This window comes from Medicago truncatula, chromosome 2 (assembly GCF_003473485.1).
Source record: "Medicago truncatula cultivar Jemalong A17 chromosome 2, MtrunA17r5.0-ANR, whole genome shotgun sequence".
Classification (NCBI taxonomy): Eukaryota; Viridiplantae; Streptophyta; class Magnoliopsida; order Fabales; family Fabaceae; genus Medicago; species Medicago truncatula.
This window is the reverse complement of record NC_053043.1, coordinates 22,087,648-22,159,736: the sequence shown is the minus strand read 5'-3', so window position 1 is coordinate 22,159,736 and position 72,089 is coordinate 22,087,648. Positions and strand designations below refer to the sequence as shown.

At 35.3% G+C, this 72,089-nt stretch overlaps 3 protein-coding genes and 1 non-coding gene across 5 annotated transcripts in view; all 4 read left to right on the top strand.

The window, feature by feature from the left end:
- The first annotated feature begins 32,321 nt into the window (after positions 1–32,321).
- On the top strand, positions 32,322–38,848 carry LOC25488362 (protein PHOX1). Its single transcript, XM_013608437.3, has 3 exons — positions 32,322–35,060; positions 35,138–35,377; positions 38,453–38,848. Exons 1-2 carry the CDS (start codon positions 33,032–33,034, stop codon positions 35,284–35,286), a joined length of 2,178 nt encoding a protein of 725 aa, XP_013463891.1. The 5' UTR covers positions 32,322–33,031; the 3' UTR covers positions 35,287–35,377; positions 38,453–38,848.
- A 9,924-nt stretch (positions 38,849–48,772) lies between these two features.
- LOC25488361 (heparanase-like protein 3) lies at positions 48,773–53,493 on the top strand. Of its 2 annotated transcripts, XM_039830549.1 has the most exons (11): positions 48,773–48,813; positions 49,058–49,399; positions 50,068–50,104; positions 50,225–50,408; positions 50,552–50,697; positions 51,086–51,316; positions 51,566–51,755; positions 52,004–52,129; positions 52,734–52,833; positions 52,921–53,355; positions 53,417–53,493. In XM_039830549.1, the coding sequence occupies exons 2-10, from the start codon at positions 49,154–49,156 to the stop codon at positions 53,272–53,274; spliced, it is 1,614 nt and encodes a 537-aa protein (XP_039686483.1). In that variant the 5' UTR covers positions 48,773–48,813; positions 49,058–49,153; the 3' UTR covers positions 53,275–53,355; positions 53,417–53,493. The 2 variants fall into 2 exon arrangements, with proteins under 2 accessions (XP_039686483.1, XP_039686482.1); XM_039830548.1 differs by lacking the exon at positions 48,773–48,813 and having other exon boundaries at positions 48,841–49,399.
- Positions 53,494–62,794: 9,301 nt separating this feature from the next.
- On the top strand, positions 62,795–62,901 carry LOC120578777 (small nucleolar RNA R71). The gene has a single exon (XR_005644588.1). It is a non-coding gene; the product is annotated as a small nucleolar RNA R71 (small nucleolar RNA).
- An 8,600-nt stretch (positions 62,902–71,501) lies between these two features.
- LOC25488360 (putative ALA-interacting subunit 2) overlaps positions 71,502–72,089 on the top strand; it is an 8,575-nt gene continuing 7,987 nt past the window's right edge. Inside the window, exon 1 of the mRNA XM_013608434.3 lies at positions 71,502–71,816. The gene's annotated coding sequence lies outside the window, so the exon portion shown is untranslated. The remainder of the gene's footprint in view (positions 71,817–72,089) is intronic.

The following is a 72,089-nucleotide window of genomic DNA, read 5'->3' as shown; positions in this document are numbered from 1 at the left end:
GCTCTATAAATTGTAAGGTTCATTATGAAATAGAAAAAGTTGAATTTTATATAATTTTACACATATGTGTATTGAGAGCCTTGTCTCTTGTGGTTCGAGATTGAACCAACCTTGATCTTATCAAGAAACCATATTTCTTGTGGCGATCCTCGCATCCATAGACTTATCACTTTCTTGGATTAGAAAGTGTGGCGTCCCTGTCTATCCATTCCATTTCTTCATTTTTTAGTCTCCTCACCATTTCCACCAACAATATTCATAATTTGCTTCCGACGGCTCCGTGACACTCATCATTTGGTATCAGAGCTTAGGTTAAAATCAGGTGTTTTCTATCCTTTTAATTTATTTTATTTTTGTTGTTCTACATCAAAGTTTGAAAAAAAATTTGTCTCAAGAAATCCAAGCTTCAGTTCAATATTTTCATAAAGTATGAAGAGAGAAAATGGTTGAGGATATCAAGAGAAGATCAAGTCCTTCTTCTGCTCTTAAAGAGTTACAAAGAAAAAGGAGAGAGGAAATGATGGCAATAATTGATAGAGGAATTGTAACGCCCACTTTCGTTTAATCGTTATTTAATCGAGTTTAGGCCATTATATTATAATTATATAGTATATGCATGATTTTGATATGTTTTGATGATTTGTGGTGAATTTAGTGATTTGATTGATGACGTGATAAGTTATGAGTTTTGGAGGATTTGATTATGATATGAGAATTATTTTATTGATAAATAGAATAAAGATTTGAAAATAATATAAAATATTTAGTTGAGGGCTGTTTTGATATTTTAGATAGTTTTGGGGGAGAAAGTGAGATAAGATAAGTATTTTAAGAGGAGATATAAAAGAATAGACCTAGGTTTAGAAAAAAAACACTTTGTACGTGAAAACTTTTGGAAAAGGGAGAAAAAGCCAAGTCTAGAGGAACCAAGGTAGAGTGCTGCGATTTTCTTCATACAAGGTAAGGGTGGGACTAATAACTCAGTAACATTAATCTCTGTAATTCTGATGATTAGTTGACAAAGTTAGGATTGATTTAGAGAAGTTTTGGAATTAGGTCAAAACCCTAAAAATTGATGATCAAACGGTAAAACTTGTTTAGATTGATGTAGAAACTGTCCTTTAACCTTAGAACATGTTTAGGATGGGTTATGGAATCAAAATTAGGCTTTGAACCATGTTGTGTGATGAATTTTTGAGAAAAACCCTAGTCTGCCCGTGCTTCTGTTCATCGCTCGCCACGGCGAGGGATGATCCTCGCCTCGCGAGTGATGAACTTCATCGCTCGCCACGCGAGCCCCTTCCCTTCGCCTCGCGAGTTGTTTGGTGCAACTCGCCATGGCGAGCAACCCTTCCTCGCCTCGCGAGCTTAGGCAGAGTGCATGTCATATTTCGTGTTTCGACCTTTTTAGTTGGACCTTGAGTGCCTTTAAGTGCCTAAACATACCTAGAGATGATTAGGAATGATTTTAGGACAGGATTGAACCCCAAACAACATTAGTTGGGAATTTGAGTGGTACTCGCCATGGCGAGTGAGAACTCTCGCCTCGCGAGCAAGTCCAGAATATAGCTGTTTGAGTGGTTGTGCGATCTGTGTCGCACCTTTTGATCAGGAGTGAACCCCTAATTGGTAATGAAACCTTATGATAACGTTTAATGCAGTCTGTAAAGCTATTAAGATATGTTGATATTAATTGAGCATGATTAATGTATTATGCAATATGTGAGATGTAATGAAACGATTATGATTCTATTGAATTGCTGTTGATATATTGATATCTCCCTGCTGATATGTGACTTGACTATGTTGCTGCTGTTATTTAACTGAGTATGCAATGTTTATTTATGAATATAATGAAAATGATGACGTTTCGCTTCAAGTTATTGAATGCACATGATTACGATGTTTTGTTGTTAAGAGTCCATGCATAGCATATCATTGAGCTTAGTCCTCACCACGTTTTATTAGGAGCTTTGTCCTCCGCACGATTATTAGGAGCTTTGTCCTCCGCACGATTAAAGTATATTTATACTTTTGATGACGATTGGTACCACATGCATATACGGAGTCTAGGAGCATTGTCACATTGTCATGTCTATTATGCTTTGTTGATGATGATTGATTATGTGATTACGTGATAATGTTATGTTGTTGATGATGATTGATTATGTGATTACGTGATAAATGCTTATTAAGGATACAATGATGATTATGTTTAAAATGATTATGATCAAGATTGATTAGGATGTTAATTTATGATTCTTAATTGCATTGATTAACGCTATTCTGTTATGAAATCTCACCCCTTCTGTTTGAATGTTACCTCGACCGTGGGTAACGTGCAGGTGATCGAGCTTAGTGTGCTGTTTCCGTCGTGAGTGGCCTTGCCTTCACTGTGTCGTCTAGGTCGCTCTGATACGTAACGGGATGGGGCTTTATGATTATGCATGCTTCATTCTATTACGTGACTTTTATGCTGTTTATGATTATGAACTAATTTCTTTTAAGATTTAAGATGAGGCCTGCGTGCCAAAACGTTTTATGACTATGACATAATTTCCGCTGCGATGTTTAAGATATTTGGTTAAATCACTATTTAACTGTTTTGGATTACGTTTATGTGATATCCTGTTGTTTACGATGCTTACTCTGATAAATGTTTTAAGAAAATTTCATATTGGGAAAACGGGGTGTTACAATTGGTATCAGACCAGGTCGGTCCGTCCGGTCAATTAGAGAGTCGTGTCGAGTCTTAGTAATATTTATATTACTATCTTATGTTGTTGTTGCTACTTTTGTAGAATCTCGGAAATGGCTGGAAGAAACGATGCTGCGTTAGCTGCTGCTCTACAAGCTGTTGCCCAAGCTGTGGGACAACAACCTAACGTGAATGCTGGTGCGAACGCGGAAGCTAGGATGTTGGAGACGTTCATGAAGAAGAACCCTCCGACCTTCAAAGGACGTTATGACCCTGATGGAGCCCAGACGTGGCTTAAGGAGATTGAGAGGATTTTCCGGGTTATGCAGTGCACGGAGGATCAGAAAGTGCGGTTTGGTACTCATCAGCTGGCCGAGGAAGCTGATGACTGGTGGGTTGCTCTTCTGCCTACCCTTGGGCAGGAGGGAGCTGTTGTGACTTGGGCTGTTTTCAGGAGAGAGTTCCTGAGAAGATACTTTCCGGAAGATGTTCGCGGGAAGAAAGAGATCGAATTCCTTGAGCTGAAGCAAGGAAATATGTCTGTGACAGAGTATGCTGCCAAGTTCGTGGAGCTGTCTAAGTTCTATCCGCACTATACTGCTGAGAATGCTGAGTTCTCGAGATGTATCAAGTTCGAGAACGGTTTGAGGCCCGACATTAAGAGGGCGATTGGATACCAACAGCTGAGAGTTTTTCAGGATTTGGTTAATAGCTGCAGGATCTATGAAGAGGATACGAAGGCTCACTACAAGGTAGTGAATGAAAGGAAGGGCAAGGGACAGCAGAGTCGTCCTAAGCCGTACAGTGCCCCCGCTGACAAAGGTAAACAGAAGATGGTCGATGTTAGGCGGCCTAAGAAGAAGGATGCTGCAGAGATTGTGTGTTTCAATTGTGGTGAGAAAGGCCACAAAAGCAACGTCTGCCCTGAGGAAATCAAGAAGTGTGTCCGGTGTGGCAAGAAAGGTCATGTTGTAGCTGATTGCAATCGTACAGGCATTGTGTGCTTTAATTGCAATGGAGAGGGTCACATTAGTTCACAGTGTACTCAGCCTAAGAGGGCGCCAACTACTGGTAGGGTCTTTGCTTTGACTGGGACTCAGACAGAGAATGAGGATCGTTTGATCAGAGGTACTTGCTATGTTAATAATACTCCTTTAGTTGCTATTATTGATACTGGTGCTACGCATTGTTTTATTGCTTTCGATTGTGTTTCTGCTTTGGGTCTTGTTTTGTCTGATATGAATGGAGAGATGGTTGTCGAAACTCCAGCTAAGGGTTCGGTGACTACTTCTCTCGTATGTTTGAAATGTCCTTTGTCTATGTTTGGTCGTGATTTTGAAATGGATTTAGTTTGTCTACCTTTGAGTGGTATGGATGTGATTTTGGGTATGAACTGGTTAGAGTACAACCACGTTCTTATTAATTGTTTTAGCAAGTCAGTACATTTCTCTTCCGTCGGAGAGGAAAGTGGTGCAGAGTTTTTATCTACTAAGCAGCTGAAGCAACTGGAACGCGACGGTATCTTGATGTTTTCGTTAATGGCTACCTTATCTATTGAGAATCAAGCAGTGATTGATAGGTTACCGGTGGTGTGTGAATTTCCTGAAGTTTTTCCAGATGAGATTCCTGATGTGCCTCCAGAGAGAGAAGTTGAGTTTTCTATTGATCTTGTTCCTGGAACGAAGCCGGTCTCGATGGCACCTTATCGTATGTCTGCTTCTGAGTTATCTGAGTTGAAGAAACAGTTGGAAGACTTGCTTGAGAAGAAGTTTGTTAGACCGAGTGTTTCACCTTGGGGAGCGCCGGTTTTGTTAGTAAAGAAGAAAGATGGTAGTATGCGGTTGTGTATTGATTATCGGCAGTTGAACAAGGTAACTATCAAGAATAGGTATCCACTTCCGAGAATTGATGATTTGATGGATCAGCTAGTGGGTGCACGAGTTTTCAGCAAGATTGATTTGAGATCAGGTTATCACCAGATTAAAGTAAAAGATGAAGATATGCAGAAGACAGCTTTCAGAACGCGTTATGGTCACTATGAATATAAAGTTATGCCTTTCGGTGTGACCAATGCACCTGGAGTGTTTATGGAGTATATGAATCGCATCTTCCATGCATTTTTGGATCGGTTTGTGGTTGTGTTTATCGACGATATTTTGATTTACTCCAAGACTGAAGAAGAACATGCTGAGCATCTGAAGATTGTTTTGCAAGTGTTGAAAGAGAAGAAGCTTTATGCTAAATTGTCTAAGTGTGAATTCTGGTTGAAAGAAGTGAGTTTTCTAGGCCATGTTATTTCCGGAGATGGTATTGCTGTGGATCCGTCTAAAGTCGAAGCTGTATCGCAATGGGATACTCCTAAGTCCGTTACTGAAATTAGAAGTTTCTTGGGTTTAGCTGGTTACTATAGAAGATTTATTGAAGGATTTTCTAAGTTAGCTCTTCCGCTTACGCAGTTGACTTGTAAAGGTAAAACTTTTGTGTGGGACGTTCATTGTGAGAAAAGTTTCAGTGAATTGAAGAAGCGTTTGACGACTGCTCCAGTGTTAATTTTGCCGAAGTCAGATGAACCTTTTGTGGTATATTGTGATGCGTCCAAGTTGGGTTTAGGAGGTGTACTTATGCAAGAAGGTAAAGTGGTAGCTTATGCTTCAAGACAGTTGAGAATTCATGAGAAGAATTATCCTACGCATGATCTCGAGTTGGCGGCCGTAGTCTTTGTATTAAAGATATGGAGACATTACTTGTATGGTTCGAGATTTGAAGTGTTTAGTGATCACAAGAGTTTGAAGTATTTGTTCGATCAGAAGGAATTGAATATGAGACAGCGAAGATGGCTCGAATTGTTGAAAGATTACAACTTTGGTTTGAATTATCATCCAGGTAAAGCTAATGTTGTTGCAGATGCCTTGAGTAGGAAGACATTGCATATGTCCGCCATGATGGTCAGAGAGTTCGAGTTGCTTGAACAGTTTAGAGATATGAGTTTGGTTTGCGAATGGTCACCTCAGAGTGTGAAACTGGGTATGCTGAAGATTGATAGTGAATTTCTGAAAAGCATCAAGGAAGCACAGAAAGTCGATGTAAAGTTTGTGGACTTGTTGGTTGCTAGAGATCAGACTGAAGACAGTGATTTTGAAATCGACAATCAAGGTGTGTTGAGATTCCGAGGAAGAATTTGTATCCCAGACAATGAAGAGATTACGAAGATGATTCTTGAAGAGAGTCATAGAAGTAGCTTGAGTATTCATCCGGGAGCTACGAAGATATATCATGATTTAAAGAAGATTTTCTGGTGGTCTGGTTTGAAACGAGATGTGGCACAGTTTGTGTATTCCTGTTTAGTTTGTCAGAAGTCGAAAGTTGAGCATCAGAAACCTGCTGGGATGATGGTACCTTTAGACGTGCCAGAATGGAAATGGGATAGTATATCCATGGATTTTGTGACGAGTTTGCCGAATACTCCTAGAGGGAGCGACGCAATTTGGGTTATTGTTGATAGGTTGACGAAGTCAGCTCATTTTCTACCTATTAATATTAGTTTTCCCGTTGCCCAGTTGGCAAAGATTTATATCAAGGAGATTGTGAAGTTGCATGGTGTTCCTTCGAGCATCGTGTCAGATAGAGATCCAAGATTTACTTCTAGATTTTGGAAAAGTTTGCAAGAGGCCTTGGGTTCGAAGTTGAGATTGAGTTCGGCGTATCATCCACAGACAGATGGTCAGTCGGAAAGGACAATTCAGTCGCTAGAGGATTTGTTGAGAATTTGTATTCTTGAACAAGGAGGAACTTGGGACAGTTATCTTCCGTTGATAGAGTTCACTTACAATAATAGTTATCATTCTAGTATTGGAATGGCACCGTTCGAGGCTTTGTATGGTCGGAGATGCAGAACTCCGTTGTGTTGGTTTGAATCAGGAGAAAGAGCGGTCTTAGGACCAGAGATTGTTCAGCAAACTACTGAGAAAGTTCAGATGATCCAAGAGAAAATGAAGGCGTCGCAGAGTCGACAAAAGAGTTATCATGATAAGCGTAGAAAAGATCTTGAATTTAAGGAAGGAGACCACGTGTTTTTGAGAGTCACTCCTATGACTGGTGTAGGACGTGCTTTGAAGTCAAAGAAGTTAACCCCGAAGTTCATTGGTCCGTATCAGATATTGGAAAGAGTTGGAACGGTGGCTTACCGAGTGGGTTTACCGCCGCATCTTGCGAATTTGCACAACGTTTTCCATGTGTCGCAACTTCGAAAGTATGTTCCGGATCCATCTCATGTAATTCAGAGTGACGATGTGCAAGTTAGAGACAACCTTACGGTAGAGACTTTACCGTTGAGGATTGATGATCGTAAAGTGAAGACGTTGAGAGGCAAGGAGATACCTCTCGTGAGAGTCGTTTGGTCGGGAGCGACTGGTGAAAGCTTGACGTGGGAGCTTGAGAGTAAGATGCTGGAGTCTTATCCAGAGTTGTTTGCTTGAGTTAAATTTTCGAGGACGAAAATCTTTTAAGTGGGGGAGAGTTGTAACGCCCACTTTCGTTTAATCGTTATTTAATCGAGTTTAGGCCATTATATTATAATTATATAGTATATGCATGATTTTGATATGTTTTGATGATTTGTGGTGAATTTAGTGATTTGATTGATGACGTGATAAGTTATGAGTTTTGGAGGATTTGATTATGATATGAGAATTATTTTATTGATAAATAGAATAAAGATTTGAAAATAATATAAAATATTTAGTTGAGGGCTGTTTTGATATTTTAGATAGTTTTGGGGGAGAAAGTGAGATAAGATAAGTATTTTAAGAGGAGATATAAAAGAATAGACCTAGGTTTAGAAAAAAAAACACTTTGTACGTGAAAACTTTTGGAAAAGGGAGAAAAAGCCAAGTCTAGAGGAACCAAGGTAGAGTGCTGCGATTTTCTTCATACAAGGTAAGGGTGGGACTAATAACTCAGTAACATTAATCTCTGTAATTCTGATGATTAGTTGACAAAGTTAGGATTGATTTAGAGAAGTTTTGGAATTAGGTCAAAACCCTAAAAATTGATGATCAAACGGTAAAACTTGTTTAGATTGATGTAGAAACCGTCCTTTAACCTTAGAACATGTTTAGGATGGGTTATGGAATCAAAATTAGGCTTTGAACCATGTTGTGTGATGAATTTTTGAGAAAAACCCTAGTCTGCCCGTGCTTCTGTTCATCGCTCGCCACGGCGAGGGATGATCCTCGCCTCGCGAGTGATGAACTTCATCGCTCGCCACGCGAGCCCCTTCCCTTCGCCTCGCGAGTTGTTTGGTGCAACTCGCCATGGCGAGCAACCCTTCCTCGCCTCGCGAGCTTAGGCAGAGTGCATGTCATATTTCGTGTTTCGACCTTTTTAGTTGGACCTTGAGTGCCTTTAAGTGCCTAAACATACCTAGAGATGATTAGGAATAATTTTAGGACAGGATTGAACCCCAAACAACATTAGTTGGGAATTTGAGTGGTACTCGCCATGGCGAGTGAGAACTCTCGCCTCGCGAGCAAGTCCAGAATATAGCTGTTTGAGTGGTTGTGCGATCTGTGTCGCACCTTTTGATCAGGAGTGAACCCCTAATTGGTAATGAAGCCTTATGATAACGTTTAATGCAGTCTGTAAAGCTATTAAGATATGTTGATATTAATTGAGCATGATTAATGTATTATGCAATATGTGAGATGTAATGAAACGATTATGATTCTATTGAATTGCTGTTGATATATTGATATCTCTCTGCTGATATGTGACTTGACTATGCTGCTGCTGTTATTTAACTGAGTATGCAATGTTTATTTATGAATATAATGAAAATGATGACGTTTCGCTTCAAGTTATTGAATGCACATGATTACGATGTTTTGTTGTTAAGAGTCCATGCATAGCATATCATTGAGCTTAGTCCTCACCACGTTTTATTAGGAGCTTTGTCCTCCGCACGATTATTAGGAGCTTTGTCCTCCGCACGATTAAAGTATATTTATACTTATGATGACGATTGGTACCACATGCATATACGGAGTCTAGGAGCATTGTCACATTGTCATGTCTATTATGCTTTGTTGATGATGATTGATTATGTGATTACGTGATAATGTCATGTTGTTGATGATGATTGATTATGTGATTACGTGATAAATGCTTATTAAGGATACAATGATGATTATGTTTAAAATGATTATGATCAAGATTGATTAGGATGTTAATTTATGATTCTTAATTGCATTGATTAACGCTATTCTGTTATGAAATCTCACCCCTTCTGTTTGAATGTTACCTCGACCGTGGGTAACGTGCAGGTGATCGAGCTTAGTGTGTTGTTTCCGTCGTGAGTGGCCTTGCCTTCACTGTGTCGTCTAGGTCGCTCTGATACGTAACGGGATGGGGCTTTATGATTATGCATGCTTCATTCTATTACGTGACTTTTATGCTGTTTATGATTATGAACTAATTTCTTTTAAGATTTAAGATGAGGCCTGCGTGCCAAAACGTTTTATGACTATGACATAATTTCCGCTGCGATGTTTAAGATATTTGGTTAAATCACTATTTAACTGTTTTGGATTACGTTTATGTGATATCCTGTTGTTTACGATGCTTACTCTGATAAATGTTTTAAGAAAATTTCATATTGGGAAAACGGGGTGTTACAGGAATGACTGATATCTCCAAAATACTAGAGGAAAATCTCCTTCAAATCCAAAATCATTATATAGAGCCTAAAATAAATGTTGAAAAAAAAGAGAGTCTCATTGTAAAGGAAACTCACGAAAAGGAATGTGAAAAGGAAAGAGAAGAGACAAAAGAAAGTGATGAAAACGAAGTAGAGGAAAAAGGAGAAGAAAAGGAGAATGGGAAGGAAAAGGAAAAGGAAGAGAAAAATGTTGGGAAGTTTTTCCCTACTATTACATTAGTACCTTCTTCTAAGTTGTTAGTGTTTTCAAGTGTTGGGATTCTTCTTCTAATATTATTCAATTGCCTAACATTTCTTTATGTCATGAAGGAAACAAAGAGAATGAAGAAAATATTTCCCAACAAGTGGAAGGAAATTATGTGCTTTGGAAAAATGATTATGTCCCAAAATCACAAGGAGAAAAATTTCTACATAGCTCACTTCAATTTTATGCAGGTTTGGATTTGAAAGTGTGGCGTCCCTGTCTATCCGTTCTATTTCTTCATTTTTTAGTCTCCTCACCATTTCAACCAACAATATTCATAATTTGCTTCCGACGGCTCCGTGACACTCGTCAATGATCATGTTAAAGAAAAAAGGCTAAAATATGGTTTTGGTCTCTGCAAATATGCCTCGTTTTGGTTTAGTCCCTGTAAAAAAAAATTGTTGTTTTTGGTCCCTGCAAATATGTCTCATTTTGGTTTTGGTCCCTGACTCCACTTTTGTGATGATTTGCACACGTGGCACATGATGACTGAACCCATTTATTAGAGAAATAGTCCCTGCAAAATCTTTTGATTTTGCAGGGACCAAAAACAACAAAATTTTTTTACATGGACTAAAACCAAAACGAGACATATTTGCAGGGATCAAAATCATATTTTAGCCAAGAAAAAATGTTGAATTTCATGAGATGTGAATCACGACCTTTTCACAAAGGTGGTTTATAAACGTGTAACAATAAATTTATATTACACAATCCTCTAGGTTTTCGGGCAAAGTCCGTAGTTAATTGAATGATTTACTATTCGTGAAGCTTGCGTGATAACACTGTTCGCGATAGAATCATTGTATATTAAAATTGCAAAAAGAGTGACTATATGTCGCGAATATATATGCTCAAAAAAATTTCACAAAAGCTATTTTTCATATTTTTTTTCTTAAAAGTATTATAAAATAATAGAACCAGATGTCCATCACCGTCACTAATATCATTTGATACTCTTCTGAACTAGACCCAACAATTCTACCATGATTGGTTGGGGCTGTGGCATTTGATTGTGAACTTTGTTGTGATAGTTGGAGAAGAGTCCACTTTTGTCGATATCGATGAATGCAATGGAAGCCGTGAAAGTTATAGAGGAAAAAAGAGAGCTAAATAACCTAAGTGATGAAAGTGGTAGAAAAAAGAGTCATTAAAAAACGCAAGAGTGCCCATACCAAATCAGTTGCCAGGAACGGATCCAGATATTTTAATAAGTGAGATCAAGGTCGTATCATAAAAATTTATATAAAAATATATAAACATGTAAGCGATAAAAGCTCGTATAAGCTCTCAAATGTTGATATTTTTTAAAAATATTTACACATAAATGGGGTTAAGTCATATAAATGTCTAAGTAATGCTTAAAAATACAATAAACAATCCCTAAAAAAATAAGCAAGTGGGGTCGGCTGACCCCTTTGCCCCCACAATCTATCTGTGCCTGTCAGTTGCGATGCTTTCGTGATAGGAATTTTCGTTATATTTAGCATTATTGTTACAAAAATATTGTTGAATGTATTTTTATTAGTCTATTAATTTGATGATCAAATGTATTTTTCATAACAAAATGTATCTTTCTTAGTTAGATTAATCACCCAATTTGTTTTTGATCAAAGTAGTTGGTCTATAAAATTATTAGTATAAGACACACACTTGTGAATTTTTTTTCTTTCGAATAAACACACTTGTGAAGTTTTGATAATTTGATATATTCCTAAACTACAATAACAATAAAAATAACAATATTCACATATTTATGGACTAAAATAACTATTTATTCTTCTATCTATCTATATATATCTTTGAATTAGAAACTTGAACTATTTTTAGGCTTCCTTTGTGATGATGTGGCATCTCTAAAAAAGCTTCCTTCAATATAATGAATGAGATTTTTCATAATCTCATTCTATTGATTGATGCCTTTTTAGCTACATAACCATTATAAATCACCGTAAGCTTTTAATTCAAAAGAAGGAAGTTTAGGAGTTGTTTATGCTTTTCATTGCAAATTAACGTTATAGTACAATTATTGATCAAAAAAAAAAAAAAAACGTTATAGTACAATTTATTTTTTTCTTCTTCTCATAGAAGCATTGTATTAATGCAATTAATATAATATTAAAACATATCAGTTACATATTATTTTGACAATGTAAAAGCACAAGACTTTAAAAAAAAATAGAATTACAAGAGTTATTATCAATGTAAAAGCACAAGACTTTAAAGCTAGATAAGACTTTGTTTACAATTTGTATGGAAATTGAATGATGTAGATCAGACAAGAGAAGAATGGAGGGAGATATTTATCTATAAAAAGATAAGAGAAATATTAATTTACACTTTTGAAGACTTCTTGGAATCTTTGTGATGATCAATGTTTTTGCTAAAGATTCAAACACTCTTATGTTGTTTTCTTGTATGCTTTGCAAATGTGTGTGTTATGCTGAGGTCTTGATCTCTATTTATAGAGTTCTTGAGCCTTTGTAGCCGTTGGAGAGTGACCACTGGTCGTATGCCACGTGTCCTGGGCCCCACCAACTTTCACTTGAAATTCTGGGCAAACTGAAATACTTCAGAATGTTGCTGTGTTCATCTTGATCTTCATCTGGGCTCATGTGGATGAACGGTCAGATATGCATCTGGGCTTTTGCAGATGAATGTCATATGAATTTCTGGGTTGTACTTCAAGATTTGCTTTTTACGACTACAGAATGTTGTTAGATCAGATCTTCTATGAAATCTGTCTAGGAGCGCGTGCATGATCTCATAAAGTGGTGATGTTACTTCACTTCCATGCTTGAGGGGATTTGGTTTACTTTGTACAGTGCCAACTCCCTTATGTGTCGAAATCTTGTTGAATCAGACTTGATTTTACTTTAGGATTTGCTTTTTACTTTCCAACCACTGTACTGTTCATGTCAAAAAAAGCATGGAGCAGGATCGAACTTTCTGAACTCAGAGGACTTCATAATGTTCCTTTTGTTTCACTTAGGATGATTTGTAAGACTCTTATTTGATGTAATCAAATCCTAATAGTGAAACATTTATGAAGTGCAACATGGAAAATCCTAATTATTAATGGAATATTCCTAATGTTTTGTACTTCAAATGTTCATAGTCTTGAATGAACATTGAAGATGCTCCTTTGGACTTTAGTCAAATAAATGCCTTTATTCCTTGATTGATCTTAGTCAATGTACTTTACGGGGCTTTTATTAAAGTCACGTGAACCTTGCATGTTCTTCATTTGGTTCATGAATTTCTGGGCTTGGTTCTTGATGTTCATCATGAACAACCTTCTGAACTCTTTAACTTTTTGAACTCTGACTGAGTTCTTAAGTCTTTATGTCCTTTGATTCTTTGTATCTTGGTATGAATTGAAATTTGTTCCTGTCTCGGTTAACCACCCAAGAGCACAAGTTAAATACCAACAAATTAATCCTAGTCCATGAATTCCTTAATCATCAAGGTTTGTTATCTTTAAAATTAATTAGGGATTTTGCCTTAACAATCTTCCCCTTTTTTATGATGACAAACCTATGATTTAGGATTATGGATTTTGATTATATATATGCGAAGTTTCAGAGCTAAAAATTTATTTTTATGCTCCCACTCATTTTTATAATTCATGCACTGAGTTTTTAAAAGCTTTATAAAGCTCCCCCTCACTTTTTTAATTCAAGGCATAAATAAAACATGCACATTTGAACCAAATTCATTTTCATTCATTAATGTTTAGACATTCAGTACAAGTTCATGAATTATATGGTTCAAAAACAAAAAAGAAATTATAAATGCATATGTGATCAAGCAAAAAAGGAATGAAGGTTTAAGAACTTCACCAACAAGATTTGATCACTAACCTACTTAGGGCCGAAACCTAGAAACTTAAAGACATAATTATCCTAAAGCTTCTCCCCTTTTTGTCATCTGCACAAAATTAAGGAAGTACAAGACAAAGAGAACTAAGGGGTGGAATCCTCATAGTCAGAAGAAGACTCAGAGTCAAATACAGTAGGATCTGCAAAAGCAGGAGGATCAAGGACCAAACCAGGGGCATGAACATTGATAGTCCAATTAGCTAGCACGCAGGCAATCTTATGAGTCTTGGTGAAGACTCTAAGAGCCATGGCAGCCATTTCCTCAGCTCTAGATGGTTTAGGAGAGGGAGCAGGAGCAAATGCTTCAACCTTTTCCTTAGAAGGACCATATTTGGTAACAAAAGTATACAGAGATTCAAAGAGGTCAGGAATGTTAGGCAATTTGCCTGTGTTTTTGTTTGTGATTGGTGGTGGAGAAGGCAACACATTTGGAATGGGCAGAGGAACACAAAGAATTTTCCAACTTCTGATTCCATGGTGGAAGTGGAGAGGTTTAGATTTGGGTTTTGTTGAGGAGTCTATTGAGCCATGAGCTGAACTTCAGCAGAGGGCAGAGATCCTGATGCTTGAGGAATGGGGTCAACTGACATTTCATTCTCCTGAGGCAAGCTAGGTTCAGCAGTTGCATTTTTCTGAGCATTATGAACTATGATTGCAGGATTTTCTTGAAGTTTCTGAATCATTTCACGATCTTCCTGAAGCACATCCTCATTGTTTTCAGGCTGTGCATCTTGGTACACATTTAAATCTGAGCTTGGATCCTCCACATTTAGATCAAAGCCAGTTTGATTATCAGCTTGCTCAATTTCTTGAGAATCCATTTCATCATGTCCCTCACTCATCCTTTGAGAGACAAGGATTTCAGCCACATCATGCATGTCTTGGTCATTTTCCTGAGATGCTTCTTCAACTATCAATAACTTCTTGAGTTGTTTTCTCATTATTTCCTTCAACTTCATCAACTTTCTGAAGTTGTTTAGCAGGTGAAACAACAACGTTCTGATCATCAGCAGCACTAGTTGAGTCAACTTTCTAAAGTTCCACTTCAGAAATTGAAGCAACTTTGGGTACATCTTGAGTTGGCTCTTCTTCTTTCTCATGAGAGACAACTTCTTCTTGCATCTTCTCTTGACGAGCAGCTTCATCTTCCTTCTCTGAATCTTCAACATTCTGACCTTCTGCATTTTGTTGAAGGATTTCTCTTGCACGTTCAGCAATTCCTTGGAAGAGATTAACAGCAGTGGGTTCACCATCCTTTAGTGGAGAGTCAGCCATCTCATCATTAGATGCTTCTTTTTAGGGAGAGTTCTTCTCTTTATCTCTCTGAACGCTTGATAAGTTCCTGACTTTCTCAAGTTTCCTCTTCTTATTTGACTTCTTGACATTCTGAGCTGAGTGTCTCTTGAAAGAGCTAGTTGTTTGAGAAGACACAGGGGTAGGCATGTTGGAGGTGGTTATGTTAAGTTGAGCGAGAGTCTTTGAGGTGAATCTCATGAAGGTGTAGTCACCATATTCTCCTTCAAAATCAACCTTATCAGCTCTAAGTATGGAGGTTATATGCATACCATAAGCAAGGGCACCATTTGATTGTTTTGGGTTTATACATGAATCTATCATGTGCTGAATGATTATATAATAGAGATTCAACTTCTTCTTCTAAATCATATGATACATGATGCAGAGGTTTGTATCGGTGACTACTTCAAAAGTACCACTTCTAGGAAGCAGAGTGTGCCTAATCATGTTGTGCAAGATCTTTAGAACATCTTTCAGATTTGTGAAGTTGAAAGAGAGGTTAGGTTCGGTGTACTCAACTATGAGTTTGTTACGACTAACCTTCATCTCATCAAACCAGGAAGGGAAGAAGAGTTCATTACCTTCATTTGGAATTCTCAATGCTTTTGAGAGAAAATCCTTCGTGATTTTGATTTCTACAACCTTGACGGTGGTGATGAGAATCTTTTCTTCTTCTTTTCTTTGATTCTCATTGAGTTGTAGAACTCTCTTACCAGATTCTCAAGAGTGAGATCTTGGAGAGACACAAAATTGGACCATTCATGAGAATCAGTGTATTCTCTTAGGTTCCAGTTTTTCTTCTTCAAATCTGCAAAGTCAAAATACTTTGCTTTTCTTACTCGTCTTTCATATTGCTTGGCTTCCATCTCAGCTTTCTTCAAAGATTCAATCAATTTGACATCTTTCCATTTTCCATGCTTCTTGGGAGGAGTAACTTCTTTCTCTTCTTCTTCTGATGAAGATGAGTTCTTCTTAGAGGATTCAGATGCTGGAGGAGTTTCAATCACTTGAGTCTTTCCTTTACTCTTCTTCTTAGACTCAACCTTTGAAGCCTTCATGAACTCAAAGAGAGTTTCATTTCCATCATCCTTTTCTACGGAGTCTGTGAGGTCAACAGGAGAAATCGTTTTGGTTTTGGAGGATGAGGATCCATACATAATCCTTGAGGATTTTCTTGTTGCCTTAGGTTTGATAGCCTCCTTTTTTATCTTAAGTTTGGATGGTTTGGTGGTTTTAGAGGGTTCGGTGATTGGGATGATTTCATCTAGAAGAATGGTGTGGACAGATGTTTCGTTCAGAGGTAATGAGTTTGAATCATCAACAGCGGTTTGAGGTGGTGGTTGAGAACGAGCAACAGGGGTTGAATCATCTTCAGACAATGGAGATGTTGTTTTGGTTCGAGCCATTGAAAAACTTAAGCAAAAACAGAGTTTTGAGATTTTTGGAGAGAGAAGGGAAAGGATGAGATTTGAAGTGTGAGGAGTTAGTAAAAAGCGATGATTTGATTTGTCCCCAACAACTCACTCCACTTCTCCACTCTCACACGTCCTCTTTTATAAATCAAATCATCACTTTCTACTAACTCCTCACACTTCGAATCTCATCCTTTCCCTTCTCTCTCCAAAAATCTCAAAACTCTGTTCTTGCTTAAGTTTTTTAATGGCTCAAACCAAAACAACATCTCCATTATCTGAAGATGATTCAACCCCTGTTGCTCGTTCTCAATTACCACCTCAAACCGCTGCTGACAACGAAACACCTGTCCATACCATTCGTCCAGATGAAATCATCCCAATCGCCGAACCCTCCAAAACCACCAAACCATCCAAACTTAAGATCAAAAAGAAGGATATTAAACCTAAGGCAACTAGGAAATCCTCAAGGATTATGTCTGGATCTTCGTCTTCCAAAACCAAAATGGTTTCTCACATTGATCTCACAGACTCCGTAGAATGAATGATGGTGATGAAACTCTCTCTGAGTTCATAAAGAATTCAAAGGTTGAGTCTAAGAAGAAGAATAAAGAAAAGACTCAAGTGATTGAAACTCCTCCAGCATCTGAATCCTCTGAGAAGAACTCATCTTCATCAGAAGAAGAAGAGAAACAAGCTACTCCTCCCAAGAAGCATGGAAATGGGAAAGATGTCAAACTGATTGCATCTTTGAGGAAAGCTGAGATGGAAGTCAAGCAATCTCAAAGACCAGTAAGCAAAGAAAAGTATTTTGACTTTGCAGATCTGAAGAAGAAAAACTGGAACCCAAGAGAATACATTGATTCTTAGGAATGGTCCAATTTTATGTCTCTCCAATATCTCACTCTTGAGAATCTGGTAAGAGAGTTCTACAGCTCAATGAGAATCAAAGAAAAGAAGAAGGAAAATATTTTCATCACCACTGTCAAGGGTGTAGAAATCAAAATCACCAAGGATTTTCTCTCAAAGGCTTTAAGAATTCCTAATGAAGGTAATGAACCCTTCTTTCCTTCCTAGTTTCATGAGATGAAGGTTAGTCGTAACAAACACATAGTCGAGTACACTAAACATTACCTCCCTTTCAACTCCACAAACTTGAAAGATGTTCCAAAAATACTGCACAACATGATTGGGCACACCTTGCTTCCTAGAAGTGGTACTTTTGAAGCAGTCACTGATACAGATCTCTGCATCATGTATCATATGATTAAGAAAAAGAAGTTGAATCTCTACTACATCATCCTTCAGCACATGATAGATTCATGTATGAACCCCAAACAATCAAAGGATGCCCTAGCTTATGGTATGCATATAACCTCTATATTTAGAGCTACTAAGGTTGACTTTGAAAGAGAAGATGGTGACTATACCTTCATGAGATTTACCTCAAAAACCCTTGCTCAACTTCACATAACCACCTCCAACATGCCTACTCCTGTGTCCTCACAAACAACTAGCTATGTCAAGAGACACTTAGCTCAGAATGTTAAGAAGACAAGTAAGAAGAGGAAACTAGAGAAAGTCAGGAACCTATCAAGCATTCATATAGATGAAGAGAATAACTCTTTTGAAAAAGAAGCAAGAGAAAGAAGAATCTGTTGGCCAGAGAGTTGCAGAACGTGCAAGAGAAATTCTTCAACAACATGCAGAAGATCATAAAGTTGAAGATTGTCATAAAGAAGATGAAGTTGTTGGCCAGGAGAAGATGCTAAAAGAAGTTATCTCTCATGAGAAAGAAGAAGAGATAACTCAAGATGGACTCAAATTTGCTGCAACCACTGAAATTAAACTTCAGAAAGTTGACTCAACTAGTGCTGCTGCAGTTCAGAATGTTACTGTCTCACCTGCTGAACAACTTCAGAAAGTTGATGAAGTTGAAGAAAATGCTGAGAAAGCAGCAAAGAAATATGTTGATGCTGCTGAAGAAGGATCTCAGGAAGATGATCAAGACATGCATGATGTTGCTGAAATTCTTGTCTCTCAAAGGATGAGTGAGGGACATGATGAAATGGATTCTCAAGAAATTGAGCAAGCTGAAAACCAAACTGGCTTTGATCTAAATGTGGAGGATCCAAGCTCATATTTGAATGTGTACCAAGATGCACAACCTGAAAACAATGAGGAAGTGTTTCAGGAAGCTCATTAAATGATTCAGGAACTTCAAGAAAATGAAATGTCAGTTGACCCCATTCCTCAAGCATCAGGATCTCTGCCCTCTGCTGAAGTTCAGCTCATGGCTCACTAGACTCCTCAACAAAACCCAAATCTAAACTTCTCCATTTCCACCATGGAATCAGAAGTTGGAAAATTTTTGATGTCTCCTCTGCCTACTCCAAGTGTGCTACCTTCTCCACCACCAATCACAAACAAAAACACAGGCAAGTTGCCTAACATTCCTGACCTCTTTGAATCTCTGGATACTTTTGTTACCAAATATGGTCCTTCTAAGGAAAAGGTTGAAGCATCTGCTCCTGCTCCCTCTCCTAAACCATCCATAGCTAAGAAAATGGATGTCATGGCTCTTAGAGTCTCCACCAAGACTCATAAGATTGCATGCGTGCTAGCTAACTGGACTATCAATGTTCATGCCCCTGGTTTGGTCCTTGATCCTCCTGCTTTTGCAGATCCTACTGTATTTGACTCTGAGGCTTCTTCTGACTCTGAGGATTCCACCCCTTAGTTCTCTTTGTCTTGTACTTCCTTAATTTTGTGCAGATAACAAAAAGGGGAGAAGCTTTAGGATAATTATGTCTTTAAGTTTCTAGGTTTCGGCCCTAAGTAGGTCAATGATCAAATCTTGTTGGTGAAGTTCTTAAACCTTCATTCCTTTTTTGCTTGATCACATATTGATTTATAATTTTTTTTTTTTGTTTTTGAACCATATAATTCATGAACTTGTACTGAATGTCTAAACATGAATGAATGAAAATTAATTTGGTTCAAATGTGCATGTTTTCTTTATGCCTTGAATTGTAAAAGTGAGTGGGAGCTTTATAAAGCTTTTAAAAGTTCACTGCATGAATTATAAAAATGAGGGGGGAGCATAAAAATAAATTTTTAGCTCTGAAATTTCTCATATATATATAATCAAAATCCTTAATCCTAAATCATAGGTTTGTCATCATCAAAAAGTGGGAGATTGTTGAGGCAAAATCCCTAATTAATTTTAAAGATAACAAACCTTGATGATTAAGGAATTAATGGACTATGATTAATTTGTTGGTATTTAACTTGTGCTCTTGAGTGGTTAACTGAGATAGGAACAAGTTTCAATTCATACCAAGATACAAAGAATCAAAGGACATAAAGACTTAAAGAACTCAGTCAGAGTTCATAAAGTTAAAAAGAGTTTAGAAAGTTGGACAAAGTTCAGAAGGTTGTTCATGATGAACATCAAGAACCAAGCCCAGAAATTCATGAATCAAATGAAGAACATGCAAGGTTCACGTGACTTAAATAAAAGCCAACTAAAGTACATTGACTAAGATCAATCAAGGAATAAAGGCATTTATTTGATTAAAGACAAAAATGGCATCTTCAATGTTCATTCAAGACTATGAACATTTGAAGTATAAAAAATTAGGAATATTCCATTAAGAATATCATCCTAGATGTTTTCCATGCTCCACTTCATAAATGTTTCATTATTAGGATTTGATTACATCAAATAAGAGTCTTACAAATCATCCTAAGTGAAACAAAAGGAACATTCCGAAGTCCCCTGAGTTTAGAAAGTTCGATCCTGCTCCATGTTTTTTCTGACATGAACAGTACAGTGGTTGGAAAGTAAAAAACAAATCTAAAAGCAAGATCAAGTCTGATTCAACAAGATTTCGACACATAAGGGAGTTGGTACTGTACAAAGCAAACCAAATCCCCTAAAACATGGAAGTGAAGTGATAGCACCACTTTATGAGATCATGCACGCGCTCGTAGACAAATTTCAAAAGAAGATCTGATCTAACATTATTCTGAAGTCGTACAAAGAAAATCTTCAAGTACAACCCAGAAATTCATGTGACATTCATCTGCAAAAGTCCAGATGCATATCTGACCATTCATCCACATGAACCCATATGAAGATCATGATGAACATAATAACATTCTGAAGTATTTCAGTTTGCCCAGAATTTCAAGTGAAAGGTTGTGGGTCCCAGGATACGTGGCATAAGACCAGTGGTCACTCTCCAATGGCTACAAAGGCTCAAGAACTCTATAAATAGAGATCAAGACCTCAGAGCATAACACCACCTTTGCAAAGCATACAAGAAAACAACATAAGAGTGTTTGAAGCTTTAGCAAAAATATTGATCATCACAAAGATTCCAAGAAGTCTTCAAAAGTGTAAATCAATATTTCTCTTATCTTTTTAAAGATAAATCTCTCCCTCCATTCCTCTCTTATCTAATCTATATCAATCAAACTCCATACAAATTGTAAACAAAGTCTCATCTAGCTTTAGGGGTACTAATGTGTTAGTTTGAGCGAAAAGGTGTAAAGTCTAAGTGGGTAACTTAGCAAGAAAGGTGTAAGCCTGCTGAGGCTAAGAGAATACAATTGTTGTAATTACTCAGGTGGACAAGGTTGTAAGGTGCAGGATTTGAGAAGTTATCTCAAGCATCATAATGGAAAATCTCACAAGATTGTGAGGAGTGGACTAACCCACATTGGGTGAACCACTATAAATTTATGTGTGTTCTTCTTCTCCTCTCTTTACTCTTTACTTACAGTAAACACAACACACACAAACACATTTAATTATTTAAACTGTTTTTATACTAACACTTCATAACGTTCTGAAGTCTGTTTGTTAACTTAATCATTCCAAGTTTTCAACTTGAGAATAACTTTTAAGTGACAGGTTTAATTTTTAAAGGGTCACAATTCAAACCCCCCCTCCTTGTGACTATTTTATCTACTTCACTCTTTCTCTCAACTTTGTCTCCAGCATAATCATCATCACAATAAGCTACAAGATCAAAACTAAAACCTTTTCTATACCAAAGGCCAACATCAGTAGTACCTACTAGATATCTAAAAAATCCTTTTAACTGCAGTGAAATGAGATTCTTTTACACAAGTTTAAAATCTAGCACATAAACCTACTGCAAACACTATGTCATGCCTCTATATTCTTTTTTAGAAATAGATTTTCCACTCTCATCCCTATCTAAACTTGAAGATGGATGCATGGGGTGACCATGATTTTTGCCTCATTCATTTTGTATTTCTTAAGAATGTCTTTGACATACTTTTCTTGACTTATGAAAATTCCATTTGGATGTTGCTTGATTTGTAAACCAAGGAAAAAACCAAGTTCACCCATCATGCTCATCTCAAATTCATTTTGCATGAGGTTGGAAAAGTCTTCACACATTTTTATTTTTGTAGCACCAAAAATAATATCATCTACATAAACTTGGACAATGAGTAAGTCTGAGTTATGAGTTTTTCTGAAAAGTGTGGTATCTATTTTTCCTCTTGAAAATCCATTTTCAATTAAGAATGTGTTAAGTCTATCATATCAAGCTCTAGGGGCTTGTTTAAGACCATAAAGTGCTTTATTTAGTTTAAAAACATGATTTGGTTTCTCTTCATTTATGAAGCCAGGAGGTTGACTTACATAATCTTCCTCATTTAGAAAACCATTTAAAAATGCACTTTTCACATCCATTTGAAAAAGTTTAATGCTTTTATGTGCAACATATGCAAGAAGTATTCTGATAGCTTCTCACCTTGCTACTGGTGCAAATGTCTCATCATAGTCAATACCTTCTTGTTGGTTGTAGCCTTGAGCCACTAGCCTTGTTTTGTTTCTGAAAACCTTACCTTCTTCATCAAGCTTGTTTCTAAAAATCCATCTTGTTCTAATGATGGTTTCGCTTTGATTATTTGGAACTAAATTCCAAACTTTGTTTCTTTCTAACTAAGAAAGTTCTTCCTTCATGGCCTCAATCCATGAGCCATCAACAATGGCTTCATTGATTGACTTAGGTTCAAATTGAGCAATCATTGCCATGTTATTATCTTGAAAGGACATTCTGGTTTTTACACCATCTGTTGTGCTTCCAATGATTTGATCTGCAGGATGATCTCCTACCATTCTCCAACTTCTAGGAGGACTCTGAAGTGATAGATCTTGATCATTCTAATCATCTTCCTTTTCTATTGTACTTACAGTGTCTTGATTTGGAACATTCTGAAGTACTGGTTCTTCAGTTTCTTCACTCTCTTTGAATTGAGAATGTTCATCATATTCATCAAATATGACATGCATACTGATTTCAATTGTCTGGGTTTTTAGAATGTATGCTCTATAACCTTTGGAAGTTGTAGAATATCCTAAAAAAATAGCTTTATCTGATTTAGGATCAAACTTACCCAATTTTTCTTTATTGTTCAGAATGTAGCAATAGCAGCCAAATATGTGAAAATAAGATATGCTAGGTTTGATATTTTTCTAGAGTTCATATGAGGTTTTATTAAGAATCTTTCTTATTGAAACTCTATTCAAAATGTAGCAAGATGTGTTAATGGCTTCTGCCCAAAAATACTCTTCAACATTTGATTCATTTAACATGGTTCTAGCCATTTCTTGTAAAGTTCTATTTTTTCTTTCAACAACTCCATTTTGTTGTGGAGTTCTTGCACAAGAGAAATTATGTTTAATACCATTTTCATCAAAGAATGTTTTGAAGGATGTATTTTCAAATTCACCTCCATGATCACCCCTTACTATTATGATATTTAAACTTTTTTCATTTTGATCTCTTTTATAAAAGTTTTGAAATGCTTCAAAAGATTCATCTTTATGTTTTAAAAATAGAACCCATGTAAATCTGGAAAAGTCATCAACAATAACAAAACCATATTTTTTGCCAGTTAGATTTGCAGTTTGAACTGGACCAAAGAGATTAATGTGAAGAAACTCTAAAGGTTTCTAAGTTGAAATAAATTCAATTGTTTTGAAACTGCTTTTGACTTGTTTTCCTTTAACACAAGCTTCACAGATCTTGTCCTTTTCAAAGCTAATCTTTGGCAAACCTCTAACTAGATCAAGTTGAGAAAGTTTAGCAATGGTTTTCATACTTATATGACCAGCTCTTTTGTGCCAAATTCATTATCTTTTTCAAGAGAAATAAAACATGATTCAGCTGACATATCATTTAGATCTAGAACATATAAGTTCTTTTTCCTTGATCCAGAAAAGAAAAGTTTGTTAGAGCAGGATTGTCTTACTTCACATATGTTTGGTTTAAATATAACTTCAAATCCACTATCACACAATTGACTAATGCTAAGTAGATTGTGTTTAAAACCTTCTACATACTGAACATTTTCTATCTTAGGAGAGTTAAGTTTATCTATAGCGCCTTTACCGCTGATTTTACCATTGTCATTGTTTCCAAATGTCACAAGTCCTCCATCCTTCTTTTCAAAGGTTACAAAACAATTCATGTCATCTGTCATGTGTCTAGAACAACCATTATCTAAGTACCATGACTTTGTTCTTGCACCTTGAGGCAGGACCTACATTTAACAAGACAAAAACTTTAGGTACCCATGTAATGTTGGGTCCTTGAGGGTTAGTTCTTCTAAGAGATCTTTTGTGAATGTAACTTTCTGTCTTGTATGATCAGTTTTGTTACAATAGGAGCACGTCATCTTAGCCTTCTCAACCTTTTGTGAACTTTCTGATCTATTAAGATGAGAACGTTCTGAACTAAGATTAATCTTATTTTTTCTAATAAAATTCTTCTTATGAAAACATACAGAAACATCATGTCCTAATCTATCACAGTAAGAACGTTTTAACTTCATTTCAGCCTTTTGAGGTACAAAGTTTTTAATGAGGTTCTTGTTTAGATCTTTGAATCCTAAACCAGATTTTTGAGCAATTTTGCTTTGTGATCCCAAAATATTTTGAAATGTTTCTGTAGACTTTATGAAGCATGTGAGATCATTTTTTAGTTCCTCAACTTCCTTTTTCAAAAGAATGCTTTCCTTTTGTAGCTCAGAAGGTTTGGCATAAATGTTCTTTTGCTTTTTGTTTAACTCTCTTTGTTGTTCAGACATCTTAAAATGAGAGTCCTGCAAAGTCTGTATGGTTTTTCTAGATTCATCATATTTGTTTTGAAGTTCTTCTTTTTCTATTTTTAGTTCAGAAAGTTCCTTAATTAATGACTGACATCTATTAGTTAAGAAGTTTGAATGATATAAAAGACTATCAAGTTTACTTTCAAGATCTGTATATATAGGATGAGTTTTTTAGACAATTACCTCTTCCTCATCATCTGTTTAAGCCATCAAACTTAAGTTGGCTTCCTTATCTTCTTGTGGTTTTGTTTCTTCCATGTCATCCCAAGCGATCATAGCTTTCTTCTTGAAAGGTGGTTTTCTTTGCACATTTTTAATGTCATGACATTCACTTTCGTAGTGTCCAGTTTTGTTGCATCCAAAACAAGTGACCTGACTCTTGTCAGCTTCAGTTCTGGTGTTGTTGCTTGTGTTGGGAAATTTCTTCCTGATTTGATTTCTTCTCATCATCATTTTTTGTATTCTTTTGGAAATTAGTGCTAGTTCATCTTCAGCTTCTTCTTTATGAACTTCTTCTATTTCTTGTGTTTCTTGCACATCATCTTCAGCTACTGATGAGGTTTGCTGAGAGGCTTTTAAGGCAAGTGACTTTACCTTCTTCATTGGTTTGTCTCCTTGAAGTACAACTTCATGAGCTCTCAGTGAACCAATGAGATCTTCCAAGTTCATAGATTTCAAATCTTTGGCCTGAGTAATTGCAGTTACCATAGGTCTCCACATACTTGGAAGGCAACTCAATATTTTTCTGATTATCTCATGAGTGAAATATGTCTTTCCAAGAGATCTCATTTCATTTACTATTGTAATAAATCTGGCATACATCTCATCAATGGTTTCATTCTCACTCATTTCAAAGACTTGAAACTTTCTAACTCCAATGTCAATTCTAGTTTCTTTGACATGAGATGTACCTTCATGATGTACTCTCAAAGTATCCCATACTTCTTTAGCATTCTTGCATTCATCAACTCTTTCACTTTCTTCCATGGTTAGTGCACATGATAGAAAGAGTCTAGCTTTAGAGTTTAACAATACCTGAGTTTTTTCATCTGTTGACCATGCACTCTTTTCTTTGATGGTTCCTTCTTTTTGGAACAAAGTCTCTATCTGTGATTACTATCCACATGTCATCGTCTTGAGATCTGAGAAAGAGTTCCATCTTGCCTTACCAGAAGTAGTAGTTTGAGCCATCAAAAAGTGGTGGTCTGTTTGATGATCCTCCTTCAGCTATGCATTTGGCTTTAGACATACTTCCTGAATCTTTTCTCTAACACTTGTTTAAGTGTTCAAACCCTTAGAACCAGGCTCTAATGCCAATTAAAGTAGATTAAATATTCACAAGGAAGGGGGGTTTGAATTGTGAACCTTTAAAAATTAAACCTATCACTTAAAAGTTATTCTCAAGTTGAAAACTTGAAATGGTTAAGTTAACAGACAGACTTCAGAACGATCTAAAGTGTTAGTATAAAAAACAGTTTAAATAATTAAATGTGTTTGTGTGTGTTGTGTTGATTGTAAGTAAATAGTAAAGAGAAGAGAAGAAGAACACACAGAAATTTATAGTGGTTCACCCAATGTGGGTTAGTCCACTCCTCACAATCTTGTGAGATTTTCCACTATGATGCTTGAGATAACTTCTCAAATCCTACACCTTACAACCTTGTTCACCTGAACAATTACAACAACTATATTCTCTTAGCCTCAACAGGTTTACACCTTTCTTACTAAGTTACCTACTTAGACTTTACACCTTTCTTCTCAAACTAACACTTTAGTACCTCTTAAGCTAGATGAGACTTTGTTTACAATTTGTATGGAGTTTAAATGATATAGATCAGACAAGAGAAGAATGGAGGGAGAGATTTACCTTTAAAAAGATAAGAGAAATATTGATTTACACTTTTGAAGACTTCTTGGAATCTTTGTTATGATCAATGTTTTTGTTAAAGCTTCAAACACTCTTATGTTGTTTTCTTGTATGCTTTGCAAAGGTGTGTGTTATGTTGAGGTTTTGATCTCTATTTATAGAGTTCTTAAGCCTTTGTAGCCGTTGGAGAGTGACCACTGGTCTTATGCCACGTGTCATGGGACCCACCAACTTTCACTTGAAATTATGAGAAAACTGAAATACTTCAGAATGTTGTTGTGTTCTTGAGAATACTTCAGAATATTGTTGTGTTCTTGAGAATACTTCAGAATGTTGATGTGTTCATCATGATCTTCATCTGGGTTCATGCGGATGAACAGTCAGATATGCATCTGGGCTTTTGCAGATGAATGTCATATGAATTTCTAGGTTGTACTTGAAGATTTGCTCTGTACGACTTCAGAATGTTGTTAGATCAGATCTTCTATGAAATCTGTCTAGGAGCGCGTGCAGGATCTCATAAAGTGGTGTTGTCACTTCATTTCCATGATTTACAGGATTTGGTTTGCTTTGTATAGTACCAATTCCCTTATGTGTCAAAATCTTGTTGAATCAGACTTGATCTTGCTTTTGGATTTGCTTTTTACTTTCCAACCATTGTACTGTTCATGTCAGAAAAAGCATGGAGCAGGATCGAACTTTCTGAGCTCGGGACTTCAGAATGTTCCTTTTGTTTCAGTTAGGATGATTTGTAAGACTCTTATTTGATGTAATCAAATCCTAATAGTGAAACATTTATGAAGTGCAACATGGAAAACATCTAGGATGATATTCTTAATGGAATATTCCTAATGTTTTGTACTTCAAATGTTCATAATCTTGAATGAACATTGAAGATGCCCTTTTTGACTTTAATCAAATAAATTCATTTATTCCTTGATTGATCTTAGTCAATGTACTTTACTGAGCTTTTATTTAAGTCACGTGAACCTTGCATGTTCTTCATTTGGTTCATGAATTTATGGGTCTGGTTCTTGATGTTCATCATTAACAACCTTCTGAACTTTGTCCAATCTTCTGAACTCTTTTTAACTTTCTAAACTCTGACTGAGTTCTTAAGTCTTTATGTCCTTTGATTCTTTGTATCTTGGTATGAATTGAAACTTGATTCTGTCTTAGTTAACCACTCAAGAGCACAAGTTAAATACCAATAAATTAATCATAGTCCATTAATTCTTTAATCATCAAGGTTTGTTATCTTTAAAATTAATTAGGGATTTTGTCTCAAGAAAATTATCCTATACCCAAACAAATCGTGTCCTTAGTTGGTAGCTGTAAGGAAAGTATTATCCAGGTGCAATTTAATGGTAGTTGCAAGGACAATACTATGTTGGGATTATCTTCACTTCTTCTTATTTAAAATATGTGAGATCTAACCGACAAATTACTTGACAGAAGAAGAAAAGAAAATAAACAAAAACTAAAGGTCATTACCACCATAGAGAATTTTGGAAATATCCATTTATGCATTTCAATTAATCGATGAATTTGATCTGGTGAAGCCACACAAAGCTTCAAACATTGTGGTGAAGAGTTTTTCATTGCTTTTCCAATGGTTGAATTTAAAAGGCTTAATACATACTTTGATCCCTTAATTTATTTTTGAATTTTAATTTGGTCCCCTAACTTTAAACTGTCTCAATTTAGTCCCCTAAGTATACCTCCGTTCAGACATGGCAACAATACCCGTCCTCATGGGTACCCGCCCTAACCCATCCCGATTTGACGGGTTTTCCTCACTTTGACTTGGTCTGGGTATGGGTTTGGGTTTTTCCCGATTTCAAAACACGGGTATGGGACGAGTAACGGGGTTATATATACCCACCCCGAACTCATACCCATACCCGTCCCAAACGTAAAAAATTATTTTTTTTACCCCTTTTTACATAAATAGAAACACAACCCTAGATCATGTTATGTTATCTGGTTTAATAATCCCTATGTCATAAAAATTGCCTTTGAGCTACCAAATGATTATGTTAAGCAAATGTTAAAGGGAACATAATGCTTTACAAAATTTCCATTGGGGTTGGAAAAAAATACTTTTTTTCATTAAAAAATAATTCACTGCGGGTACGGGGATGAGATCCCCGACCCGTCGGGGACGGGGACGGGGATGGGGTTCGATTTCTCATCCCCGTTGGGTATGGGTAGGGTAACGGGTAAGTATATGAGAATAGGGTATGAGGATAGGGAAGGTAAAACTCGTCCCCACCCCGCCCCGTTTCCTCCGTTTATCCAACTGGTCCTTTCTGTTAGTTTTTGTAAAAAAACGTTAACTTTGTCCATGTTGGTTACATGAACAAAGTTAACGTTTTTTTTAAAAATACTAACATAAATGACCACTTGGGTAAACGGGGATATACTTAGGAGACCAAATTGAGACAGTTTAAAGTTAGGGGACCAAATTGAAATCCAAAAATAAGCAAATTGAGACAGTTTAAAGTTAGGGGACCAAATTGAAATCCAAAAATAAGCAAATTGAGACAGTTTAAAGTTAGGGGACCAAATTAAAATTCAAAAATAAATTAAGGGACAAAAGCATATATTAAACCAATTTAAAATCCATCATTTATATTCATACTTCGGTGCTACTATGTTTTCCCTTCATGCAACAAATTTCCCATTATTTATAATCATAAATATGAGGATTTATACTATGAGAATGACTATCTTATATGGGATAATCATCAACCATTAGCTAAAAAATAAATGGTTGAGATTAAAATGTCAAATATATACTTAACCTTATTACATCAATTCTCATAAACTCATTTTCCTTTTCATCTTCTTCTCCACAATCATAGCTAAACGAAATTAAATTAATATTTTCAATCTAATTAAATCATCTTGAATGTATAACCAAATGAATTTGATTGCAAAAACGTTACTGAAAGTTAATTTGTAGATAGGGATAAATCAATTTGTATATAGGGATAAATCAAATAAACTGAATTAAAAAAATTGTTTATACAAGTGAATTTGTATATAGTGAATTCGAAAGCATATAAGAATTTGTAAAATGGGATTGGGATAAATCAATTAAACTGGATTTAAAAATTGAAAATATTTGGGAGGGCGAGATCTAGGACATGAAGAAACCTTAATGAATTAATCGAAGGAGATAAGAAGAAAGAATAATCAATCTTCACCTGAGATTGAACGGTAACCGTTGGAAAGAGGGGTGGTCATCGGAAGAGTGGTAGCAGAGATCCTGATTCCGGGGAGAAGAAGATGAAAACTAAAATGAGTTTATGAGAATTGATGTAATAAGGAGAGATAGATACTTGATCTTTTAATCTCAACTATTAATTTTTTATTTAATGGTTGATGATTATTCTCATCATTCTTATTATATTGGAAAAATTATATTTTTAGTCCCTTAACTTAATTTCAGGTAACAGTTTGGTTCTTTATCTTTTTTTCATTTCAATTTGGTCATTTTTGTTTATTTTCATATGAAATTTTAAGTTTAAAATTTATGATTTTATTTTCTTATGGTCTTTCAGTGTTCAAATCTATGATCCTCGTCTATGTTTGCATAAGAATATTAGATTTGAAGCTTGAAAATATATATAAAAATGAACAAAAAAAACCAAATTAAAATGAAAAAAGGATAAAGGACCAAACTGTTACCTCAATTTTAATCTAATAACTCAGAAAGTATTCTCACATTCTCTAATAAATAAATCATTCTCACATAAATATGAAGGAGTAAGTTGCCATGCCTACTTCCACTTGCTTTTTACCAAAATACCACTTCTATTATCTAAACCAATTTTAAACGTAAGGGTAGTTTTGTAAGTTTCCTTTAATCAATTAAAAAAACAAAAAAATTGTTGTTGTTTGTAGTATTATTGGCATCATGATTTTTTTTTCCATGCACAGGATGATTCAATACTTTGATTAGAACTAGTTTCTACTGGATGTGTCATGTACGATTTATCGAATGAAAAAATAATATACAATCCATTGTGATGAAATACCAAATAACCTTGTGCTTTAATATATGTTTCACAACAAAATCCTAATGAATTCCATTCCGAAGTTCGACTTAAATAAAAATAAATAAAACTTGCATAAAAATCATATTGCAGTCGTCAAAATACAAAATCACAAATTAAACTTTGATGCTGGAGTGTTCAGTGGAAGAATGCACGTTGGTTATGTTGTGAAAAAATTCATAAAGAAAAAAATGTCTCCGAATTTAAGGGCTTGTTTGGATTAGCTTATTTTAGAGCTTATATAAAATAACTTATGCAAATAAATACATTTTTATGTATTATTTATAAATTTTTAAGGTAGTTTATGAAAAAATGGGTTATGAAAATACAATTTTCGTTAGTCAAAACTTATAGATTAAAATAAAAGCTTATTTATTTACATAAGCTATTTTTCATAAGCTCAAAATAAACTAAAACCAAACGGGTGGGGAGGAGGCAAATACAATCTGTGAGAAACTTCTCCAATGTTTTTAAGGAAACTTGTTTTTAATGATTTGTTTTTAAAATAAAGTAAAATGAAATTTATTTACAAATTTATCCTTTACTAATAATACATTTTAAATAGATAGAGTTTGTTTTTTAGAGAAAAGCAAGTGGAAGTAGGCTTGTTAACTTACTCCTTCATGTTTTTAGGTGGGAGTAAATTAGCGGACCCTATATATATAAATAAAATATTTTAAACCAAAATGAGTGCACTTAAATGAAAAAATTATAAGCGCATTGTTTTAATATTACCCTTTTTAGTCAATTAAATAATTTTTTATTATTGAAATCAAATCTATATAGTAGATTTTTAACTATAACATGTTGTAAAGATTAATTTTCTTCAATTTCATACAGTAATAAAAAATAATAATATTTAACTGTATTTTAACAAACTTGTGCGTAACATGTTGTTGTAAAGGTTAATTTTCTTCAATTTCATATTGTAATAAAAAATAATAATATTTAACCGTATTTTAACAAATTCGTGCAACGTACGGCTTGAATTCCTAATTATTACTCCCTCCGTCCCTAATTATAAGACCCTTTTGCTAAAATCACGGGAATTAAGAAAGTGAATATTTGTATTAAAGTTGTTTGTAATCACTATTGTTTTTACAATTTTATCCTTAAGAAAGAGAGTTAGTTTATGTTTTCCATATGCTATTTATTGCTGATTGAAGAAAAAGATGTATAATAAATAGGGGCATGTATGTAAAGAAATAATTAATGTAGTTGGAAATAACAAAGGGGTTTTATAAAAAGGGACAAAAAAAATTCTCAAAAGGATCTTATAATTAGGGACGGAGGGAGTATTTAATAAATAACTATGAATAGTGGGATTTTGAAATACCAACAAAAATTGACTTTGTACATATGTGACAAATGGAGAATGAGTTTCACTAGATGGTGTAATCACGATCTATGTATATGTCTGTCTAATCACAACATATATGATATATGATAATGAATACAAAATAGTTGTTGAAATGATTTTTAAAAAAAAGGTCAAGGGAAAATACAATGATGCACTTTGTGAAAAACCAACTCAATGGATGACATTTCTTATGCTACCTAAAAAAAATATCTTTTTTGATTAATACTCCTTCTATCCCATATTTTTCTATTAATATCCAAAAATAAATAATTTCATATAAGACGTTGTTGGATTCATCTCGATAAATATTTTCAAAATATTAATATTTTATAATTTTTTTAATATATAATTAAAGATATTAAAGATAAAAGCTATACATTAATATATGTGATAGAGTCGACTATGTCACTTGATATATGATGAAAGGAGTAATAAATAAATAAATAAAAATGGAAAAACAAACTTGTGAATTGGTTCTTCTAATTTAGTTTGTTCCACATGGCTACTTCCACTGAGATTGTCCAAAAGATACGATATCATTTTCCTTTATAAGATCAATAAGATGGGTCCCATTAATTTTTTTATCATATGCTTTTCTCAAAGAATATATTAAAGAAATAAAAAGAAGAAGAAGAGTGTAAGAAATTGCAGATTCTCGTTTTTCAGATAAAAAATTCAACATTATCTTGTGTTGTTCTTTTTCTTTTGTGGCGTTCACGTCAAGAATGTGAAAATGTTGTTGCAAACAACATAACATAACATAACATGTCTTGTTCTTGTTGGGTTCCTTCCATTTCTCACATTTCAGATTCCAAAGTTTGATCCTTTCTCTCATAATCTTTCACCCAGATAAGTTTTTCATTCATTTCAAATTCTGGGTCTTCTTTAAATTTCTTGTTTTTCTCTTCTTTTCAACAAATTTTCAAATCTGAGTTGGGTTGTTCTTGTTCCCTCTCTGAATTGGGATTTGTGTCAGAAGAAACAAATCCTGATTTGGAGAGATGGGTATGTTTCTGTTCAATGGTTTTGAGCTTGTTTCATTGTAGCTGCTACTGTTCTATGTCATTTTGGTTATGTTGTTCTTGTATACAACTTTGAGGTTTTGAGCTTGTTTCATAGTAAATTGTCTTTTCTTCTTGAAAACCTTTGTGTTTGGTTTTTGATTGGTTGTTTTTTGTATGCAAAAGGAAAAAAAAAGTGTTTTTTTTTTTTTCTTCTTATGTGTTTGAGTTGAGTTGATTGAAGTATTGAACTGTGAGTGTTGTGAATTAGGAGGGTTTGTAATATATTGTATTGGATTGAATTAGTGTGTTTACTATTTGATTGTTGGGTTGAAAATGGGGAAGAAAAAGAAGCAAGTAGGAGAAACAAGTGAAGAAAATGGGAATCATAGTAACGACGGTGATAAAAGTCCGAATGCGTATGATAATGATACTTTGTTGTTTATTGCCAAGGCTCAAGAGTTGAAGGAAGAAGGTAATAAGATGTTTCAAAAGAGGGATCTTCGAGGAGCTATGGTAAGGTATGAAAAAGCGCTCAAATTGCTTCCGAGAGATCATATAGATGTGTCGTATGTGCGGAGTAATATGGCTGCGTGCTATATGCAGATGGGACTTGGTGAGTACCCTAGGGCGATTAATGAATGCAATTTGGCTCTTGAAGTTACTCCGAAATACGGTAAAGCTTTGTTGAAGAGAGCGAGGTGTTACGAGGCTTTGAATAGATTGGATTTAGCATTGAGAGATGTTAGTACTGTTTTGAAGATAGAGCCGAATAATATCATGGCGTTGGAGATCTCAGATAAGGTGAAAAGTGCACTTGAAGATAGAGGGTTAAGAGTAAATGATGAGAAAATTGAGTTGCCTCCGGATTATGTCGAACCATCTTTTGATGTGCCTTCCGAAAAGGCGAAAGAAAAGAAACAGAAGAAAAAGAGCAAAAAAGAGAAGGTGAAGGCTTCTGATGAAATTGTAGAGAAGCAAGCTGAGGAGAAACTAGAAGAGAAGAAAGAGGAGGACAACATTGCACCAAATAAGGCTGAGGACGATCATCTTAAAGAGAAAAAGAGTAATAAATCGAAAAAGAAGGCAGCCAAGGAAAAAATTGATAAGCAGAAAGAGGATGTTAAGGAGGTCAATGAAGAAAAAAGTAATGGTAGAAGCGTAGATGTACCTAAGAAAACAGCAAAACTTGTTTTTGGTGATGATATAAGATGGGCTCAATTGCCGATTAATTGCAGCCTTTTTCAGCTAAGAGAAGTTATTTGTGACAGGTTCCCAAGCCTAGGAGCAGTTCTTGTCAAATATAGAGATCAAGAAGGCGACTTGATCACAATCACTTCGGATGAAGAATTGAAGTGGGCTGAAACAGGATCACAGGGTTCTATTCGACTGTATATAGTAGAAGCTAATCCTAATCACGATCCATTCTATGAGAAACTTCATCTGAATTATGTGGAAAAGGTTGAAATGGATAATGCTCCTAAGAGCGGTAGTGTGGTGAAATCGAAGGAAATTGTTAGCTCATCTTGCGTTGAGGATTGGATAATAAAGTTCGCAGATTTGTTTAAAAATCATGTTGGGTTTGAATCCGACAGATACTTAGATTTTCATGAACTTGGGATGAAGCTCTATTCAGAGGCTGTGGAAGAGACGGTTACAAGTGAAGAAGCGCAAGGCCTATTTGACATGGCAGGAGGTAAGTTCCAAGAGATGACAGCTCTAGCATTGTTCAATTGGGGAAATGTGCATATGTCTAGGGCAAGGAAGAAAGTGTATTTAACCGAAGAAGATTCTTCTAAAGAGCATATGTGTGAACAAATTAAAAGTTCGTATGAATGGGCGCAGAAAGAATATGCAAAAGCTGGAGAAAAATTTGAAGCAGCCATTAAAATTAAGTCAGATTTTTACGAAGGCTTTCTTGCTCTTGGTCAGCAGCGGTTCGAACAAGCGAAACTTTCCTGGTATTATGCACTCAGTAGTAATATAGATTTACCAACATGGCCCTCCACAGAGGTTCTTCATCTTTACAACAATGCTGAGGAGAATATGGAAAAAGGAATGCTGATATGGGAAGAATCACAAGAGCAGCAGCTCAATGAAACCTCCACTACCGGGTTGGATGGGTTATTTGAAAATATGTCATCAGATGAAACTGCTGTGCTGGCGGCAAACATGAGGTCACAGATAAATCTCTTGTGGGGTACTATGCTGTATGAACGCTCACTTGTGGAATTCAAATTAGGGCTACCCGTATGGCATGAATCATTGGAAACTGCGATTGAGAAGTTTGAACATGCAGGAGCTTCTCCAACAGATGTAGCTGTAATGTTGAAAAACCACTGTTCAAATAACACTGCTGTAGATGGTAATTTATCTTTCGTAGCTCAAAAGTTTTTACCTGAATATATATGTTTTCATATATACTAACACTTCTTCTAACAGGTCTAGGTTTCAAAATTGATGAAATAGTACAGGCATGGAATGAGATGTATGAAGCTAAAAAGTTGCAGAAAGGAGTTTCATCCTTTCGTTTGGAACCCTTGTTCAGAAGAAGGGTATCGAAGATTTACCATGCCTTTGAGCTTGTATGAGTTGCTTCCTTTTCTTCAAGTTGTTGAAGAATCATAGAGCCAGCACTCACATAGGTTGCTTCTGTGCCTGAATTGCTATTGTCATCATAAGGTAATAGCATTCCTGTTATTTGCTTCTTTTAAGTAGTGTTTTAATTGCCTGCATTTGTATATGTGCATGATTTGTTCTCTGATATGTACATTTCTTTAAAATGAGAAGCTATGAGTGCATCTTGCAAAAGCTACTTACAGATATGAGAATGATAAGTAGCTGTATTGTGTAGAATATTGGTGTTAGATTTAGCAAATGAAATTCACAATAAGGACTTCAGTATATAGCATTAGTCTATGTGATTATGGAAAGTTGGAAACTACTTCTCAATCTGCTATTAGAACACCCATTAAGAGGGTTTGAAGCAGGAAGGGGAGGTTGATAACAGAATACTATATTCACAAGGAGTCGCTAAAAACCTATGAAACACTGACTCTGGCACGGATGTCGGATACTGGGCCAGACACGGACACACCGACAATGCTGATGTCAATAACATAGGACACCTATACATACACACACATATAATATAATAATTAAATAAATATGAGCATCATTTATAAAATATTTAAATTGAGCAATTTGTTACATTACAGAAATTCTGAAACAAGATATGCTAGTCACTAACTACTGCAGAAGATGCATGTGTGTGAAAAGATGTGCATATACGAAAAATCTTCAAATGCCTGGTTGAAATACTAATATATTTTAAAAGTTTTTTTGTTCAAATCTGTTTAGGAAAAAATTAGAAGAGGTATCCATTACTCTCATAGCATTTCTAAGTTGTTACTGAAGAGTTCTAAAGTGTGTCTAAGGAAAGAAATAAAAGTATTTTGAGACACTTGTTTGAGTTGGCAGACAGGTTTCATACGGATGTCGGACACGGAGACATGCCTAATCCTTGCTGTATAGTTCAAAAAGGAAATACTAAATAAATTTTGCATTGAAAATATAAATTGTTTAACTTTTAGAACATTGAATGCAAGTTCCAAGAAAATATTTCTATGGTTAGCTTTTTAACTTGTGCCTTGAGGGAACAAGTTAACATTTCCCTAGTTAAAAACAGTTACTGTGTCAAGTAGGCAATTAGTTGTAATTTGAGAATTTGAGGGGGGCAAGAAAAACTGGGAAGAGAGAGTTAGTAACTGTCTAGTTGACACTTGACAGTAAATTATACGAAAGGAACCATGGTTTTAAATTGAGGTCTGCAACCGCAATTGTGGATTTTGATGTCTCCACATTGGTGTCCCAACCGCAATTTTGACCGCATTTCCTCATTTTACTGCAATAAAAAGGTCCGTAGTGAAAAGTGTAACCGCGACCGCAATTTAAAACCATGATATGAACCAAAGTATATTGATACCAGAAATAAGGAATAATATAGCTCTGCTCTTTACGATTTGAGGTCTATCCCTCTTAAACAGAAAACAATGATAAGAGTGAAGAAAACAGGAGATGAACTCCTGCCTCAAACATGATGCTTGCCCATGCATTTTCCAAAATATCCCTTACCCTCCACTTTGCCCTTTCAACTCTCTTTATAATCATCACACTAACCAATAGTCTACTGCCACCTGTCCTATCATTCAGTTATCTCTTGTGAGTGAGTATTTTCGCTGTTTCCCCTTGTAGCTCCTAACAACTGTGGGTCTAATATTATAATAAAACTTTAGATGATTAAATAGCAAATGGAGAGTTAGTGAGACACATTTGATTTCAGACGGATTCAGTGGTAGAAGAATCAGCTTGTCAGAAAGGAAAAAAAAAGGAGGTAGGAGAATCTAGGTTTCTCTCATACACCCGTGTGAGACTTGTTTTCTCTTTGCGATATTTTCTACATCCATGTCAATTCTTGTTAATCAATACACTACTGAGTTATAGAGTGGGGTTTGACTTGAATAAACTTTTTATTGGTTTCGTTATTCCTTTTCTAGTTTTATTTGAATCCCTTTAGAGATGTTTTCCTCTTGAAAAAGAATAAAAATACATTGCTTTGATTACACCGCAAGAAATTTGGCAGATCTATTTTTTTTTCAGACTAAATCAACCTTTGATACAATAAGTATAACTTCTTTTTGGATCGAGTTAATGGATTTCATTGCCCTACATCAATTATTGTGCATGTATCTTTGAAAAATAATATTTCATGACTGAGTTATCAATTGAAACAATAGGAGTCATGGAGCACACTGAATTAATGGAAATGGATTAAGTTATGTAATGTTTTCAAATATTTGCTTCTTCTATATGTCACTATGAAGATTAGTTAGAAAGATGACTGTTTTGAACATGTATAGTTTGTATTATAATTTGGTTGGCTTCAACAAACTTATTTACAACTTATTTCGACTTATAACTTAAGTGTTTCGGAAACTTATGAAAATAGTTTCTGATGTGCCCGTAAGTTATTTCCAGCTTATTTCAATATGCTCTCTGGGGTAGCTTATGAAAATAACTTATATGAAAACAAGGGGATATACGATTAGATTGGTGGTTGAGGGGAGAGAGTTAATAAATGGAGTGGTAAGGAAGGAGAGAGTTCAACCCCCCTTGCATAATACCTGCATATGATTTGAATATACGAGATAGCTAATTAGTCCCTTAAATTTAAGAACACCAATCAATTTAGTCCCTCAATTGAAATATCTCTAGTAAAAAAGGGCAGCCCGGTGCACAAGGCTCCCCCTTTTTTGGTGTAGTCTACGCAGTCTTACCCTGTTCAGTCACGTGACAATAACTTTACCGTTACGTCAAGGCTCCCCCTTTCTCTTCAGTAAACATTCATCAAAATCAATAAAAGTCCTGGATATGATTTAAATGGTCTCTTGGTGTATCAATATTAGTAAAAACCTTTAAAATTGTGCTGCTAAAATTGGAAAAATGACTACGACATTATTTAATTTAGGAGGAGACTAAACTGCTAATTTGCAGATTTGAGGGACTAAATTGACTCATCCTTACAATTTTAAGGACTAAAATGCTGATTTGCTCATTTTGGACTTTAAATCCAATGAACATTTGTGTCACATCTGTTTGAGATTTTGTGCATGATTGGCATTACTCAATGACATTAGCTTCTTCCGTTGGATTTTGTTCATAAAATATGACAATTATCTTTGTTGTGTTATTCTGCAGGTTTGTTTTGCTATTTTCTGGAGTTCGGTTTCTAGTTCAACATTGTAGTAATAGAAAAGAAGAAAGGGAAAAAAAAAACATATTCTTTGCATTGTGATTGCTTAGTTGTTCCAAGAATGTAGGAGATTGCAAGTTCGTTTTACAGGTTGGGAAGATAGAGATGCAGGAATTGCTTTTAACTGAATTTGTCATTGCTCATATTGCCTTCCCTTTATGGTTAGGTTTAGGATTAATTTGAGTTTATACAGAAAACATTGGGAGATATATATTAGAATGCTTGTTTTTTCCTTGTTCTGTAATTTATCCATTGTAAACTACTTGTTGAGTTAGTGTTGATTCATGAGATTTCCTTGTACTAGATTATTGAACTTACCAATCTAATTTTATTTAAAGAAACTGGCTCAGTTTTTATCATTTCTTTTACTACATGTTTGATGTTCACACTCTTATGTGTTTACCACACATGTAAATAGTTATACTCCTCAAGATTCTAGGTTCAATTCTCTTTAGTGTCAATTTGAGTGGGTTAATTTAACTTCTTAAAAAAAAACACGCATGTAAATTGTTATCATGTCACAATCGCATTAATCCAATTCCAAGTCTTGATCATTACCAATTACCAGCCATTGACGGTACACCACCCATAACTACCAACTGTGTGTGTACATATTTTTCCAGATCCTCTCCATTTCCTCTAAAAGTAGAGAACTCAAGTTCAACTCATGTGGATCGGATACACGGAATAAAAAAAATCAATGATTGACGTTAAATTATTCTAAAAAAATGATAGACTCGAGTTCTTTTACCCTATCCTTTGATAATTTCTAGTTCGACTCCACACATTCATGTCTTGCTTGACTTCCTTTTTGTTATGATATTGTAGCTTGCGCCTGCGCGAGCGAATACTCACGTCACGTATGAGACTGTTGATATGTGTGAGATAGATAGAGAAGGTTACAAGAATGAAACCCATCAATCGATCTTGTTCCATGTGTCCAAGACAGGAAGGGACGATGTATTTCCGCAGCATCGCTATGAGGCTGTGTGCAGAGAAGTGACTAGCCACTACTACACTCCATGGTGCCAACCGGTGAAGTCAAATATGGTTTGGCCAACGGACAAATACGGTGTAGAGTCAAAATTTATTTAGCAATAAAAGTTTTACTTTTGCTTTGAATGCCATATACAAACAAACTTGTAACCAAGGATAAACGTGCTATTGTCAAACTCTTTTGTATTGATATTTGATATATCAAATTGATATTGTTAGATTAGACATCTTCATCCAGGTTAAAATTTGAAACCTCACAATTGTGTGTGAGTTTCAGGTGATGTTTGTCACTTTGTTTACAAACCAAAATAAAAAAGCCTCCAATATAGTTTCTTACTTCTCCTTTTCTCTTCTATTTAGTTTCTGAAGCATACAAAAATAATAAATAGATTATAATTTTTAAAAATATAAAAACAATCTCTTCAGCCCTACGGTTGGTCCTTGTTAGGGACTGACAAGAGTGCAAGAGAATTTTTTATATACTTTATCAACTATTCATTATTTTGAAATATTAGAAAGAAAATAGAAAAAAAGTGATCTCTATATAACAAAATTGATATAAAAAATATCATTTTGTTTTGCAAAAGCAAAATTGAATATACCACCAACTTAAAGTGCTTGTTTTTTGAGAAATGATATTTGAACAACCATTTTTGACAATTTTTGTGACAACTTTCTCTCTCATACTCACATTACCTTTTTACTTTCACTCTCTCTTTATTGCTTTGGTTTTTGTGCCAATACCTCATTTCCTTTGTAAAATTTTGATTGTCACAAAAGTTGTCACATATATGGATGTTCAAATAACACAACTCTTGTTTTTTTAGTCTGTTTTAGGTGGTGATGCGTTTTGGTGGGTTTATCTTCAGGGGTGTTCTTAGTTGGTTATGATATACCGTCTATATGTGGCACCATTTCTACCTTGTTTCATCCATACATTGCGTCTTGCGGGATGACATTTAATAATAATATTTGTCGATTAAGAAGGAAAAAAAAAATCACTAGCACAAGACATCCAATGCTTATTGATTTAAGACTAAGATTGCATCTAGATCTATGTCACGTTTCAGTTACAACTTTAGCCTATATCTATGAATTAACCTTTAATACGAGTTAAGTTATCACTCAGAAAGCAAACGACCAATGATCTTATTTATGAAACAAGTAGTTATACTGTTATTTTCACTTGTGTGGACTGTAAAAGCTTTAAAGGATCGTACCTTACTTTGTGTACAAACCAACCATCTTTGTACCTTACTTATAAGGAAAGCAAACTCTTATCCTACCGCACCAACCAAAATCATGTTATTCTAATGCTTAACTTGATCAATATCATAATCATAATTATTAAGAAAAATGGATAGCTGAAATTTTTTCATGTATTAATTATATGCAAAAAGAAAAAAAAAAAAATCTAAGTTGAGATTAAAAATCGTTACATGTAACTTTCTTTTTCACTAATTAAGCTACTTATTATATTCTGAATATGTACATAAGAATACATAAAACTACATTCATTATTAATTTCTTTAACTAATATTTTAATTTCTTTCACTAACATTAAATCACTATTTAAAATAATGGGTCATGCTAATCGGTGCCCCCGGAGCACTGGTTAAGCATACCATAAAAGAGAATTATTACCATAAAAGGAAACTGTTTTTAACTTTATTATAAATTAATTACATAATTTCAATGCATTAACTACTATATAATTTCTTTTTTCATATCCTTAACCACTGCCCCGGAGGCATCGGTTAGCATTTCCCTAAAATAATAGCATCAAGCTTTATTAATACTTTTCTAACATGAAAAAAAAAAAAAAGGTGTACTAGCAACACATAATTTTTTTACACAATCTCTTTTATTGATTTAAATTTAAGTGGGCCCATTAAATTATGTTTGTTTCACATAAATTAAAATAAATGGATCAAAAATGCATTTAAAATTATAAAATATTAACAATTTAAGATAGAATTGAGATGATAATTCTCTGGTCATAAACAATTCAAATTTAGAAACAATTTGAGATAGCCTTCAAAATCAGAAATAATTCAAATTCTGACCTCAAAAAACATTGTTCAAATTCTCTTGGAGTCAATTCTAAAATGGTCATACTACTTTAATTGATAAAAAAATCTCATACCCCAATTTTTTTCAAACAAACAATTGTATTTTAGTGGTAGTAGATTATACACTATAAGTTATCCTCAATAAGCTATATAAATTGTTTTAAGCTATAAGCAACTAAGCAGTTCCGTCTTGCCAAACATAGTATTTGCGTTTGGATCACCGTTTTGGACCCCTAGACCGACAAAGGTATTTTGCACTATATGTTTATTTGCAAAATGCAGTTTTATATATTGAACATAACCATATTGAAAAAGTAGAAAAAGACTTCCATAGAAAAAAGGTAGAAAAAGACAACAAAAGTTTGTTTTATATATTGGTGTTATATTATAATTATTTAATTATTTGTATAAAACTATTATTTATCATTTTAACCATACAATATCAATCTATACACACTTATAATACAAATAAAGAAATGAAATAAAAACTTGTTTTAAGTCTTTATCTCACTTCTTATACAAAGAACCTAATTTATGATCTCTCATTTTTCCTACTTCAATCAACCACCACCACAGAGAATATCCATCATCATCATTAAAGATTATTCATCATCGACCGTCTAAAAAGTTTATTTGTGTTTTCTAACGAGAACAAAACTAATATCAATAGTAAATTATAAAAACCTTTTTTTTGTGTCTAATTGCTTATCTAAAAATACTTTTATTTAGTATCTCACTAAATTTTTTGATCAAATTGAATCTCACTAACTTGATTCAAGATGATTAATATATTTTAAGCTTTTAAAAATATATTTTATTAAACGACTTTTAGCTTGAAAATAACTTTGGAACTAATAAATAATAATAATCACCGGTTAATTTTTTTTCCTGATCTTGTTGGTTGTGTGTCTTGCTACTTGCTAGTGTAACAAGGACTTAACATTGAGGTGGTCACCATTTTTCCTTTCTTATCGGTGGTTTAATATTATATTAACCAGTTGATTCAGGGAAGGAAAACTAGTATCTTGTGTTTTTCTTGTTGTCGTGTTTGGATGTTTGAGGTGGGTCGTCTGGAGGTGTTATTCTGAACTTGTTTGGTGTTTGTCGTTGTTTTTTGTTTCTGGTTGTTGCTCTAAAGGGTTTGGTGCGTAGGCGCTCCGTGTTGGTGGTACTAGTCATTCATGTATCTTTTAGATCTGTTTTGGGTCTTTTCGGATCGTGTTGGTGGGTTCTTGTCGCTTTTTGGTTTGGTTGATGTTTACTCCAAGGACGGACGCATTCTCCTTGTCACCAGCGAACATATTTTTTTATCTGGGTTTTGTTTCCGCTTCAGACTGGCGTCGCTATCCGTGTTTTGTTGTTGGGTTTCATCTTCCTCTTGATATGTAACTGTGTTGCTGCTTGTTTCTTGGTGAGGTGGTTTGGCGGCGTGGTTTCTATCTCTATCACTAGTTTGTGGGTATATTCGTTGTGGCTGCTTCTTCGAAATGCTAAGGCGATGTTCCTGCTTTCCTTAGAGACTTTCAATCTTGTTGTCTTGCTCTTGTGCTTGCCGATCCTTTGGGCGGTCTAGCTTTTATTTCGTACTGTTGCTTTTGGTGTTTTAAGTTGTTGTTCTGTTTTGGGTGGCATCAGACTTGTTCCCTTTTTTGGTGGTATGACGTTGTTTTAACCCGACAGGAGGGGATGCATTTGTTGTGGTGGTGGTGTTGGTGATGCAGGGGTGGTGGTGGTGATGTGAGGTGGTGTTACAATAGTGGTGGAGGTGATTTAGTTATGGTGGTGGTGGTGGTGGTGATGCGTGGAGGTGGTGGTGATGCGTGGTAGTGGTGTTGAGTTGTGGAGGTGGTGGTGATTTGGTAAAAGGGGTGGTTGGTGTTGCTTAGGTAAGGAGGTGGGTGTTTTTGTGGTGGTTGTGGTGGGTGATTCCTTTTTGAGGCCACCTCTGTTATTCGGGTCCATTTTTCGTCGTCGCTACCTCTTGTTTGAGTTTCGGGTTGCTAAGGTGTTTAAGGTGATTGGAGGGTGCGTGTCCTTCGAGTTGAGCGTCTTTTCCTTTTTGATTGATGTTTGCACCATCGCAATTCATGTCTTCTGCTTTACATTTTGTGTGTTGGATGCTGGTGGGCCGGTTACTTTTGCTTCGAGATCGGGAGTTGGTGTCTAGCTGCTTCCTTGTTTGGCGGGCTACGGTGTTGCTCTGGTGGATTGGGGGTTAGGGGTGCCCGCTGGTTTGATCCTGAAGTCTGGTGGGCCGATCACTTTTGATTCGAGATCGGGAGTCAGTTCTTTGGTTCAAGTTTGGTTTTGGGTTGTTTTGGTGTTCTTTCGGTGGACCAGAGGTTGAGAGGTGGTGGAAGTTGATTGATCTATAGAATAGTGGCTCGTTTTAGGTGATGAGGACGGTGTGTTTCATTTAGAGGGGTGTTATTTTGGGACAAGCAGTGGCGACGGGGGTTATGGATTTCGTTTGTCAGTGGTCGTTTCGTGAAGGAGTCTGTTTTAGGTGGTGATGTTTTTTAGTGGGTGTTGTCCACATGGGTGTTGAAGGTTGGGTTGGGCTAGGTGCTATGAGTAGGGGTGTTTTGTATGGAGTTTATTTTCGGGTGTTCCGCCTATATACGACGCCTTTAGTTTGTATTCTCTATATCGTCGGTCTTTGTTCGTCTTGAGCAGAGATTTGGTTTTTAAATAAAATTTGATGCTCAAAAAATAAATCGCCCGTTAATTTTAACTTTGACTTACAAATAACTTTTAAGACCTGAAAAAGTTTGGTCATACATAACCTTAGTTTTAGTGTAATAATTTTTTTTTTCAATTATAGTATTGTATTACGACTTTGTTCTTTTTTATAATATTATTTAAATTTGTGATAAAAAATTAGTCATATCTCTTAGTTTTTGTGATAAAAAACTTTTATATTATTTAAATTTGTTCTTTTTTATAATATTATTTGTCAAGTTCTCATATATTTTATTAAAAAAAGGAAAAAAAAATACATAAAAATTGGGGGGACATAAACCTAACCCAGTGAATCCAAGTGAATCAACCCTAACATAAAATACAACCAACAACAACAACACACTCGATTCAACCTTAGTCAAGTCTAACAAACGATGTTTGCGAGCACCAATCGGGCCTATAAGTTGGTGAATGAACCAACTGGCAACATAGAACGGATCACATACCATCAACTCCCTGCACCATCAGCAACAAGCATTAAACACTCTTTCGAGTCCCAAACAACCTGCACCCTAACAATTCATTAATCAACAAAGAATTCAAAGGATCAAAGCGGATTTGAGTGAGTCTTCACTTCTCAATACGTCGAATGAATCGACCTCCAACACGGTCAAATTCACGTTCCAACAACCTCTTGTTAACAACAATCTTAGCAGACATCAAAGCTCTTTCAAGCCAAACAAACTCATAAACACGCACAAAGTTATAATAAAAAGTTATATCTTATTGAAATAGGAACAATCTCACCATAATGAGAAGTATTATGACAAAGTTGAAGAGATATAGAACAAGAAAACACAATGGTGTTTTATTTATGACAAAATTATTGATACGACTCATGGTTTTATGGCGTTATTTTTCAACTTCTTGATTCTATGTCGTAACGAAATCTCTACATGTTTACTATGACTATTGAGTGTATATAGAAGTAGAGAAATGATACATTATGGAACGATGTTGAGATCATTTCCCGTGTGGGGGTACAGTTGGTGCATGATACTTTGTTCGAGTGGAAGCATGTACACAGTGCAAGAGAACAACATGAAGCAACACAAGATGCCCTACTTTTAAGTTTGTATCAGATCGTTGTTGACAGGATTCGCCGACAAAGGTCTGACGCGAGAGATGAAGTGCAACGTCTATGCAACAATCTTTCAGAAGCAAGGATGATATTGTATATGGATGTGTATAAGGGATGACGAAGGTGACTTTATAATAGCAAAAACTTCTTGGTATATAGTGTTATCGCGAACCTCAAAAAGGAGAGGTATGAGTTAAAGGAGGCAACTGATTGGCTCACATGTGCATATTGAACTTGATTGTAAGCAGGTGATAGAAGATATCGAAACTAAATTCAGTGTTAAATTCAGTGTTTATTCAGAGACAAACAAATAATGTTGTTCATATTAGGCAGAGCGACAATGTTGATTGATATACCCCCACCCTCATAAAATAAAGTGACATAGTTTGACTATCTCTACTATTCCCGTAACATATTTTGATATTTTTTTTACTATTATATATAAAGACAAAAGGTATTATATAAGATGATGGATGGGTCAAGGTGAATATATTTCAAAATATCAAATTTTATAGTTTTCTCTAATATATAATGAAATATAAAATGTCAAAAATGTGCATTGACATGTGTGTCATAGTTAACAATGTCACTTATTTTGGGACGGAGGGAGTATATCAAAAAATATTATAACCAAGTAGAAGATAACGCTTCCATGACTATATGTATGTTTGGTTATGTTGTGACAAAAATTGATTTTGAATAAATTGATTCAGGATAAAAATAAGTTAAATGTTAAGTGATTTATGTTTAAATGTATTGTATTTATGTTAAATTGGATTTAACAATAATTTTAAGGTTACAATCAATTGAAGAAAGCAAAAACTATAAATTCTAACTTCAAGTAAATTAATTTTCCAAGAAAAATCAACTCTCCTATAAATCATCCATATATTATAAAATTCATTTTACACCTCTAGAATCACATATTTTTCTTTTATTCACAAAACTCAAATGCAACAGGAAAATATAAATCTCCACTCACTTGCTTGGACTAGGGATGGCAAAGTGGACTGTCCCACGCTGTTTAGGTCTGCCCTATCTAAGTCCGTTGAAAATGGGACGAGCTCAGCCGAACCAAATTAGGTAATCGAATCCAAAATCTCACCCCATCTCGTTTAACGATGGACAAACGAGTTGGTGGGCTGACCTGACAAACAAAAAACTTTGTTTTATAGAAAGAAAAAACAACTTTTTTAATGTATTTCTTTTTAAAACTTAATTGTTAGAAAAAATTGTGTTGCTTTTATCATAAAAAATATAAAAGAATATGCATAGAATAAATTTGTGAAAGAAACAAGATAATTAATAAATTGTCGAACTCAACATCATACTTAATCTATACTTCTATATTATATATCTTCTATATATAAAGAAAACAACCTCTTTCAGCTCTTTTGGACTTACATTTTCTCTTTCAAAAAATGTCCTCAATTTTCAATACATATAACACATGTAACAAGTAGATAAGAATAAATTTAAATATTAAAATAAAAGTGTAACAAATACAATTATACAGTTTTTTCATTTATTCATTTATCATTTAAAAAGTGTAACACACTAGATGACTATATATTTTCTTACTTTTTCATTATCTCAATTATACTCTTGAACAACAACTTTTTCCATAGTACTATAGAAAAAAAGGCTAAAATATGGTTCCTGCAAAAAATTTTGTCCCTGCAAATATGTCTCGTTTTGGTTTTAGTCCCTGTAAAAAAAAATTGTTTTTGGTCCCTGCAAAATTTTTTGTTTTTGAAAATAGTCCCTCACCCCACTTTTGTGATGATTTGCATACGTGTCACATTATAACTTAACCAATTTTGTAGTTTTTGGTCCCTGCAAAATATTTTGTTTTTAAAAAAGGTCCCTGCAAAATTTTTTGTTTTTGAAAATAGTCCCTGGGACTATTTTCAAAAACAAAAAATTTTGCAGGGACCAAAAACAATTTTTTTTTACAAGGACTAAAACCAAAACGAGGCATATTTGCAGGGACTAAAACCATATTTTAGCCTTAAAAAAAAAAAGAATTTAGATTATTTTTTTTTTGTTAAATTGTTGATTTCATTGAAATAGATAATCATGGTTATAGTTTGATTTGTTATAATTTGAAAGCAAAAAACATTTATATTTTTACTTTTAATCAAAATTTCATAAAAAAACACCGTTCATAATTTTCAAATGTTAGCGCAGGAAAAAGAACGAAAAGCCAGACACTTATGTGCCCATCTTTTCGCTAGTAGCATATTAAGGAAAACCGGCCAACTGTTTACACTGAAATTTGGTAAAGATTCGCTGGTTTCAAAATGTTTACTTGCAAGATCAACTAGTAAATCTTAAGAGCATATTGTGCTTTATTTATCTCTTTAGAATTGTGATGTTCGTTCTTGAAGAACTTTGATAAAAACAAGAATAAAATAAAAGGCAATCGAATCCAACCCAATTGAATCCAATCGAAGTATGATGCGAATAAAGGTAAATGAATTACTCAAAATAAACAAGTAAATTGCAAAGACATTTAAAGAAATGCATTTAAATTTCATTGAGTGAATGTAACTTGGTACACATATTCATACATTGCAACTTGTGACTCGTTTATCGCTTTCATACGGATAGTTTGAGCATATGTTTTTAGTATGATTGAATTGTGACACTTTTTTCCTAAGAAAAACTACTATTTATACAAATAGAGGATAACTACCTAGTTTGAATTTAAAACTATAACTGCAGAAAACTACCTAATCTTAGCCATACGATTTAAATATCGAATATAGTAGTTTGAGCACTTGACCTTATCCAAAAAATAACCGCTTTTCGAGATCCCTTCGCCCATCGAACGGAGGCGCGCGTCTTCGATTCTCTTCCAAGGAGCGCAACTTCGACAGAGATGTAAGGTCAAGCCCTTTCCATAAGGTCAGCTCCTTTGACCACATTAAATGATACCCTTTTGAAATATTGACTAACACCAACATAAAACAAATCTGCAACATTAAAACAAATATTAAAATAAATCTAACAACCAAAATAAATTCAAAGGAATAAAATATATCTAAAACAAAAGAAAACGAGTTAAGCAGACTATCCTATCCGCTCTGTCCCCACCCCATTTTTTCAATGAGTTAAGCGAGACGAACCAACTATAAAAAGTGAGTTCAAAACTTCAACTCAATCCGTCAAAAATAACGGGTTATCCAGATATATCCGATGAATTGGGTCCGTTTTACCACCCTTGGACCACCTAACAATCTTATTAGAGACATCATGATCTTTGTACCTATCTGCTTCAACAAAAAAAAAAATCTTTGTACCTATCTATCATTTCTCTTTAGAAAACATATTGCTTATGTATGCCCACAAAAGCGCATTAAATACAATACTAATAATAATGAGTATCTTGAAATATTCTCTCACCACCATGGTCAGCACCCTTTTCTTATACTACTATTCATTTCATCAACAATAAATATTATGTCTTTTAATGCATCACTTTTTCTAAATTAATACATTACTTTGAAGAATCCGTAGAACTCTTTCTTAATTAATTTCAAGTATTTAAGACCCAACCAGCAAGACATATATCATATATTAAAATATATTTTATGTGACATTAAATTTTGTGACATAACACCATTTATGTCTCTTTTATGAATGTGACTCAGCAGTAAAACCTTTACTACCCTTCACCAACATCAAACATATTGTTGATGCATGAATAAAGAAAGACAAAGATCTTGAGTTTAGTTTGGTTGATTCTGGAAATGGGTTCTTGGATTCAGATTTTGTCTATATACTATTTGGCATGGTTCAGTTTTTTTGTTGTGAACACAGTGAGTGATGAAAGTGGATATGATGAAGATGTGAAGAAAGGGAATGTTGTGATTGATGGTAGTTCTGTGATTGGAAATATTGATGATGATTTTATTTGTGCAACTTTGGATTGGTGGCCTCCTCAGAAATGTGATTATGGTACATGTAGTTGGGGTCTTGCTTCTCTTCTCAATCTGGTATTCTTCCTTTTCCTTTTTCTTTATCTTTTTTATTTGTTCTTATTTTTCTTGAAATCTTCAAGGTGAGTTCTAGAATGTTTGCTTGGTTTTCTTACGATCTATGAAGCACAGACACAGACACTGACACGTCAAATCACATAATTCAGTGTAATTATTGGGACACGCCTAATCCAATCCGATGAGTGTCTGTGTTTCATAGTTTATAATTCTTTCTATGTTCTATTCTTTTAATGATGTTTTATTTTTTTTGTGTTTTCGAAATGTTGTTTGAGGTTTGAATGCATGTTGGGATCTCCTAGCTAATCTGCAAATAAAAAAATCCATCAAAAGCAACAATGTTTTGATTTTTAAATTAAGATGTCACTATCTACCCATTGTTTGTAGAAAACAAGATTATAATTTGCATACCACATAACAATGACAGAACAGAATATTAACTTTGTTGTTCTTTGACTTAATTAATGATAATAATCCTGTTTTCTGCAGGGTTTGCTGAAATTATTTATTAATTAATTAACTTCTTGGTTGAGTTTTTTAGTTTTGATCTTTATTTTCACCATTTAATTTATTAATTAATAGTTTCACTTCATGTCACACTTCAAAATCTTGTACATTTTTTCAAGGTAGAATTTGTAAAATTACATTTTTTTTTTCATCTCGCGCAGGACCTCAACAACAAGATTTTCTTAAATGCAGTGAAAGGTGAGAGAATTTTTTTCCATGTCTATTGTTATTGTGACAAAAAAGGCATCAATTAATTTTTTTGATTACTTGTACTTGATCATTGGTTGAAAAACTTATCAATGTATCATTTGCTTTCAGCGTTTTCACCATTGAAACTAAGATTAGGTGGCAGTTTGCAAGATTTACTGGTATATGGGACTGATGATTACAACAAACCATGCACTCCTTTTGTTAGAAACGCGTCTGAAATGTTTGGATTCTCACAAGGGTGCCTCCCAATGCCAAGATGGGACGAACTTAATCATTTCTTCCAAAAAGCAGGGTAAAATTTAGTTCTATATGTAGTATATATGCACTTGCGCGAGCGCAGGCATGCGCGTGAGTGTTTTGTGACTAATGCATTCACCTTTTGGACTTGTAAACTCTGCTTTTAACGTGTTAACATTGTTAAACTTTTTATTTTAGGGCGAAGATTATTTTTGGATTGAATGCTCTTTATGGAAAGTCGGTACATCGTGGTCATACAGAAGGACCTTGGAACTACACCAATGCTGAATCGTTTATTCAATACACTGTTGGAAAGAACTATGACATTCATGGATGGGAACTTGGTAAGTAGATAAGCTCGCTATAAAACTACAATTGAAAATGGTGATTTGTGATCTGTATTGAAAAGCTCACAAATATGTTTGGATTGACTTATTTGAGCTTATCCACTGACATAAGCACTTGTGAGACTGTTTGGGAGACCTTATGGAAACAAATTATGACACATCTATAAGTTTTTTTTTATCTTAATTCCATAAGCACTCTTGGATAGGTTATAAAAATAGCTTATTGCTTATTAGAAAACAATTTGATTTTATTTCATCTTTTATTATAGAATCTCTTATTGCTATAATCACTTAATGAAACTTTTCTATTCTGTATCAAATTGAATAAATTTCTTCTTGCCTGAGGCTTGAGTACATTGAGTGAGCTAGCTCTTTTCACTGGCAGGTAATGAATTGAGTGGGGGTGGAGTTGGAACAAGTGTCTCTGTAGATCAATATGCTTATGATGTTATTGCTTTAAGAGACGTAGTTTACAATGCATATAAAGACGTTGAGCCAAAGCCATTAGTCATTGCGCCTGGAGGTTTCTTTGATGCAACGTGGTTTAAGGATTTTATAAGCAAATCTAATAAGTCTGTGGATGTGGTCACACACCACATTTATAGCCTTGGACCAGGTACCTTACGCCAAATTGGCTGATATTCATTACGTGTATCAAAATTATATGAATTGATTACGGAGTTTAATGTGCATACAATGTCAGTGTAAAGTAGTTTAACACTGACATCCAATATGAGTTCTCTATTTTCCATGTGGCAAAATAAAGAACTTTTGTTAGATGTTTGTGTGAAGCTAATTTACAACGATAGTGTATATCCTTTAAATCATCAATTATTTCTGTAAACTTAATTTGTCTTCTACACAGGAGTTGATACGCACCTTGTGGAAAAAATTCTGAATCCTTCCTATCTTGATAGAGACAAAACTACATTCAAAGGCCTGAAAAATGTTCTTGAAAGTACAGGAACCTCAGCAACAGCATGGGTTGGTGAGTCAGGAGGGGCTTATAACAGTGGCCATCATCTTGTATCCGATGCATTTGTGTATAGTTTCTGGTTAGTGCTGACTATCCTTGATCCTTGATTTAGACACATTTAGGGGTTGCTTAGAACATGTAACACCAACACTTCAAATTGAAGGCGCGTCGGTGTTCGATACTTGTTGGTATCTAACACTGACACATGTGGTTACATTCAATTACTTTCATTTTTAAAAATTATCATCAGTGTTGTTTCCGGTGTCGGTGTCTATACTAATTCAAGGGTTAGAACTATTTTTGGCTAATTTGTTGTATCATTAACAGGTATTTGGATCAACTCGGTATGTCTGCTTCTTATGACACTAAAACTTATTGCAGACAGAGTTTGATAGGAGGAAACTATGGTTTACTCAATACCACCAATTTCCTTCCAAATCCAGACTACTATAGGTATTAAATGTTGAATTTAACAGTCTTATTTTCTTTGCCCAAATCATAGATGTAAAATATCATAAAAAGTTTTGCAATTTAAACTTGCTTTCTTCATTTCACAACTACCTTGCTAAAGAATGAGAAACATGATTATGGAATGTTCCGACCTCAAGTCTGCTACACCACTTTTTCAACGTGTTAGTCCATTTTGGGTCTTGTGTAAGCTGTCACGGTTTTGTCCGTAGTTAATAGGCACCTCGGTGGGTAGATGAGTGTGGATGTTTATAAACCACCCTTAGCTTTGATTCTCATGACATGACGGAACAGTAGCCCACTGTCAATGCTAAGGGGATAAAGGGCCTTTCAGTTTGCATGTGTGGATTAGACCTTCGATAAGGATTGTAGAGTATTTGAGGTCGGAACATGGACTATCTTGGTTCAGCATTTGTATATAATTTTTCTTGATCTAATATGAACTCTTAATATATGTGTCGTGTGGTTGATTAATTTCTTGACATATAACTCTGTCTACCTTGGAAAATTCCCTATTTCAACTGGATCCATCCATAGTATTTTCATGGTAACATTTTTGTGGTAATGTGACTAAATTTCATATTTGTAGTGCTCTTCTTTGGCACCGACTCATGGGAAGAGGTGTACTATCAACTACCTTCTCAGGAACAAACAAGATACGAGCTTATGCGCACTGTGCAAAACAATCCGTAAGTGAATTTTCTTATCACCATGATTATCAAGTGAATGTATAGTTACCAACTTTGAAATCTAATTTAATATACTTGATCTTACAGAAAGGAATCACAATACTTTTGATCAACCTGGACAACAGCACAACCGTTGAAGCGACATTTAGCGATGGTAAGAGTTCCTTGCATAGAAAGATGCCTTACTATTCAAGAATGATGAAACTACCTCTTCAAAGTTCAATTGAAAAATCAAGAGAAGAGTACCATCTAACTCCACAGGGTGGAAATATACATAGCCAAGTCATGTTACTGAATGGAAATGTTTTAAGCGTAAACTCGGATGGTGATATTCCTCCTTTGAAGCCTCTATATGTAAGCTCATCAAAGCCGATAAGGATTGCTCCTTTCTCCATTGTATTTTCTCATATACCTGATGCTGTTGTTTCAGCTTGCGGCTAGCGATGTCGCACTAGGTGAAACCGAAAATTGGTGTTACTTGGTGATTAATAAAATTCATATTGATTTACAATTTATTGTTAATGAACAGAATGACAATTTTTTTGTTTGTTGAGAAATAGGATTTTGATGTTTTTTTTTTTTTGCTTCCCTGTGGTTATTAATTGAATGCATTATGATGAGAAAAGCAAATTGAAAGTGACAAATTCAATCTATTGTCTTCCCTTGGTTGCTGTACACCCCGAGTTCATCACTCAATCGATTCATGCTTTGGTGAATTTCGCCGTGTATAGAGTTTGATAAATTTCATCTTGTATATAGTCAACACATTAGTGTTTACATTTTTTTTTTTTGGGTAGAAGCCTTAGTGTTTATATATTGACATGAAATAGGAAAAACCGAACAATCAATCTTCAAATTTTCTCAAATTCTTCTCATTAAATCTATTTTTAGAGTCTCTCATGCATCCAACGTTGGGTTTCATAACCCTTTTGGATGCACAATCGACTTACATTTTGCTTGCCCATTCTTGAGAAAATGCCACAAAATATTAGTTGAGAAAGAGAACTTAATGAAAGTATGATAGAGTCGTCCCCTAAATCCTTACGGGGGAACATTCTTCCTCCCCGTCCTTATCCCCGCATGTAAAATTCCCTGACTTTGGAACCCCGAACATGCGGGGATCCGTACCGACAAATGACCATTGACATCCCTATCTACGGGTAGTACAATATCATTTAAAGAAATGCATCTCAATGTTGGTTATTAAATGTAATTCATAAGAACATTTGTTGACCCGTAGTGCAGTCATTTTCATGAATGTTTAAAGCAATTTTATGTGGAACCACCCTACTTTTTCACGCTTGTCCTAGCTTTCTCATAGTCATACATATTCTTTGACAACTCGATACATGCTCGAATGAAGATGAAAGCTTAACAACCTTGCGTTTTAGACACACATGAGGTGCGTCTTTGTCCTTTATTTTGGAAATTATCTTGATGTGTTGTTGTCAAGTGGTCCAACAACTAATTTGGGCAGCATCCTTGCCAAACTCATCAAAGTAGTCTATAATTTGATCTTACTGTACTTTTGGACTTCTCCAAATATAGACGTAATCCAATTAAATGTAAGATTTTAGTTTTTTTTAGTAAGTATTTTCTTGTTGAGTTTAGTGTTTGATATAGAGTTATTTTGAATAAATTGCTATTTTGTCATTACTAAATTAATTATGTTGTGAATTCGATGAAAAATCACACCAATAATAAACTTGATGTGTGGAGCAAGTGATAGTCAAGCAACTAAAACAAAGTGTATGGAAGTTATAAAACAACGAGAGAAAAGAAAGAGAGAACACAAGAGAATTTGTTTACCCAATTCGGTCCAAATTGACCTAGTATGAGGGAGAGAGCAGCTCTCAGTTTCACTATAATGATGAGTAACTTTACAAAAGAGATATCAATGGGTTACAAAAATAAGTCTCCCACCTAATTCTACCGAAAGCCTCAATCTCTTCCCGTGACTAAGAGACTCAATCCTAATACTGTTTTCCAAGGTGAATCAACCCAACCATAGTGTTTGTTGCCAAGAGCAAACTCTATACAAACCCTAGTTTGATTTCTAAACCCTTGTTTCAGCCCCCTCTATCTCCAGGTTTGCTCTGATACAAAGCCTGTATTTATAGCAAAAGTAACCCTCATAAAATTGAAACAAATCTGGCCCAAAAATACGTTTCTGAAAAATACTGTCACGCAAAATCGGCCCCCAATTTCCTTCATTCGGGCGCCAATAAAACACGTAACAAAAAGGCTCCAAAAGACAGCCAAAATCGAGCCCCGAACTCCCACAGATCGGGCGCCGATTTTGGTCTTCCAACAAACATCAATTTCAGCACTCCAAAACTCCAATTTTGAGTCACTTTTACAACAAATTAGACGTTTATGGTTTTAATTTCTTCATTAATGAAACATTGAGTACAATTTTTATTTTATTTCATTCGTATTGCTAAATAGATTGATCGTTTGAGTACAACACTGCTACTGAATTTATGAAATTATTGATGTTTGATTGGGTATGAACAAGTGCTCTTAAAACGGTAGTTTTGTAAAAGAAAATATTATTTTAGAAATTGTATATTTTACTTTTTAAAATTTGAAAATAGTGTTCTTTTCAATGCCAAATTTATCTTTTTTTCTTTCCTATTTTTAATTGCTTAACTCGTTTTCCAAAGCTCCAATTAGCATGACGCTTAACATTTTAGTATAATGGACCATGAGAAGATAATAAATGTGACCTTCAGGCCCCTCTCTCTGTCCCTCTCTACCTCCTACCTATTTAGTTTGCAAGATTTGCTTGTAGAAAGGTAATCAAGACGGTTTAGTATTCGTGGATGCCAATGATACGACTAATCCAAGAAGGGGCAAGATTTGGTGGTCAAGTGCAAAATTATGATGAAATGTTATGTTCCATCACATCCTTCAAGAAGGAAATGCTTGTCATGCAGTGACAGAGTCAGAAATTTTAAATAGTGAAACACCGTATATATAAATTTGTAGCACTAAATGTGTAGATTATATTTCATTTCATTTTTTTTCATTGCTTGATGTTAGAAATAAAATAAAATTACCACTATAAAAACTATGTTCAAACTTCAAATCATATGCATACACTATATAACTAATATCACATGCAATGACCTCAATTCCGAAATTTGTTAATTCTATTTTTTACACGGATAAAAGTGCACAAACCTTCATTTTTTTGAGGTAAATAAGTCTTCACATATTTAAAATAAGAAAAGGCTTAAATACATTTTTAGTCTTCATATTTTAAATAAATTGTATTTTTAATCCCCTCATTTCTAAAGTCAGTATTTTGGTCCTTTTTTTGTTTGTACAAATTTTGGTCCCCTTATTCAACAAGTTTTGAATTTTATTTTGGTTTCCCATCAATTTTGTTGATGTGTTGCTATCATTAATGACATGTCACTTGGTTAGCACGGTTGTGCTGGAATTATCTTTTTTCCATATCATTACTATCAATTGAATTTATACATAATCTATTTTTTCTCCTTAAAAAAAAACTATTTTTTAACTGAAAAATTAATTTAATTAATTAAAATATGATGAAATTCATCCTTCATCATCATGAAAACCAGGTACCCCATATTCATCATCGTCGGTTAAATGCACTTGAAATCGAAGTTAAAAATGATTAAATTTTGTTTGAAGGACTGACATCAACAATATTCAAAAAAATTAGATGGGAGGATGACGGAAATGAAGTCTCGAATTTCTTCCCTTGAAATTAAAGGGGAGGAGGAGGATCTTCAGGAGGAAGAAATAAGGGAAATTCTTGAATTGTCTGTTAATTTGCATTTGTTGGCACGTGTGAATACTAGTATGAATTGGTAGAAGGCGATGGTGAATTGGGTTAAGGAAGGTGACGCTAATTCAAAATTCTTTCATAATGTGATGTCAACTAGACAGAGACGGAACTCTATTCACTTGATGATGAGATAAAACCGCAAGTGCACGGTCTTACCGAAGTAGTATGAAAAGAGTATCGTTCCGACAAGGAGTAGTTTAATTCAATTAACCTTTGGTAATGATTAGAGGAGAAAAGGATTGTAAGTTGGGATTTTCAAGTGTTTGAAAGATAATAATAATAAAAGGAGCCTCGGGATCGTTGGTTCATCTAAATGACAAGTCCTTCACAAACCAAACTAAAAGCTTATAACTTTATGTTAGACTTAATTTCTCAAGACAATTTCTCTTATGTTCCTCTAGCAACCAAGCCTATTTCGCTGACTTGATTACTATTAGATTTTGGTTCCTCTAACAACCAAGCCTATTTCGCTGACTTGATTATTATTAGTTCCCTTGAAGATCGAAACTATATGTCTCAAAGATTGCAAAGACTATTTCGCTGCCTTTGCAATCCTTGTCTAAATTCACTTGTTCGAACATCAAAGCTCCACTTTCGTTTTATGAATTGATATTTGGAATGATGGATAAACAATTATCAAACCCTCCACTTTCGTTTCCACAGTTTGATAATGATTGATCCATGTTAAAGCGGTGAATTTAGATAAGAAATTAGGGTTACATAAGATTAAGGCTTAGAGCTTGGCTTGATTAGGATTATGTCATTTAGACTTATCCAACAATCCCAAGACAAGGAGAAGTCTACTCACTCATGTTCATTGTAGACATGGGGAAGAAGAGAGAAAGCATAAAAGTAAATGACAAGAAAATAAAGGAAAAGAAAAGAACTTTTATTAGAAAAGCAATTGTCACTTATTGAATTCCAAGAAAAGATGAATATTTGTGATGGATGGCTACTATATTTATAGCATACATTCGACTTAAAATCTAAGCAATTACATTCGGACTAAAAATAGAGTAGCTTAAAATCTAAGCAAAAGCAGCAAAAGCGACTTTGGAGGGTGGCATGGCCGTGCCAATGATGGCACGGGCCTTGCCAAGCTTCTGACTTGGGGGAGACGTATTATTGTCTCCGAATCTTCGTATTTTCGCATTCAATCAACTTCAAGTCCCTTTCTTTTGCTCCAAGACTCAATCCATCCAATATTCATTCCTGAAATAAAATAAAATGCAATTTGTAGTAAACTATCCTAAAAAGGAAATAATACTATTATAAAATAAATAAAATCTAATTAAAACTAAACTAAAAAGCATATAAAAATAAGCAATAAATGACTCATCAAACTCCCCCACACTTGAATCTTTGTTTGTCCTCAAGCAAAAGGCATAAACATGGTAGCATAAAATAACATTATCATATGACAATTACATTGAAGCACATGTCTCCTCAAAGGCTTTTATTTCAAAGAGTACACTAATCACAAACTCAAGCATTTTTTATAATCCTTTTTCAACCCAACAATCAAGTCTTAAGTGAGTGTGTGTGTAGTCCAACCCTTTTCTTGCTCCTGTATAAGATAGATATAATGAGGAATATGTTCTAATCCTAGTACTAAATTAACCAAGAAAAATTCTTCTTTCAATTCATATAAGAGAGATGGGAGTTTTTGTGATCTTTTTGATCTTTTGCCAATTACATTTTGGATACTTTATTTAAGGAACAACACCTTCACGTAGGAGGTTGGAGGGCCTACCCCCTTCCCCAATCTAGATTCAATGGTGCCCCTTAAAAACATCATCTTCACGTAGGAAGTCGGAGGGCCTACCCCCTTCCCCAATCTAGATTCAATGATGCCTTTTAAAGTTTCTTTTCTAAGATAACATTACCTTCACATAGGAAGTCGGAGGGCCTACCTCCTTCCCCAATCTAGATTCAATAATGCAACCTTGAAATAAATTTTAAGCTTGGCTTTTTATAAACTTCTTTATACTAACTTATATTATTTATACTTTGAGAATTTTTAAAGGTTAACGTACTACTAAAATTAGAACGCATTTCCTTAAAATACCTATTCATACATTTACTCAAGGGAAGCAACTTGTGCATTTTTTTATCCACTTTAAAACAAGATGTGGGTATATAAGGAGAACTTAAAACACAAGAGTTTACTTTCATGTACAAGAAACGACCAATAAGAGGAGACAATAAAAAAAAATATGTCATGAATTTTCAATAAAAACAAGCTACTTAATCATGCCTTTCACAATAAAACAAAACAAAAAGAATAAAGTTCAAGGGAGTTTGAAAACACTACGACTAAAGACACTTTATTAGGCTCCCCCCACACTTAGGAGAAACATTGTCTTCAATGATTCAAGATAGAAAAATAAAAGAGAAGGAGAAGAAGAAGAAGAAGAAGAAGAAGAAGAAGAAGAAGAAGAAGAAGAAGAAGAAGAAGAAGAAGAAGGAGGAGAAAGAAGGGAAGAGAGGAAGAGGAAAGCTCACATTTTTGTCATTCAGGTCCATAGGGAGGACCTTGGAGGTGAAAGTGGTGCATCATGTTCCGAAGCATTTGGTTATTTTCTTCGGATATGCGGTTGCCCGTTAGGACATCATTCCTTAGTCCCATCAATTCAACACCTTGCCTTTGTTGCTCGGTGCTTATCCTCTCGACCTCGGTATGCATCCATGCCCATCTTGCATTTTCATTTGTTTCTCCTTCATCATGGTCATGGTGCTCCTCATCATGGTGCAATTGTGTACCTTCCTCTTCTTGGTGCAAGTGTGCACCTTCCACGTCTTCATTATTGTGTTCTACATGCACCTGTGGGTCATCATTAACATATAACAAATTTTCTTCCACCTCGATGTTAGTCCGAGATGGGTTAGGCAGTAATATCAAAATGGGCACGTTGAGTTTGAGTGTATAAACAAAGGGGAGTCGATGTTTAATGAAATTCATAGAGATAAGGGTGTCTATGTTTAGCCTATTGTTTCCCTCAATCATGTTTATCCCTTGGTCCTCACTCACTCCTAGTTGCCCAGCTATGTATGTGATGATACCACCAACTACTATTTCTCCCTTACCATCGGACCTATTTCCTATATGGGAAAGGTAGTTAAGTAAGTAAAAGCAAGTGTTAAGGGGGTGGTTGTGCAGCATAGCCCATAGCATTAAGAGTTCATCGCTCCTAGTGTTCCCTAATTCACTCCTTCCCCAAATAGTGCAAGCCATAACCCTTTGAAGGTACCTAAGTACAGGGTTGTGAATGTTGCTAGCTTTGTTGGCACGTGTGTTAAACTGGTCAAGTCCGGTAATTTGCTCCCAAAAGGCGGCAGGTTGATAGTTAACCGGCTTTAGATCTTGATTCCAAGAGTCGTGGATGAACCCCGCATTTGCGAAGCCCATTTCATCACAGAAGTGTTGAAGAGACATCTCATAATCAATATTCATAAGCCGGAAATAAACTCTATGGTTAGGGTTATCAAAATTCAACCTATCTTTCGTAAAAACAATAGAACTTAAAAATTCGTAGGTGAAATTCTCATACCCTCTCATAGGTCTCAACATATCAACCCATCCTAACCTTTCTAGCAGATTAAACACATTGTCTTTAAGTCCTAGCTTATTCAAGTCATGATTATCAGGGTACCTACAAGGATGTAAAGGTTTAGAGATTAGAATTTTGTACCTATCTCTTTGCTTGTTGTCCCTGAAGGTTATGCCATGATTCTTGGCTTGTGTTTTCTTCTTTGGAAGAGGGCCCTCTGATGAGCTTGCAACTTCTTTTCCACTTCTCTTTGAAGCCATTGCTTTGACCTTGCTTTTGATTTGGTGTGGTGGTGGTGATGGTTTGTTTTTGGGTTGTTTTGGTGGAAAAGGTTGTTTTAGTGGTGTGGTGAAGGTTGAAGTGAGTTTTAGGGGTTGGGTTATGGAGGTTGGTGAAGAGTTTCTGGTTTTTGGGTTAGGTTAATGAAGGTTACGAATTTGGGTGATGTTGGTTTGGATGGATGAAAGTTGTTTCTAAATGGGGGTTTATGAGTGGAATGGTGTTTGTGATTGATTGGGTGGAGAAATTTTGTGAATTGGTGAGGTTTTGAGGTAGAAATGGAGGTTTAAGGTTTTGTGGTTATGGAGGTTTTAGAGAGAAGTTTGAAGGTGGAGAGATGTTTGTGGTTGAGAGTGAAGGAAGAAGAAGGCAAAAAGATGTGTATATTCATATCTGATGGTCGGGCACGGCCGTGCCAACCTTAGCACGGGTCGTGCCAACTTCCTGGAATGTGGCGAGGTTTTGGCTTGGCAAGATCTGGCACGGCCGTGCCAGTGTGAGCACGGGCCGTGCCAAGGTTCTGGATGACGGGCTTCAAAAATTTTCCGTTTTCTTAAATCATACTCGGACAATTACCTACAAAACAACTTAAAATAACAGAAAAGAAACAAACAAAAGCGGTTAAATGCGTGGGTTGCCTCCCACGAAGCGCTTCTTTATAGTCATTAGCTTGACGTTAGAAAGTGTCCATTAGAAAGGCTCAAAGATATTATATTGTGTAGATGACGCTAAAAAGCGTTCTTTCACATCATGTTCTTTGATCATATTGCTATAATAAAGGGCGGGACCTTTCCTAACATTCTCGAACTCAAATCCTACCATGTCATCATCACTTGAAAAACTATCCTACCATTCTGAACATCAACTATAGCACCCGTGGTGGAGAGGAAGGGTCTTCCTAGAATCATAGGGCAATCATGGTCTTCCTCGTTGTCAACAACCACAAAGTCAGTCGGGATGTATATCCCTTCTATCTTAACGGGGATGTCCTCAACATATCCAACTATGGGGATAACGGAACGATCGACTAACTTTAATGTCATCTCTCTAGGCTTCAACTCTCCTATTCCCATCTTTTTAAAGAGGGATAGAGGCAACAAACTAACACTGGCTCCTAAGTCGCACAAGGCTTTGTCTACGGTTTCTTTCCCTATCACACAAGGGATGGCAAAACTACCTGGATCTCTAAGCTTTTGGGGCTGCTTTTTGATGATTGCACTACTCTCCCTAGTTAAAGCTATTGTCTCTTTGTGGTCTATAGCCTTTTTCTTTGAGAAAATTTCTTTTATAAACTTGGCATATAGAGGCATTCGAGACAAAGCTTCCGCAAGGGGAATCTTAATGCAGATCTTCTGAAGGGTGTTGACGAACTTATCGAATTGAGCCTCCAAGTTAAGCTTAGTAAGCCTTAATGGGGAAAGGGCTTTGTTCTTATCAAGTGATTTCTCACTTTCTATCACACCTTCCTTACCCAAAAGCCTAACACTCTCTCCCTTAATACTTTTGGCTTTAGCAATGGTCTCTTCCAACTTACTACCCCCACAAGAAATGACATTGACATGAGCTTTGGGGTTTGTTTCGGGTTGACCGGGAAATACTCCCGGTGTTTGGGAAGAGGTGGCCACTTGTTGGGCCACTTGGGAGATTTGGGTCTCAAGCATTTTAGTGTGTGTGGCGATAGAATCAACCTTGGTAGTGAGTTTGGAGAGAGAGTCGTTCAGAAATCCTGTTTGGTTTTTCAGTTCTTGAAGTTGTTTATTTTGATTCATCATACAATTTTCCAACAAAATTTCCAAACTTGATTTCTGAGCCACCCTTTGGTTGTTTGTATAGCCAGGTGGTGCTACTTGTCCATAGGAACCTTGAGGGTTTTTATAAAAGTTTTGATTTGGCCTTGTTCCTTGGTTGTATTGAGCATAATTCAATTGCTCAATACTATTAGTAGCACTACCTAACCGACAATCAACACCAATATGACCAAATATACCACAGATTTCACAAGGAGGAGATGTAGGAGATGGTGTGACATCATTAACATTGAGTTTTTCAAATTTTTGAGTTAATGCATCGACCTTAGCAGCAAGGTGATCATAGTCAGAGACCTCGTAAATACCTGCCTCCTTTTTGGAGGGTGTAGAGGCGGTGATGGCTCTTTCGTTGGTAGTGATTCTGAGCCATGTCTTCAATTAAAGCATAAGCCTCCGTGTAGTTCTTATTCATTAATGCTCCACCTGCAGCTGCATCAACAGACATCTTAGTGGTATATGTTAGGCCATTATAAAAAGTGTGGACTATGAGCCACTTTTCTAAACCATGGTGGGGACAAAGTCTAAGCATTTCCTTGAAACGCTCCCACGCATCATAGAGAGACTCCCCATCTTTTTGGTTGAACCGCGTGATTATGTCTCTTAGTTTGGCGGTTTTAGAAGGGGGAAAGAATCGGGCAAGGAATGCTCGCCTCATTTGATCCCATGAAGTGATGGAACCGACTTCTAGGGAATGGAACCAAGCGCTAGCTCTATCCCTTAAGGAAAAGGGAAAGAGATGAAGTCTTACGGCTTCTTGGATCTCTTTTATAGTGCCACTGAGTCTAAGGAAGGAAGAAATATGTAGATTTGGATCCTCAATGGGTGATCCAGAAAACTGATTTTACTGCACCAAATTGAGTAGTGCAGGCTTGATCTCGAAGTTGTTACCCTCAACCGTTGGGAACACGATAATAGCTTGTGGCTCTTCCGTTGAAGGAGTAGCATACTCTTTGAGAGTGCGTTCAGCCATAGCAATATTATTTTGTGCCTCTCTCTTTTTCTTATGCAAATATCTTTCGATCTCAGGAATAAATTCTCCGAGACTTTTACTTCTTCGCATAAGAAATCGAGAACCCAAGAAGTTAATGGTAATACAAAGAAAGGAAGAAGTAGAAGAAAAGAGGGAGAAGAAGGAGTTCTAATCACAAAGAAAGAGTTAATTAAATTAGTTTACTACCCGGCAGCGGCGCCAAAAACTTGATGAAATAAAACCGCAAGTGCACGGTCTTACCGAAGTAGTATGAAAATAGTATTGTTCCGACAGGGAGTAGTTTAATTCAATTAACCTTTGGTAATGATTAGAGGAGAAAAGGATTGTAAGTTGGGATTTTCAAGTGTTTGAAAGATAATAATAATAAAAGGAGCCTTGGGATCGTTGGTTCATCTAAATGACAAGTCCTTCACAAACCAAACTAAAAGCTTATAACTTTATGTTAGACTTAATTTCTCAAGACAGTTTCTCTTATGTTCCTCTAGTAACCAAGCCTATTTCGCTGACTTGATTACTATTAGATTTTGGTTCCTCTAACAACCAAGCCTATTTCGCTGACTTGATTATTATTAGTTCCCTTGAAGATCGAAACTATATGTCTCAAAGATTGCAAAGACTATTTCGCTGCCTTTGCAATCCTTGTCTAAATTCACTTGTTCGAATATCAAAGCTCCACTTTCGTTTTATGAATTGATAAACAATTATCAAACCCTCCACTTTCGTTTCCACAGTTTGGTAATGGTTGATCCATGTTAAAGCGGTGAATTTAGATAAGAAATTAGGGTTACATAAGATTAAGGCTTAGAGCTTGGCTTGATTAGGATTATGTCATTTAGACTTATCCAACAATCCCAAGACAAGGAGAAGTCTACTCACTCATGTTCATCGTAGACATGGGGAAGAAGAGAGAAAGCATAAAAGTAAATGACAAGAAAATAAAGGAAAAGAAAAGAACTTTTATTAGAAAAGCAATTGTCACTTATTGAATTCCAAGAAAATATGAATATTTGTGATGGATGGCTACTCTATTTATAGCATACATTCGACTTAAAATCTAAGCAATTACATTCGGGCTAAAAATAGAGTAGCTTAAAATCTAAGCAAAAGCAGCAAAAGCGACTCTGGAGGGTGGCAAGGCTATGCCAATGATGGCACGGGCCGTGCCAAGCTTCTGACTTGGGTGAGACGTATTTTTGTCTCCGAATCTTCGTATTTTCGCATTCAATCAGCTCCAAGTCCCTTTCTTTTGCTCCAAGATTCAATCCATCCAATATTCATTCCTGAAATAAAATAAAATGCAATTTGTAGTAAACTATCCTAAAAAGGAAATAATACTATTATAAAATAAAATAAAATCTAATTAAAACTAAACTAAAAAGCATATAAAAATAAGCAATAAATGACTCATCACTTGATTCACACATATGGTGTTTTAGTTAAGGGTGTTCAGAATATCCGAATGACTGTGTTTGACCACGTTGCAAGTCATTGTCACGCTTCAAATGTGATTCGACCTGGAGTGGAAGGCTTGAATTTTAGAAAATTAACTTTTACTCAGTCAGAGAGTTTGGTGCGCGCATTTTCTGTGGAGGAGGTAAGGCAGGCTGTTTGGAATTGTAAGAGTTTTAAAAGCCTTGGACCCGATGGTATACAGTTTGGTTTCATCAAAGACTTTTGACAAGAGTTGAAAGATAATTTTATGTGGTTTTTGGTGGATTTTCATCAAAATGGGAAGTTGACAAAAGGAGTAAACTCGACGTCCATTGCTTTAATTCCAAAGGTAGACAGTCCACAAAGGCTAGCTATTTATCGACCTATATCTTTGGTTGGCTGCATGTATAAGGTGTTGACAAAGGTTTTAGCGAATAAACTTCGTTCCGTTATTGGTTATGTGGTTTCAGATGCTCATTCAGCTTTTGTTCCCGGTAAAAACATTCTTGATGGTATCCTTATAGCTAATGAGGCGGTTGATGAGGCTAGTGCTTGAATAAGGAATCATTATTGTTTAAGGTGGACTTTGAAAAAGCATATGACTCAGTGGACTTAAAATATTTAAATGAGGTGATGGTTAACATGAATTTTCCAACGTTGTGGCGGAAATGGATATCGGAGAATGTGGGGACAGCAACTGCCTCGGTTCTGGTGAATGGCAGCCCGACATAAGAGTTTCCTGTATAGAGGGGTCTTAGACAAGGGGATCCTCTCTCTCTATTTTTTTTTTCGTTGGCAGCTAAAAGGTTTGATGCATTGATGAAGGTTGCAGTGTCGAATAATTTGTTTCGGCCGTATGGTGTGGGGCGGCAAGGGGAAGTCATGCTACCACATCTTCAGTTTGCTGACGATACACTTATTATGGGCGATAAATGTTGGTTGAATGTGTGTTTGATTCGGGCCGTGTTGTTCTTACTTGAGGAGGTGTCGGGGCTTAAGGTTAACTTTAACAAAAGGATGCTGACATGCGTTAATATCACTCAGCTATGGTTGTCAGATGCTGCTTTGGCCTTGAATTGTAGGACCGATACGATTCCTTTTGTTTACTTGGGGTTTCCAATTGGTGGAGATAGTAGGAGACTTAGTTTTTAGAAACCTGTGATTGATTGCATTACTGCTCGATTGTCGTCATGGAATAATAGGTTTTTATCATTTGGTGGCTGCCTGGTTCTCTTGAAATTTGTCCTGTCCTCTCTTCCGGTTTACTTTATTTCATTTTTTAAGGCCCCTACAAGTATACTTTCTTCTATTGAATATATATATATATATATATTTTTGGGGGCGGGGGGGGGGGGGGGGGGGGGGGGGGGGGGGGGGGTGTATAAAATTGCTTGGATAAAATCAGATTCTATTTGTTTACCTGTGGATCGTGGTGGTTTGGGGGTTTGGAGGTTAGGAGAATTTAATTTATCTTTGTTAGGGAAGTGGTGTTGGAGGATGTTGGGTGATAAGGAGGGGTTGTGGTACCGAGTGCCTAAAGCACGTTATGGGGAGGTGGGTGGCCACATACAGAGGGGGTAGAAATACTTCCAGTTTGTGGCAGATGTTGTGTGTAACAGCCCGATTTTTAGCTAGATTTATTTTAATTACTTTTATTATGTGTTTATATGTGTTTGTGTGTGATTATTCATCATTGGGTGCATTTTCGTGGGTTTCCGTGTTAGAAGGGTATTGTAGTCATTTTAGACTTAGGGGTATTTTGATCATTTTGTGAGGACGGGTAAAATTATAATTTTGGTGGGAATTACTTTTAGTGATTAGTGAGGATAGTTATTTTACTAAGTTACTAGAGTAAATTGGGATTTTACCGTTTAGTAACCGTTAGTGACATTTTACCGTTAATAGTTAATTACTGGTTAGAGTGTAGAAGTATTTTTGGTGTGAATAGAAATGGGTTAAGCCCACTAGAAACTAGGTTAAGCCCATTAAGAGGTATGCCAAATGAGTTGTTTTAGGAAAATATCACTTCATTTATTTCATAAGATATTTTCTAGAGAGAGGTAGAGAGAGAAAGTGGTGAAGAGAAGAAAAAGGGTTGAGAAGGAGAACTTGAAGAATCAAGGATTGGGGTGAGCTTAGGAGCTAAATTGCAGCCTAAGTTGGGATTAATCTTTATCTAAGGTAAGGGGGTTAGTCTTTATCATAATCATCATCATTTTGTAAATTTTCAATTGTTGTATGAATTTTTGCATAATGGATAATTGTTGCTAAATTCGCGAAGTTTTCTGGTAACTATTGGAACTCGTTCGCTGAAGCGAACATGTGGTCGCTTGAACGAACTGGTGAGCGACCAGTCAGCGACCAGAAAGCGAACAAAGTGGTTTGCTACTATAACTTGTTCGCTTAAGCGAACCAGGTGGTCGCTTAAGCGAACATGTTCAGTTTAAGCCACTTTGATCTTTTGTTCCGGGTCTTTGGGGGCCAATCGGAGTTTCTTAAATGATTCCTTAAGCATGTTTAACTACTGTTAATCCCCTAAAACCTACTGTAACAATGATTGCTTGCGTATACTTGAAATTCTTGAATTGAGTCTTAACTTGTGAAATTTTGGGAATTCCAAACTTTGTTGAAAATAACTTTTGTAAACTAATGAAGCTTGCAAGTTGAACCTACAGTTCTTATAGGCTTAGGTAATACTTGCAAGAGTGGTCAAACATCTTAATCATGTAGAAAATGACATTTCGGCTGGGAAAGTGAAAGGTTGTGAAAATGAGATTTTCATATGAACTTAAGTTGTGCTTGGGTTAACGTTCATGAGTATATTGTCAATTAAGATTGTTTGAAGGTTTTCAACTTGTCTTTTGTCTTGGGATTTGTAAATGTTGGCCGGTAGCCACTTGACATGGTTTTTAGTCGAAAATGTTTCTTGAACCAATTATCCTAGGAATTGTGGTGACTATGTTTATATAACTAAGTGAAGGTGTTGAATGGTTATATTTTGGATATGATATTTATCATGATATATGTATGTTATCTTACTTAGAATGTAAGAAATGTTGAATTGGTGAAACTATTTGTGATAGTTGATATTGAATGAGATTGTTGATTATTGATAATCATGTTGATATGTGATGATGAATACTATGATTTAATTGTGAATGAGCATGTTTTCTTGATAATGCAAATGATGTGGAGATTAACAATATAATTGAGTGTTGTCCTATATATTGTGGAGAAAATTGTGATTGTTGTCGCATTATCGAGTCTTGTTACATGTCCATGCATTATAGTTGTGTTGAGATTGTAGTTGTAAAAGGGTTGAACTCTTTTACTTCGGAGATTATGTAAGACGGGTGTGAACTCTTACATACGATGTTTTTGTTGCATCGAAGGTGACGACCTTGAGGTGATCTCGTACCACATGCATTTATGTGTCAATAAGTGCATATCATGACATGATTCTTATTTGGAAGTGTGATTGGTGATTGTGAATGAATATTTGTGAATTGATAATCGTTCATGTGATTAATGATTATTGATGTGAGATATCGGGGGTGTGATGTAAGTATTAATGTGTGATTATTATTGATCAAATGCCTGATGTTAATTGAAAATATTCATGATAATTGTTATTTTGATTATGATAATGTAATACTTACCCCAGTGGTTTTAACCGCCTACCTGTCTGTATGGATGGGTAGACGTTGTGCATGAGTAGTGCTTGGTGATATCGGGAGCTTTCTCCGATATCGGTGTTGAGTCGGCTCTGATCTAGGCTTGTTGTGTCGGTCTAGATTAGTTTATTTTTGGATTTTGTTATGTTGGAGATTACCCGTTTGTTTGGGATTTTTTAGATGCATATATGTTGATATAATTTATTGATTCATGACATGTATATATTTGGATTACTCTGGTTTATATTCCGTTGCAACTGTTGAGGTTTATATACATGTTTATTGGTTTTCGAATTTTGAATGTGGCGTAGCCTCTATTTCTTGAATAAATGTATTATTCTCATGTTTAATTGCTTTAATAGAAATAGGAGTGTTACATTGTGTCACGTGAGGGAGGGTGTAGGGTTGGGAGTGTAAAGCCCTAGTCGTTATTTTATTTATTTTGAATTATTTAGAGTCTTTTATATGATTTTAAATAATATTTGTGGTTTATGTGGTGTGTATTATTTTCTTATATAGTTTATTTTAATAATAATTAGAATAAGTGGGAAATTAATATTATTTTGGAGGTTAGGGAGTTAATTAGGAATTAATAGAATTAAGGGGGAGTAAATGAAATAAAGGGGAGTTATATTTTGGGGAGTTAGGAAAAAGAAAGGGGTAAGAAACATTTTTACATACAACAGTCAGTTTTGGGAGAAAAACCAAGAGCAAGGGAGAAGAGCAAAGATAATCCGATCGTTGTACATTTGTCTTTCTGAATTAAGGTAAGGGTGAGATTTGCTTCAGTAATATAGTTGTTGAATTCTGATTTTGATTTTAACAGGTTTATGATATAATTGGAAATTTTGGGGTTTATGTTGGATTATGGGTTTTTGAGTGAATTGAGTGTAGAGATTGTTGTTCTGATGTTAGAATTAGGTTCTGGTTGCATACAACACTTAGTTTTGCATATGTAAACTAATTTGGGGAGTGAATTTGAGGAAAATTGAATTTTTGGGGAAAAAACTGCATTCTGCCCGTACTGATGTTCATCGCGAGGCGAGTTGCCCAGTATTTGAGTTGTTTGTTCTGTTTTTGAATAATGTTGAATGAATTTGATTTATGAGCATGATTATGATTAGTTGTGCATTTTCTGGAATTATTAGATTGATTATGATGATCTGTTGTTGACTGTGATGTATGCTTTTATTTAATTAAATCATACATGTTGTTGCATTATGGAGTTGTAAGTCATATATACATATATGCATTGTTGAGTTGTATGTAGATATACACAAGTGGAGTCAGTTGCATAAGCATATAAAGCGGGAGGGCTCTTGCCCTGGAACGCCTTGTCGTTCAAAGCGGGAGGACTCGTGTCCTGGAACACTTATTGTTCAAAGTGGTGAGGGCTTATGCCCTGATGAATGCTTTAACCATTTAATATTCGGTGAGGGCTACTGCCCTGTAAATTGGTACCACATGCATGTGCATTGTCGAGGAGTCTTAGTGGAGTTGTCGAGTATTTGCATGAGTCGTGTTATTGGTTGTAATTACCATTATTATTGATGTTGTAGATTTTGAAGTATATATTCATATTGAATAATTATTATTATGTTAGGATGTTAGATTCAATTGATGAATTTTATATCTATATTTATTGTTGTGAATCTCACCTCTTCTGCTTGAAAATGTTGTCCTTCCTATGGGTAACTTGCAGGTGATCCTGAGTAGTAGGTGGTGGCTCAAGTGTCTAGGGCTCTGATACGTACGAGATGAGGTTTATTTGCTTATTTTCATTCCTATGTATCAATTTTTGGAACATGTTGATGTAGCCCTTTATTTGGTTGTTGGATTTATGTTGATGAGGCTTTTATGCCAAGATTATTTATTGGAGAATTAATATGTTGGATGTTTGTGGTTAATTAATGTTGAAAATATTCCGCTGCAAAGTTTTGTGAAACTGTTTAAGTTGTTGTTTATTAAATAGTTTTATAATCTATTTAAGAAATTTTGAAAAGTAGTGTGACATGCCCGTTTGGGATATACTCTGATGTATGTTATTTAATATTTAATTGTTTTTGGGTAACGGGGTGTTACAGGGAGTCGGGAGTTGGTTTGATGACAATACTAGGCGGGTAGTAGGTGATGGTAGGAATACGTTCTTTTGGACTGATAACTGGTTGGGTGGAGCCCCCTTAAGGCTTCAGTTCAGCCGCTTATTTGATTTATCAGTGTATAAGGAGTATTCAGTGGCAGATATGGCAAATTTGGGGTAGGAGGACGGTGGTGAGGAGTGGGGTTGGCGGAGACGCTTGTTGGCATGGGAGGAAGAGAGTGTCAGGGAGTGCAGTGCTTTGTTATGTAATGTTGTTTTGCAGGATCATATGCAGGACTATTGGAGGTGGTTTCTTGATCCTATACATGGTTACTTGGTTCGTGGGACATATCGTTTCCTAACATATGATGCAGAACCGTGGTGGAAGGCGTGTATAACAATGTTTGGCATAAGCTAGTTCCTTCTAAAGTTGCTCTCTTTGCATGGCGGCTACTTCAAGATAAAGTTTCAACTAGAGCAAATTTGGTGCGAAGACATATTTTCCAACTTAACGGTAACTTGTGTGTCGGTGGGTATGGAAACATTGAGACGACGAATCATCTTTTCCTTAGTTGCAACCTTTTTGGGAGTGTTTGGTACTTAATTTGTAATTGGTTTGGCATTTCTTATGTTCCTTCAGGATTGCTTAATGACCACTTTTTACAGTTTAGTAATTTGGCGGGTATGCCGAAATCTTCTCATACTTATTTCAAGGTGATTTGACTCGCTTCTATTTGGGCAATTTGAAAGGGTCGTAATAAATGTATCTTCAAAAATGCACTAATAGATCCTCAAATCATTCTTGAACCACATTCTGATAGCTTTTGGTTTTCATGATTGGTGGAGACACCCATTACTTTATATGAATGTCATGTAATTTTATTATTTTGTTTCTTTTAATGTGTAGAAATGGAGTGTCCGAGTTTCGAACTCTGACCCCTGCATATAATATGCAATATCCTAGCAACTGAACTAAGATAACTAAGATCACGGGGGATAAGTGGAGTTTAATTTAACAAGAACAATATTTTTCTTTTGAATCATGAGACGATTCATTCATCCAAACATATACTTTTGAATTTTTATTGAACGAATGAAACAAACCGGCAACAACTATTTGAATCGTAACAGTAACTGGAACGTAGCGTGTTAAATTTGACGGAAACATAAACGAAAAAAGGTTCGTTCCCGAACTCGGAATCTTCTTCCTTCTTCGGCGTCACCATCATCGCTTTCTTCTCTTCAAGCCAAGAATATTTGTAGCACACTCCAATTACCTATTTCTTCTATCATCGATTCTTCATTCTTCCATTTCCCTCTCAGATCTACGCTAAATTCTACCCTAGGTATTCTCTCTTTCTCTCTATTTTTCAATTTTTTCTGTTGATGATGATGATGATTAGAGTTTAGTTAGAAATTGAAAAGCTATTGTTAACAATAAGAGGATCAGTTTGATGCATGCATAGTTTTTGTTAGATATAGAATCAGCTAGAAAATAGGAATAAATGGGGAAAATTTCTCCGTGGAAGTGGTTCCTTGGTAAAAATGTAGCTACCCCTGCGTGTGAAGGCATACTGGAGAATCGAACCTGAGACTTTGAGGACCACACTTCGAGGTCC

What these genes read in the sequence shown, in the direction of transcription:
- LOC25488362 (XM_013608437.3), top strand. Translation starts at nt 33,032, where the DNA reads ATGGGGAAGAAAAAGAAGCAAGTAGGAGAAACAAGTGAAGAAAATGGG. An exon ending in AAATAACACTGCTGTAGATG is followed by an intron (nt 35,061 to 35,137) that starts GTAATTTATCTT and finishes TTCTTCTAACAG; the next exon opens with GTCTAGGTTTCAAAATTGAT.
- LOC25488361 (XM_039830549.1), top strand. Translation starts at nt 49,154, where the DNA reads ATGGGTTCTTGGATTCAGATTTTGTCTATATACTATTTGGCATGGTTC. An exon ending in CATTCATGGATGGGAACTTG is followed by an intron (nt 50,698 to 51,085) that starts GTAAGTAGATAA and finishes TTTCACTGGCAG; the next exon opens with GTAATGAATTGAGTGGGGGT. An exon ending in CATTTATAGCCTTGGACCAG is followed by an intron (nt 51,317 to 51,565) that starts GTACCTTACGCC and finishes TCTTCTACACAG; the next exon opens with GAGTTGATACGCACCTTGTG.